This window comes from Mytilus galloprovincialis, chromosome 1, assembly GCF_965363235.1.
Source record: "Mytilus galloprovincialis chromosome 1, xbMytGall1.hap1.1, whole genome shotgun sequence".
In the NCBI taxonomy this organism is placed as follows: domain Eukaryota; kingdom Metazoa; phylum Mollusca; class Bivalvia; order Mytilida; family Mytilidae; genus Mytilus; species Mytilus galloprovincialis.
This window is the reverse complement of record NC_134838.1, coordinates 100,099,564-100,171,652: the sequence shown is the minus strand read 5'-3', so window position 1 is coordinate 100,171,652 and position 72,089 is coordinate 100,099,564. Positions and strand designations below refer to the sequence as shown.

Here is a 72,089-nt window from a genome sequence, read left to right as displayed (position 1 = left end):
CATTATCCTCAGATGACATTAACCATATTAATTTTGATTGATTTGGGAGGCTTTAAAAGTTTTTGTTAACCTTATTTAAGTACTTTATATTTTCAGATCTTTATTTTCTAAAACAGGACACTGAAGAAGAAAATAAATTTCATCTTCAACTTCAGTGTTACATAATTTACATATTCTATCCTCCACTTGAAGCCCCACATATCTGCCTCTTTCAATTTCTTATTCATGTGTTCTGACTATGATCTTAGTGAGCAGTCGCCTTTCATCCTCATTCAAAATTTATAAGTATTTTTCCATATAAATATTTCCTTTAAATAGTCTGTAAGTTCTTAGTTTATTTCCATGCTGTTTTTGTCTATCATTTTAAAGTTCAGATTTCAAAATACAAGAATATTTCTGTTTTAATTTCCGGTAAATAGGTAATTTAAAATCCATCTTTGAATTTTTAACGAGTTTAAGATCTTTATCAAGATATTTCATAAGAATAGCAATACAACTTTACCAACTATTTTTGTTTAAACTATTTAATGATATAGAGACATTCAGGGCTTCAGAGAGAAGGATATCACCAAACTTTAATATATATTCATAAATTTATGAAATTATAAAGTTATCATAAAATTGAAATATAAGGAAGAAAACAAGTAACAAAAGTATATTGAAGATTAAAAAAAAAATAAAGGAAATTTTTTTGACATTATATATAATATGTATATGTACAAGCCATTACATCTACATCCATACATATAGAAATATATATAGATTAATATGCATTATTTGTCGACAACTATACAGATATGATTTAAATCAAGCTTTTTTCAACCAATTAAAACAGAATAATAAAGTATAGGATTTTTTTCCAAATGTTATTTTTAGAGATAATCATCCGTTAATCAAATAAGTGTTCAAATTAATTGCATTAAATTCATTTCTTTAATTTCAAATGTTTGCACCAAGCCCAATTATGTTAACTTAACCAAGCATTTGGTTTTCCAATCGGTGAGGGTCTAGGTTTTTGTGGTAAAGGTTCTTCTGGCTCAATTTTCCTTTTTACTCCCTCTTTTTTCGTACATCTGAAAGTAATTTGACTTGATTGATAAATCAGATTTTAAATATTCTAAAAAAAAATGTACTGTCATCTAAGTATAAACATGCTAAACATTCACACATCTGTGAACTTTCAGTGTCAATTAACATGATAAGGGTTCATGTGAACAAAACTGTACTAGAACAAGATCCTGTTTGGAATTGATCTTTGAAAATGTTTATCTAGCATGAATTTGAATAATATGGTATTATGATTATCTGCCATGACAGTTTTCATTATAATGGATATAAGAATATATTATATGGTGTGAATGCTAATGATATAACTCTCCATCCATGTTCCGATGTGTAAAATATAACCATTATAGGTCAAAGTACGGTCTTCAGCACGGAACCTTGGCTCAGATAAAACAGCAAGCTATAAAGGTCCACAAAATAAGTAAATTGTAATGTTTGCAAGAAATATTCAACTACAATCCATTTTTGTCTACCAACTGAAGAATAGTCACTTTGTTTACATTATTGTTAATCTATATCACGACTGAACATTTATAAATATTTCAAATATGACTAAAAACACCTGAAAAAGTTTTTTTTTTTATATATTCTATAACAAATTGTAAAACTACTTTTATTTAAAGTGTCAAACAGAATATGACATAAAATCTATATACAAGTGTTTTTGCATTGTATAATACTTAATCTTACATTGAAATGCACCAGAAACAGCAACAACCTGTTAGACATAAAGTCAAAGCTGATAAGGATATTAAAATGACAGCCCATGTCTTCACTACAAAAAAAAACAACATGTTTAAATATTTTTATTATGTTTTCAATTTCAAATGGAAAATAAAACGTTCAAAATGCATGTCCTTAAACGAATCACATCTACGAAATATTCCTAGTATTTTATCATATATGAAAAAAGTAAAATCACAAAACTTTTCGGAAAATTCAAAAGGAATCTTCCTTCATCAAATGGCAAAATCACAAAACTTTGCGGAAAATTCAAAAGGAAACTTCCTTCATCAAATGGCAAAATAAAAGCTCATTTAACACCTAAAACGAATGGATAACAAAGGTCTTATTCCTGACTTGGTACAGGCATTTTCTTATGTAGAAAATGGTGGATTAAACCTGGTTTTAAAGCTAGCTAAACCTTTCACTTCTATGACTGTCGCAGACAATTAAAGTTTTATTGAAAACGTTGTGTAAAAATAGACCTTCCCGAGAAATAAATGTAATATAACATTTAATGTCTTACAAATAAGTATGCTCAATTATAGTGTGTCATGACACTTTTTTCAGAAGGATTCACTATACTTACATTTTGTACACCTTTTCTCTTTAAATAAAATGTTACAATCACAATGGAAATCATTTACTCTGTCAATACACTGTCCATACTGACATGGATCATTTTCACATTCATCTGTATCTGTCAAGATAAATTCTCATTTCAGAACCGTGTTTTTAAAGATAATTGTTCTGAAATTTCTCATTTTTACACGAACAAGTGAAACACGTATTAACTGACAAATGTTACCGTTATGGAGTATTAATACATATATAAATAATGTGGCATTGCCTACTTTTATAAGTTGTTATATATATTGTGTGCAAGTTGTAATTTCGTACAACTTATAATTGTTAAGGGTTTTTGTACAAGTTATCAGTATTTTGACACACACCTACTTTCATCAGGTGATACACTTCGGTGTTGACATTAATATCAATAATGTGGTCATTTATATAAATCTGACTAAGGATTTTTTTATCCCAGGCATAGATTACCTTAGCCGTATTTGGCACATTTTTTTTTAATTTTGGATCCTCAATGCTGCTCTTCAACTTTGTACTTGTTTGGTTTTATTAATATTTTGATATGAGCGTCACTGATGAGTCTTATGTAGACGAAACGCGCGTCTGGCGTACTAAATTATAATCCTGGTACCTTTGATAACTGTTTACACCACTGGGACGATGCCACTGCTGGTGTACGTTTCGTCCCCGAGGGTATCACCAGCCTAGTAGTCAACACTTCGGTGTTGACATGAATATCAATAATGTGGTCATTTTTATAAATTTCCTGTTTACAAAACTTTCATTTTTTTCGAAAAACTAAGGATTTTCTTATCCCAGGCATAGATTACCTTACCCGTATTTGGCACAATTTTTAGGAATTTTGGATCCTCAATGCTCTTCAACTGTGTACTTGTTTGGCTTTATTAATATTTTAATATGAGCGTCATTGATGAGTCTTATGTAGACGAAACGCGTGTCTTGCGTACTAAATTATAATCCTGGTACCTTTGATCACTATTATCTTCAATAATGATATTATTCAATGATTTACTCAAAAATTATTAAACTTCAACTTAACATTAAGCAAAGTGTGTACTGTATACCATTAAACTACAAATAAGTACATCTGATTGATTTAGTCTATATTCTGATTTGTTCACTAATACAAAATTCCATGTCCACAAAATATGTTTTGGTGTTTTTTTATTTAATTTTGTGCAGTACTATGTGCAAGACTGTAGCCTGTCGTGGAAATAAAACAGGGATATGCTAAAACTAAGACAATGTTCTTACTTTTATTTTATTTTGTAAAAAGATTCACAAAATACTAATAATCATTACAAAAAATCTAATTTGTACAACATTTCAATTTGTACACAACACATAAATATATATAATAAATATAACACCTAACAGAAGTAGGCAATGTTATGCTTTGTATATTTTTGACTTTTGACACTCTACTCAGTATAAAACATTTATACAGAGGTACGAATGCATATCTTTACGGGGTATGCTATAAATTATTGTTTATTTAAGACAAACTACTTAGAACAAATTAATTTATTGGTTAATTGATAAGTATTATTTGAAAATTATGGACTAAAACAATTTCATTAGATTTCACTTTTTGAAATCATGGTTGCATGTAAACAAGTATCATGTCTTAGGGAGGGATAAATCCTCGTTTCGTAAAGGATCACTCGGATTCAAACAAAAAATTCTCTGAAACTGACATTATCAAGATGCTTGATTTCTTGATTGACAACCTATTTGTTACGTTTGGAGAACGTGTTTTTTAACAGACAGTCGGCATTCCAATGGGATAAATAACAAGTTGTGCCCCTTTTCTTGCCGACTTGTTTCTTTATTATTATGAGGCTGACTTCATACAGGAACTTCTTAGGAAGAAAGATAAGAAGTTAGCAATATCCTTTAACTCTACTTTTCGCTATATAGATGATGTTCTTTCACTAAATAATCCAAAATGTGGTGACTATGTTGAACGCATCTATCCCATCGAACTGATTTAACCCACTGTTTAGATTGGGTGCGTATTGATAAGTCTTGAATTAAACATTTTGTGTTTTGATTTCTATTGTTTTCTTTTTCTCCTTTTTCACCCATTACGTTGTCAGATGTTTTCGACTTGTGGGTTTGAAGGTCTCTTAAGTATATTTCTCCTCTCTTTCATGTTTCAAGACCGAAGTGTTTGTTTGTTGAAATGTACAAAAATGTTCTTATTCATAGTGCAAATCTGTAATACTTACTAATTTGACAATTCTTTCCCTCATATCCAGGATCACAAAAACACAAATACCGGTTACTCATAGGCAAGCAAGTTCCGTGTTGACATGGATCACCAAGACAACTAGACATCATATTCATATTACCATTTCCATTTGGCGAATTGTAAGAAATGTTTTTTGTGCCTATTAAATAAATTTAAAAGGACGATAATACAGTTGGGAGGAAATTGAGCATTCAAACCTCTAAAACAAAATTGAAACAATGATTTTATAATTTAAAAGGACAAAACAGTTGTTATCAAATAGTTCGTTTTTATGTATGTTGGCGTATGTTTTTCTTGCACTTCAGTTTTCCTGTTGTTCCTTTGTTTTCCTCTTATAGTTCTTGTGTTTAGTTTGTTTCCCAGATTTTTTTTTCACCCAATCGATTTTTGACCTTTGAACACTGGTATACTACCCTTGCCTTTATATACGGCATTCAATGTTAAAATTAACTTCGTCATTTGAATTTGACTATCGAAGGAGCTGATCGAGTGAACAACTCGTTGATTATTACGGAGAGCTATATAAAAAGATATATCAAACTTAATGAAGATTGTTCTATATTTACAAATGAGGAGCTAGTTACAAATGATATTTTTCGAATTGAATTTGAAAAACTTGCTTTAATTGTTTTATTTTTCTTTGTTTCTTTTATTTTCGGAGTTTTACTATTTACATACTTATTTTGTATGAAGTCGATCTAAATGCGTTTTTATTATTAAAACAAACAAACAAAAATTTCACATACCATGATTTCCTCTATTGTTATGAGGGTTGTAAGTTAGAATGTTGGTTTTTGAAAGACCTCCATTAACAATAGTTTGATGACCCTCAAATATATTCGTCTGCTTTGAAAATGTTGTCCTTTGACCATGATTTGCTAGATGCGCCGGTGGAATGGTCGTTTTTACTAGACTTACATCGCTGACCTCCGCTGTCCTTCCATGTGATCTTTGTGTTTTTGTACCGAGATGTATTCCTAGTTGTGCTTTCGTACTTATAAACATATTTACATCTGATGAACGACTTTGAATCGGTTTTGCAGTTGTTGCCCTCATGAATAATCTGCTTTTAGAAGTCGAAAAGCCATGCTTCCTTACTGATGTTTTAAGAGCTTTGGGCCTAATGGAAGTTGGTTTCAATTGTAGATTAACGACGGTTTTGAATTTTACAAATTTCGATATTGTATGAGAAGGAAGTAAATTTGTAATAGATGCTGTCTGTTTTTTAAGAGCATTCTTTGGATTACTTGTTGATGTGGTTCTTGGTGGAATGGACTTAATTGTTGATAATATAAATCTGTTTTTCGGAAAAGTAACTTTTTTTAAGTGTCTAACCGTTGTTAATGCCGATGTCGATTTTGTTGAAAGTGGTGTAAACAATGTTTTCGATTTTGTCGTTGGTATTTTCAGTCTCGTTGTTGGTTGTGCGAGTGGTGTTGTCGTCAGTTTGGTTGTAGAAGTAGTTGTCGGTCTTGTTGTTACTTTTGTTGTAGTCATTGTGGCTGTCGCTGTTGTCGTTTGTTTCAAAGTTGCTGTAGCACTCAGTTTAGTTCTCGGTACTAATGTTGTAGTCATAGTTTTTGTTCGTTGTATAAATTTGGTAGATGGTGAAGCTGAAATATAAAATAATTGATCGATTTGAATACAATATGTGATCATCAATATAGAATTGTTTTTCATTAATTCTAGTGGTATTGTTCATAGTAATTCTGATGAATAAAATTTAGAATGGAAATGGAAAATGTGTCAAAGGGACAAAAACCCGACACAAGATCAGAAAACAGCCGAAAGTCAACAACGGGTATTCAACACAGCGATAAAAAAAATCCCGCACCCGAAGAATTACTTAAAAAAGAAGATATCTAGAAAATACCACAACATTAAAAACAGCGATTCGCGTCGATGCGATTTTTCCATCGCTAGCAAGTAAAATATTTTTTTTAATTTATTTTGTTCAGCACCTTGTGCACCAGGACAAACTAAACACGTCAGTGACTTATTAGTATTAGTGCGATTAGAAACAACTTAAGACACGACAGAAAATGTGCAAATAATTGTTTTATTCAAAAGAGTCATGGCAAACTATGATGTATCCATGTTTAAGTGTGATATCTAAATAAATGATTGACACTTATATTATACTCATTTTGTTTTCGAATAATTATATTTTAAAACTATATAAAACTAACAATGACTTGATTTAGTATTTAATATGTTGATTGTTGAATTAATTATATTTCGAATCAATGTTTAACTTAACATTTTTTTAATATGATCATCAAAATAACAGATAACACTCAAGTTTATTCAACTTGAACGGGCGTGGAACAACAGTTATTGGACGCAGCGTCACTGTGACCATCAATAACGCCACCGAATAAAATACAAATTTCTCTGATGAAATCCGTATTTTTCACAGGATATAAATTGGAAGCTAACACGGTTGCTAAGGATTTTCGTTGCCCAAATAGATTCGTCATTTATATCAATACAGTGTGGACCAATTACATGTAATTAGAAAATATTTATATCATAATGCAAAATGTGCCGATTTTTATGATTTTCCCTATAACAAAAATTTCGGACTGTCAAAGTATTTAAAACAACTCATTGCAAAGGTAAAAGTATCCCCATTTTGTTTAAATTTTCCTGTGCAATTCGTAAGCACTGTTCGTATTTTAAAAAATATGTGAAGCAGTTCATTAAATAAACACGTTTTTCTTTCAGTATTTAATTCAACTCTCCACTACTAAATACAATATCTTGTCTATTAAAGATAAATCTTAATTACTACTCGTTGTTATAGGCATGGTAGGTGTAATACCACCAAATCAGGGTACGTCACATCTGGTTGTATACGAAAATGGGTCGAAAAAAATATTCCCTTGAATTTGACAGTTTTGGGTAATGAATCCTACATTTTATTGCAGTAAAACATTTCTGTATCAAAAATAAATGTCTTGGGTATTTCAAAGCACTACTATTTTTTTATTTGGGATTTCTATAGAATATTAAAAAAAAAACTTGAGGTTACATGGTACAAAACCTTGCACACAGATTAAATAAGGGGAGAAATTTGATTGGTTAACTTCCAGTAATAATTATTTTCTTATATGCAATGAAATGTTATGTGTTATGCTATAGTACTGGACAGGATAAAACTTTACTCATGCTAAGTATTTCTTTATTTGAAACAAAGATAAATTCTGCACATTTAAAAAAATGCAAATTTAACAAAGACTAATAGGAGAAAGTCAGTGGTGGTATTACACCTGATAAGATGCTTTAAATTTAAAATACAACGTTGTTTTGAGTAAAATATCTTAAAATTGTAAAACAAAATATTCAATTAGCAAGATTCTATAAGTTAATGGAGCATACCTTTTTCACAACATACGCCGCTGTACTCAGATTCGCATTTACATTGATGCTCCTTGCGATTGTACTTTCCATGCATACAGTGAAATCCACAATGTCGTTTTTCTTCAGCATTTGACTCATACCAACTAATTGTTAGGTTGCAATGATCTAAACAATTCTGGAGAGTTTTTGGTTTCACTGTATCATCACAGCACATATATTTCTTTCTTATTTGTTCTCCGCCTCCGCACGTAGCGCTACAAAAAGACCACGGAGCCCATTCTTCTATGTCGCATACTTTGTATCCATGGTGACATTTACTGTTAACAACATATATATGACAGAAAATAAGACCTATGGTACGTAAATAAATTAAATAATGCATGAACGTTATATTAAACAGCTAAATCAACGTTTATCATCAAAATACGAACGCGATCATTATAAATTAACAATCGATGATGATCTTTAAATATACACCTCTCAATCAATGGCCAAGGGTCGTTTGATATTGATTTTTTAAATAATGATATGTTTCAAAAAAGATGCGAAGATACCAGAGGGACATTCAAACTCATAGGTCGAAAGTGAATAACCAAATAAGTGTTCTAAGGCAGCCTTTACAGCGAAACTGTTATGAAAATCTTTATTAAAATATATAGCCGTGTAGAAAAAAAAAAATTCGGATTGAATCTTGCTTTTCATTTCTTGCTATGTTTGTGTCAGACATCTGTTTGATACGCCATCGTACAGAATTTTTGTTCAGACGACAAACTGTTCAAAGAAAATGTAACAAAAGCAAAACATAAGGCCGGTATTGACAAAAATATATACAAATCTATTTTTAAGAAACATATGTAATTTTTATGAAATTACCCAGACAAAAGTATGAAGATATAATATTTTCACTTAATTCTACACTGTTTGTCATTACTTTGAACATATTAATGTCTGAGTCAACAAATATGTATGTGGTGTTGTTGGGAGCAACAAAAAAAGACCTTTAACATTTTACCTAGTAATACATTTGTCATGATATTGTATATCAAAATTGATTTATTTCGATCAAAAGCCATTGTAATAGTTGACAAACCGGTATATTCGGTAACTTAGTATTCTTAACTTCTGTACAAGGCAAACAATCTCATTTTTGAGAAATATTTTGAACAATATTTTATTTCTGTAATATTCACAGATATTAAAAAAAATGTGTTAAATATCATGGTCGGATACGATTTCTTTTAATTATATGAAGCTAAACACGTGTAATTAAAGAAAACACATTTTTCCTGCGAATAGTTCGACGTTTAAAAGCTTTCGGTATTTGTTAATTTGCTCTGTTTTTAAGTAAGGAAGTCAATTAAGGAATGACTGTAATATTTTTTCTGTCTATGAAGAAATAACATAAAAAATTTGGTGCACACTGAATAACGCACGTAGCGGGTTATTTAACAGTGTGTACGACATTTTTTGTGTTATTTCGAATAGACAGAACAAATATTACAGTCATTTCTTATAATTTAATTCTAAATTCCATTTTAAACCGTAGAAAACCATGAAAAAACGTTGATGACGTCACGGTCACATGCCTTAATTATGTCTATGGTCTGATAACAAAATAACGTCAGCCCATCAGAAGACGCGTTACATCCAAAATTAAATTATTGATGTATGATTTTAACTAATTGAAAATGTATAAATAACAATTTCCAGACTAAAATTTGTAATAGAGACCAATCAGACATTTAAATGAAACTCATACGTCAGAGCATTCTCGGACTTAATATAGAACAGATGAGACCAGGGAAAGATTTGCAATCACTTTATTGGGTATACTTAAAACAAACTGGCCAATGCCGAGCTTTAATTACAAGGATTTTAGATGTAGTTTTAGGCTTAGTTCTTTAATATTTGTAAGATGGCATGTTCATGTGTCGTATTTGTACCACGCGTTTGAAGTACAAAAAACAAAAATACTGAACTCCGAGGAAAATTCAAGAAGAATAGTCCCTTATAAAATGGCAAAATCAAAAGCTCAAACACATCTAACGAATGGATAACAACTGCCATATTCCTGACAAACAATTTCTTACAAAATTATAAACCTGACATCTTTGATGTTTTTTTTTTAATTGCTGATTTTGGAAACACATCTTCTAAATCATGTCAGTGCAATAACTAATGAGTTGACGATAACCTCAAAGAATAACACTCAACTAGCAGTATAGTTAAAAAATCACTTATTTTTCTCGAAGAATAACACTCAACTAGCAATAGAGTTAAAAAATCACTTATTTTTGCATGGGCCTGCAAGTACTTCGATCGGTACGGAATTTTTTTTGTGTTAATATTTGCTGTTACAAAATGATAGAAATTATTATAAATTAAGGAATGTATCTCCCTAATGCAATGCTCTGATTCCTTTCACGTATTTGGCTATACTTTTTGGACCTTTTGAATTACAGCTCTTCATCTTTTATATAAGCTTTGGATTTCAAATATTTTTGCCACGAGCATCACTGAAGAGACATGTATTGTCGAAATGCACATCTTGTGCAAGAAAATTGGTATCGTTAATTTTATTACTACCACTGGGTCGATGCCTCTGCTGGTGGACTATCATTAGTCCGCGAGAGTATCACCAGCCCAGTAGCCGATACTTCGGTACTGGCATGAAAATACAGATTTTTTTTTTGTGTTATTAAAATTTGCTGTTACAAAACGATAGAAATTATTATAAATTAAGAAAATGTATCTCCCTCATGCAATGCTCTGATTCCTTTCACGGATTTGGCTATACTTTTTGGACCTTTTGAATTATAGCTCTTGGTCTTTCATATAAGCTTTGGATTTCAAATATTTTGGCCACGAGCATCACTGAAGAGACATGTATTGTCGAAATGCACATCTGGTGCAAGAAAATTGGTACTGTTAATTTTATTACTACCACTGGGTCGATGCCTCTGCTGGTGGACTATCATTAGTCCCCGAGGGTATCAACAGCCCAGTAGCCGATACTTCGGTACTGGCATGAAAATACGGATTTTTTTTGTAATATTAAAATTTGCTGTTACAAAATGATAGAAATTATTATAAATTAAGGAATGCATCTCCCTCATGCAAAGCTGTGATTCCTTTCACGGATTTAGCTATACTTTTTGGACCTTTTGGATTATTATAGCTCTTCATCTTTCATATAAGCTTTTGATTTCGAATATTTTGGCCACGAGCATCACGGAAGAGACATGTATTGTCGAAATGTACATCTGGTGCAAGAAAATTGGTACCGTTAATTTTATTACTACCATTGGGTCGATGCCTCTGCTGGTGGACTATTAGTCCCCGAGGGAATCATCAACCCAGTAGCTAGTACTTCGGTACTGGCATGAAAATACGGATTTTTTTTTTGTGTTATTAAAATTTGCTGTTACAAAATGATAGAACTTATTATAAATTAAGGAATGTATCTCCCTCATGCAAAACTGTGATTCCTTTCACGGATTTGGCTATACTCTTTGGACCTTTTGGATTATAGCTCTTCATCTTTCATATAAGCTTTGAATTTCAAATATTTTGGCCACGAGCATCACTAAAGAGACATGTATTGTCGAAATGCGCATCTGGTGCAAGAAAATTGGTACCGTTAATTTTATTTTATCACTTCTTATGTTAACATCAACTAGAACGCTGCAAACAACACATTTGAAAGTTCTGGTGTATTTGAGTTTTTGATGTTTCCTATTTGATAAGAGACTTTCCGTTTTGAAGTTTTTGCCATAAGAATAAATCTTGATAATTAAAAGCAACATAATTGTTTGGGGTGTTTCTATTCTCTTGGTGTAATAGTTTTCTTATGAGTAGCATCACTGTATCAAGAAAATCATAAGAAATGGAAGCCCGAGAATATTGTATCAATTGGAAAATATATACTCCGTATGCAGGCGCTCCTGGAATGTGGCTACATAGAAATGGAAAGTTCACTGTTACAGTTAAGAAGCTAAAATCATCACGGAAAGTAAAGTTAAATGATACTGCTTACTTCTTTTCGTTCTTATTAAGAAATGCTTGTATGAATTCAGCCTCATAAGAATAAAGGAACAAGTCGGCAAGAAGAGGGACTCAGTTGGTTCCCGTAGATATGCCGATAGTTTGTTGAAAACCACGTCTTTCAAATGTAACAATATGTTGTCAATCAAGAAATCAAGCATCTTGATAATGCCAGTTTCAGATAATTTTTTGTTTGAATCAGAGTGGTTTGTTTACAAAATAGTTTGTATTCCTCCCTTAAGCTGGGGTCACACATTCACGATTTTTACTGCCGTCCTTAACAGGACCAATCCCGATTAAAATTTATTAAAAGTCTGATCAAGATCCTATGAATCGTGGATGGAAATTCAAACTTTAATTAAAATTTGTAAAAAAAAAATTTAATCACGACAACAATCAGATATTGTTCAGGAAACATCGATATTCAACCGTTTCCAAGCGAAGATATCCCGATAATCCCCTCTCTTAATCCGCTTTTAATCCGATTTGTATCTTTCGCCAGGTAAAATTCGACCGAGTCTGTCACGACTGCGTCCCGATTCTACCGAATGTAATCAGACAGAGATCAGATAGTGACAAGACAGGGAACCGACGCTGAAGGAAGTTATCCGTTCGAAAACTGTCGTCATACTCGGGATGATCAGGTACTGTCGGAACGTAATCCTATCACGGTCCGCTCTATCGCATTGCAAACGACTTGGTCTGGTCTCAGTCGTATTGTATTCTGTAATTGTCGGGACTCTGACGTGGGTATCATTGACGAATTTAGAATTAAAAACGGGACTGTTTCGGAACGGTTTCGGCAAAAACGGTTCACAATCGACAAGATCTGGATGTAATCTGGACTCAATCGGCAGAAAAAACAGCAATGAAAAATTTCTCCAGATCATTCCCGTTCCACAGGACACCGTCCCGAATACACAGAACATTGTTAGGAATTCGATCCGATACAGCAGAATCTGTCACGACATAGGCACGATTGTGATCCGACTAGACAAAATCAGCTGAGTTTACCCCAATGTTACGGGACGCACCTAACTGTCGGGGTGCTTTACCGAACTATTCGGACCCTTCCCGACCAGTAGGAATCTGTTACGAACTAAAACGACTGCGTTCAGACAATAATAGGACATTCCAGGTAATTGAGGATACTAATCCGACTTTTTCACTTTTCGTGTCGTATCGCTGTATGATCTCAAACGGGAGCAATAATCGGCAATGTGTGAACCCCGCATTAGACAAGATACCTTTTTTAAGGTTTTTTTAATGAAACAAAGTAATACCATCTCTGTCAACTTGTCTTTTGGTTTAGAATTGGAAATACTTGCGTAAATTGTAGAAAAGTCAAATGTTTTAATACTATTGCAAAATGAAAGAGTCTTAAAGCTTGTACACATGACATAATGGGGTGAAAAATTGCTAGGTGAACTTTCCGTGATGGTTATTTTCTGATATGCAATGAAATGCTATGTGCAATTTTGTCTATAATTATTACTGGGGACACATTCTTGTTTTTTTTATACTGTTTCAAATATATTAAACCTGCAATTGAACATGAGGCGAACAAAAATACAGAATGATAATGCACAATTATACATAGGGCACTCTTTTTATTATTTTAAAATCACATATAAATTAAACAGTAATCAAGAACCAATTCTTTACCTCACACAAAAGTATATGTTTTGATTTGATTGCAAAAAAGAATAAATTTTGAAAACTAAAACTAAAATATTTTGAAAAAAAAAGCCTGTCATCGTAACCATGCGTTTGGTTTTCCGATTGGCGATGGTCTTGGCATAGGTTTTTCTGGTAATGGTTCTACTACTGGCCCAATTTTGCCTTTTTCGGCATCTTTCTTCATACATCTAAAAATAATTTGAAATGAGTGATCCATCTTATTCTATACGTTCAAAACAATTGTATTGAAGTACATGTATGTTTACATGTACATTTAAAACGTTTAAACCCGCTGCAATAGTTTGCACCTCCAGGAATCTGATTCCCATTGGTTGTCGTTTGTTGACGTAATTCTTAAGACTTAGTCTTTCTTGTTTCTTGTTTTTATATAGTTGCTTTTTCCCATTTAAATGGTTTAACACTAGTAATTTTAGGTTCCTTTATAGCTTGCTGTGCTGTGAACAAGAAAACTTTCCACAAGAGAACAAATCACAAAGATGTTAACAAGTAAAGGCCCCCGTTCGGCCTTCAACAATAAGCAAAGTTTATAACATAAGTCGATTTAAAAACTGTAAATACTTATACCTCTATCATTGTATACTATCAGCAGAGTTAAAATTTCTGTATTCGAAAAACAAGGCATATTAAATGTTTTTTTTTTTAATTATTTCATTTTAGATTTCGACCCTGTCCTTGAAACAATTACTTCATAAATGTGTTTTTGAACCTATTTCTTACATTTTTTGTTTCAATAAAAACGTGAACAATAAGTTAATAAAACGATTTGATCATAGGTCTAATATTTTATGCATTAAACTTACAGCACACCTATAACCTCCAATTATTTTTCTTCTCATATTTTTTTAGAATGTTTTTGTTATTTATACGGTTTTTACTCTTTGGTCGGGTTGTTGTCACTTTGACCTTTCCTCATTTCCTTTCTCTATTTTTTTATACTAATCTTAATATCCTCATAGAAACAAAACTGTACTTTTTTGTTTTTTGTTTTTGTTTCACACCCTAAGACAAGTCTCATCAAAGTCAAAAGATCTTTCTAAATTAGTCCTCAGATAAAATCACGTCATGTCTTTGGCTACTTTCATTGGCATGGCATTGGTATGTTTTATTATGGGAAAATTTATTTTTTTAATTCACAAGATTAATTACATGTGACATTACATGTTTTGTCTATCGACCGAAAATTCATTAAGTTTTGATATTAATGATAATCTGTATTACAACTGTAAAATTCATATGTTTTACGGAAATTTATTAATACATGTACACGTGTAAAATAAATTTTTGATTAAATTGAAAATTGCTTTCATTTGAAATAATAAAATGCATATGACACAAAATCTATAAACTTTTGTAGGTTTACAGTGTACTTACGTTGTAACGCACCAGAAACAACAACAACATGTCAGACACAAAGCCAAAGCTGACAAGGCTATGAAAACAATAGCCCATGTCTTCACTACAACACAAATATGTATAATATTAACAGTATCAATATGTGTAAAATCTTTTCAACTTCTAATCCTAGATTAATGTTCCAATTTCAAGTAATTGGGTAACACAGTGTGGGAACGGAACTGTACGGTTTTCTAATAATTTGGTCATTCGGGAGACTGTCAAGCGGTGCTCCGACATTTGCAAAATAACAAGTTGCTTGATGGAAACTTTGATGAACTCTTATGTTGCTATATAACGTTTCTGCTACAAGTTTTGATAGCTAAAACATTCTTTATGTAAATATGAACCAATAAAATAATAAGAAAGATATATGCATTCAAACGTTTTCCTTAGAATGGTGGAGCTCCGTGTAAAACGATCAAAATTGTCACACAACAGCGATCAAAAATGTCAAATAAACATCGAAAAATCAATGTTTGCTATCTGAATTTTCACATGTACCTTTTCTGATATATAGTCTTACCTATCTAAAAGTTTCAAAGCCATTGTCCCAGTAGAAATCTAAATATATTCATTTTCTCCATGTCGGATATTTTTATTGACTGTACAATCGCTTGCAAGTTTACTGTAATATCACTCGGAGCCTTCCTGTACAATCGCTTGGAGCTTTTCTTTTCATCGTTTGGCCAACTATATAGACTACTCAGAAAGGAGGGTAACCTACTTTACCTTGTTATGACTTCACGGTCCAGCTAGCAAGCAAACTAGTCAAAGGTATAACTTTTTCCTACACACTCATTGCATTTTGCTGTAAAAGTTTCTAGTGGCATATGACTGATTATAACTCTTAAGTAGATAATGCTTACTACTATCTCTTCTGACAAATTCATGATCAGTTTATGTTTTCCATGATACTTTTGTCATAAAAATATTTATTAATATTTATTAAAACTACTGCAATCCAATACAATGTATGTCTGGCATGATTTTTCTCTCCTTTTTCAGTTACTTATTTGGTATTGTTTTTTTCATTTTTTTAAAACCTAAATTACACACTTAAAAGTGTTAATGATGTTTAAAGCTTTTATTTGAATGGATGCAGCCTGTATAAGCGGATCCGGTATGCGGGGAGAGGGAGTTTTGGTGGTTGAATCACCATTTTTTCCAATTATTTTTTTTTTATTTTGTGGACGTTTCAGTGTGTTCCGTGGTTTGGATTCCCCTTTTGCAGAAAGGCGGGATCCGCACCTGGTCTGATATCGTCAATAATAGTATGATGATCCGATCATTCATCTGATTTTTAATAGTTTGGTCTTGTGCTGTGCTAGTTTTGGGGAGAAATGAGCGCACACAGACATTTTTAACCCTGCCATACTCTTTATGTACCTGTTTCAAGTCAAGAGCTCGTAGTTCAGTGGTTGTCGTTGGTTCATGTCTGTCATATGTATATTTTTCGTAAATTGTTTTATTATGAATTAGGCCGTCAGTTAAATTCGAAAGGTATTGATTCTTATTTTTCATGTCGGTACCTTTTATAGCCGACTATAATAACTGCTTAAATCCATTTATTTTTTGAACTTTGACAATCATATCACATCTCCTTATTTTTATATTGAAGATATAAATGTGGTTTGATAAAAATGTTGTTCTTGCTAAAAAAAAAAAAAAAAAAAAAAACAACTGTTTCGTTCGTTTGCCGGATGCTATAGTGGGGAATATTGAAAAGTTGCTGAATCGTGACATTGATATAAAAAAAAATTCATGTTGAAGGATTTTGTGTTTTCTCTGTCTTTCAGATAACAAGTCCTCTCCCATCCTTGATACAATTTAATTTTACTGGAGCTTTTTCTACCAGTAGCTATAGCTTGTAATAAACAGACATCTCATTTGAAATTATACCACATCTTCTTATTTTAATATCATGTTTATTGACATATACGTGTCTTTTCTCGGATCAGTGGTTAGCTACCACCATTCCACATTCGAATTCCTTGTTATAGTTACCAAATTAAAAAGTGTTGGGTATGTGTAAATACACCATAGGAGGAGCTAAATTTCACGAGAAAGCTTTGCTTTCGAGTGAAATTTAGTTCATCCTATGGTGTATCTACACATAGCCAATCACTTTTTTATTTGGTAAATGACATGTGTCAAACTTAACAACTGATATCACAGGAAAGAAAATGTGTTACATTGTAGTTTCTGGCTAAAAGTGTGAGGTATCTAACATACACCACATGACCATTTTCAATCTTCTGGTAAACCAATCAGAGGGTCGATATGGAACTGTGGTGTATGTGTCGATTCCCTCACACTTTTTCAATGGAAAATCAGACAAACTATGTTACATATCAAGTTACAATATCCCGACCCTGTGATGAAAAATATTTTGTTGTATTGTTCAAATATGTATGTATTATTATTTTTTAAATTGCTGGTAAATAATATATTAAGTAAAATTCAAAATATGCTAATTACCCTTCAAGAGAATCTAGTCACCTTTTCGGTATATATAAATATTTATTTTGTAACAGGATTACTTTCAGTTTTATTTTAGATTAGATTCTTAACATATTTTGTACTGTCGTTTTCTTTTTGTTTTGTATATTTATCCAGTGGTTTTGTGTTTATGTGTTACATATTTGTTTTTCGTTCATTTTTTGTACATAAACTGATAAATAAGCCGTTAGTTTTCTCGTTTTACATTGTTATTTCGGGGCATTTTATAGCTGACTATGGCTTTGTTCATTGTTGACGACCGTACGGTGAACTATAGTTCGTAATTTCTGTGTCATTTTGGTCTCTTGTGAAGAGTTGTCTTTTTGGCAATCATACCACACCTTCATTTTTATATCTATTGTACACATTTTGTTTTTGTCTCTGATATAGTCACCTTAAAAGGGTTCCTTGATAGAATCAAAATGACCGGTTTTATGCTTATTTTCACTTTAAATACCATAGATGAATTTAATAGGACAGCAAGAAACAACCAATGCAATGCATATACAATGTATTTAATAAATTTGGCCAAGCAATTCTACAGGAAAGCTCCAAGCGATTGTACAGGAAGGCTCCGAGTGATATTACAGTAAACTTGCAAGCGATTGTACAGTCAATAAAAATATCCGACATGGAGAAAATGAATATATTTAGATTTCTACTGGGACAATGGCTTTGAAACTTTCAGACAGGTAAGACTGTATATCAGAAAAGGTACATGTGAAAATTCAGTTAGCAAACATTGATTTTTCAATGTTTATTTGACATTTTTGATCGCTGTTGTGTGACAATTTTGATCGTTTTACACGGAGCTCCACCATTCTAAGGAAAACGTTTGGATGCATATATCTTTCTTATTATTTTATTGGTTCATATTTACATAAAGAATGTTTTAGCTATCAAAACTTGAAGCAGAAACGTTATATAGGAATATAAGAGTTCGTCAAAGTCTCCATCAAGCAACTTGTTATTTTGCAAATGTCGGAGCACCGCTTGACAGTCTCCCGAATGACCAAATTATTAGAAAACTGTACAGTTCCGTTCCCACACTGTGGGTAAACTACTTGTATACTTCACAAATTCTTAGTTTTCATTTTAACAGGAAAAATGCGTGTACCAAGTTAGGCATTTGACAGTTGTTTCCCATTCGTTCCGATGTTTGATATATCGTGAAGTTAGGTATTTTTGTAATATTTTTGTTTCTTCTCTGAAATATCTATACAATATCGTATCAATTCAAAACTATAAATTCCATTCATTAATTATTCCAGACACGCGCTAAGGATCCCTTTTACGATTCACAGCAAAAATTGTTTTCGCATTGTGTAAATCCAACAAGCATTATTCATACAGTCAACTCATTTCGTACAAGTGCATTTTAAATATGTACAATTATCATGTTTCTTGATACTTTGTGGATTTTTTGTTCATTTGAATACACTTACACTTGGTGCATTTTTTCCCTTGAAAGAAGACATTACATTCACAATGGAAGTCTTTTACTTTGTCGATACACTGTCCATACTGACATGGATCATTTTCACAATCATCTGTATCTGTCAATAGAAATCATGATTTCAGATGATTTTCTTTGAGTTTTTCATTAACACGAAAAGCTGATTGAAATTTTCGCATCGTTTTAAAGAACTATATAAAAAAAAAATGTATTACCTGGACAAAATTGAATTTTAAGGGAATTTCAAAGTTTAAGCGTCCGCAGCCTTGTCGTGTATTTTGAATTTCTTACAAAAGTATTCATTGAAATACAGGGTTATTCATATAGGTTAACTTATAAATAAATTGGTTTTATACACACAAAACTGTTTTTCCACGTGCACCTTAATTAAGTTGCCTCATGCATGAAGAGTGAAGAGCACGTGACCTATGCCATTGATAATTTCCAATGGAGTAGATTTGTCGATTCTATATAGACTAAATTTAATATCATTTCATATTCATTTATGATTAAGTTTATACGCAATATTCATAATAACTGGATTATTGATATCGTTTCATAATGACTGAGTAACCGAAAACGACCAGCGCGGCATGATCCAAATGATCACATGCATTGGAAGTATTTGGAACAAAGAATCATTATAATTTGTTACAATGTACCCATTTGAAAAGTATGGGAATTACAATAGGGTTTACACTAAATTTTGATATTTTTATTTCTCAAGTATAAAACATTCTATCACTATATAAGGCAACGCTTAACATTAAAGAGTATTGATACATTATTCTTAATTTAAGACAACAATTAAGCAACATTAATCAATAATTTTAAAAGTAATAGGTTCTTATGAACATCTTAATCTTCCAGTGAAGGAAAGCCTCCATTAGTAAGATTTGTCATAAAATGTGATAGCTTTTCAAAATTAATAGTTGTATGAAGATTACCTTCTTAATGTAAGACAAAAAAATAAGCAACATTAACCAATGATTTTAAATGTAATGGGGTCTTAGTTTGTAAAAAAGCTGGACTTCAAACAACCTTTATAATAGATTTTAAAGTTTTGGAAAATAAACTTGCACGATGGATAAGAAACTTGTCCCTTATTAAAAGCTGTGATATTTTTGTTGGATGTACGTATAGATTTGGTTATAGCATTTCAAAGTCTGTTTCAAATAGCATTAAATTGAATATTTTGATTTCAGAAATCGATAAGACGTTTGATGAAATGAACAAAATATATTATCTGTTATAAACTTACCAATTTGACAGTTCCTCCCTTCGTACCCAGGATCACAAAAACATAAATACTGGTTACTCATGGGAAGACAAGTTCCGTGTTGACATGGATCACCAAGACAACTAGACATCATATTCATATTCCCATTTCCGTTGGGTGAATTGTAGGAAATGTTGCCTGAGCCTATTTTCAAAATTTAATAATAAAAGGTAAATTTATATTAGTCAAAAACATCAATAGAATGAGAAAAAATCATTGAGAACAAAATACATCGCGTTCTATTCGTGTTATTTCCTACGCGTCCTTTTATATGGCATTTGGGTTTGGGTTTATATGGGTTTTGCATGCTACAAAAACAGGTTCAACCCACTATTTTTTCATAAAATGCCCTGTACCAAGTCAGGAAAATGGCCATTGTTACATTATAGTTCGTTTCTGTGTGTGTTACATTTTGTTGTTGTGTTTCTGTTGTGTCGTAGTTCTCTTATATTTGATACGTTTCCCTCAGTTTTAGTTTGCAACCCGGTTTTGTTTTTTCTCTATCGATTTATGAATTTCGAACAGCGGTATACTACTGTTGCCTTTATCTATACATTTGTATGCTGCATAACATGACATTCCTTCTCGCGATTTCAAAATAAGTAAACTGTATAGAATAAAGAAATGTAGTGTTGCACGGGAGTCCCCATTTGGTCTGCTTCTGTAATGATTTTTTAACGATAAGAAGAATACTTTTCTTTCAATGATGAGTAAAACCATTGTGATCTTTCTTTGTGACGTCATTATACATTGTCGCGCCTTTTGTTCTTGACCTGACAATTAAGCCAAAGCAAAGTAAAGAAATGTTATGCTGAAAATGATTTTAATGCTAAAGGACTGAGATCGCGTGAATCACACGTTGATAAACAAAAAAATGAAAAAGCAGATAGAGAAAAAGGTATAAAATCTTCATAAATAATTCATATTCTTTAAGTTGTTCATAGGTTGAGTGTTAGCTTCAAATAATGTTTCATATAAGCAAAAGTTGCTGCTATTTTGCTATGTGTTGATATTGCTATTATTATTATTATTAATTGTATTTATCGATCATTATTAAATTTATTAAGTATAAACACCAAAAAAAGCACATACATACCATGATTTCCATTACCACCTTGGGGAAAAGACGTTGGACTATTATTTTTTGTCTTTGAATTTGCACCATTAATAGTTTGATGGCCCCCATTTTGTGCTTGATGTATCGACAGAACGTTTGTTTTCAATGGTCTTAAACTGTTTCCCTGCATAGTATTCCCACCGGATCTTTGTATTGTTGTACCACGATTTATTCCCTGGTGTGCTCCTATAAACATATTACCATTGTTTAATATCTGACTGTTTTTTGTTCCTCCATTACCTCCAAGATTTGACTTCACAGTTGGCTTTCCGTTTATTGTAATCATAACTGGTGCTCTTGATTTACTTGACGAACGACCTTGAATCGGTTTTACAATGGTCGGTTTATTTATCAATTTTGTGATCGTATTACCAGGAAGTAATTTTGAAATCGAAGTTGTCGACGCTTTATGAACATTCCTTTGGGTACTTGCTGCTTTGGTTCTTGGTGGATTCGAACTAGTTGTTGATATCATTAGGTTGGTTTTTGGAGTAGCAATTTTGGTGATAGGTTTTACAGTTTTAGTTGTCGATTTAGTCGTTGGTGTAGTCGGCTTGGTTGTAGTTATAGGTTTATGTGAAGTCGTTGGTTTGTGTGTAGTCGTCGGTTTAGGCGTAGTCGTCGGTTTGTGTGTAGTCGTCGGTTTAGGTGTAGTCGTCGGTTTGTGTGTAGTCGTCGGTTTAGGTGTAGTCGTCGGTGTGTGTGTAGTTGTCGGTTTGTGTGTAGTCGTCGGTTTAGGTGTAGTCGTCGGTTGGTGTGTAGTCGTCGGTTTATGTGTAGTCGTCGGTTTCGGTGTAGTCGGTTTAGGCGTAGTCGTCGGTTTGTGTGTAGTCGTCGGTTTAGGTGTAGTCGTCGGTTTGTGTGTAGTTGTCGGTTTGTGTGAAGTTGTCGGTTTGTGTGTAGTCGTCGGTCTGGGTGTAGTCGTCGGTTGGTGTGTAGTCGTCGGTTTAGGCGTAGTCGTCGGTTTCGGTGTAGTCGGTTTAGGATTTGTAGTTGGTTTAGCTGTTGGCGCAATTGTTCTAGCTTTTGTTCTTGGTACAAATTTAGTTGTTGGAGCAACTAAAATATAAAATACATAAGCACAGTTAATAACATTTAATTATTATCAACATCAATATCAATATTGTTTGGTTTGACAATAAATACTGATAATAATAATGATAATGCTGGAGATATGGCACGTGTTTAAATATATAAATAATTACCTGTAAAATAAGAAAAATTTGCCAGGGAAAAGTTATGAAACATACCTTATATTGCACGTTTAACATCTAAATAAGCTTGTCGTTCTAGTACTAAGTATGTTTAAATATTAATCATACATAATTAACAATAAACAACCCAAAATATGCATGCAATATGTATTTACAACTGGACAAAAAAGAATGGCAAAGTTGAAATTCAAAGCAAAAATTTTTAATGGCGTTTTTAATAGATTCTTCTAATTATTGATTGATAATTATTTTGACTACTATATACTAGTCAACAAAAGAAACGATACAAGACTTTTTTTCAAATTAAAGATAAAGTTTTCCGTTCATTGGACCAATATTGAAGGAAGTAATACTTTTATCATTATGGAAATATAAATCCGTTTTTTCGCGATTTTTTTTTTTTTACAAAATTTACATAAAACGACAATTTAAAAAAAACAGAAGTTCCAACTAATGATGCCAACCTCTCAATTAAAGGTAAAGACAGTGTTTGCCATCAATTTGTTTTTAAAAATCATACAGTTTCTTCGTTTATTAGTTAAGCAAAGGTTCGGCCCCACGAGAAATCGTTAAAATGTATACATTATCAACTGATTTACCATAGACAGTATATGTGTAAAGTGATATTCAAAAGGCGGTAACAATCTTAAAACTAATCCGAAAGGTTCCAAATTTACTGTGTGTTGTTTTCATATCTAAAGCATTGATTTGAGACGAAAATAAAAAAAATTTTTTTTGCAATTTTTGAGATTTCAAAAAACACTTTGTTTCCCAAAAAAATTAAAAAACAATATTTCAACCCATTAGTTACAACATGAACATAACTTGCTTAGCATATTGAATATTTTTTATCAAATTTGAAATTTTATTTAGTACTTAGAATATTATGTGTCGATTTTTTATTCAACTTTCCGCAAAACTAATTTACACCCTATGATCGTTTACACGGAATTTAGATACTTTCTGAAAAGTTTTGATTTTCATTATCACATGTGCTTACATTGCAAATGAAAGGTTTCTAAAATAGTGTATATCATTTTGTTTTATATGTAACATTTTTTGATAAATTTTATTTCAAAGTCGTGTATCGTTTCTTTTGTTGACTAGTATAGTTTAAGGAGGCTCGAGGAAAAATTTCAGCAAAAAACATTTTTTGTTTCATTACAAAATTTTATTATCGCACTATTAGTTGTTACTTTATGATATGGTACAAAAATCAACCAAATAAATCAATTCGTTTTGGCGCCAGATGACTTTAAAATTGTTTTTATCATTGAAAAACTCCAAATTATCTCCCTTCGATGCAAAAATGCTATTTTTGTTGGCATTAAAACTGTAATACTTTTTTCCACTCATCGGTGACATATTTTTTATTATTTTTTTCATGTTAAAGCCCCAGTCCCACTAGACCACGATCGCACCACACTCACCGCGATCTAAAATAAATTCAGATCGTGGTGAGGTCGCGGTATGAGCGGCATGAAAATGTAAATTTTCGTTGCTTTCACGATGCTACTACGTGTACGTCCTCATTACGCTTCTACAACGATCCCGCTACGATTATACCACGTTCTCATCGGACTTATTCTGCGACCTCACTACGCTTATCAAGATCTTTCTACACTCATCACGTTATCACTACGACCATACCACCAGTTATCCGATTGCAACACGATCTTACCACGCTTCTATTGCGATTATAGCAATTATAGTTCTTACTACGATTATACTACGTTCATATCGCGATATTACTACGCTCTCAGCAATACCGTCAACATCGTGTTCCATATCAATACAGTTCCATTCCTTCTATTGCTGATTAATACGTAAATTTCTCGGAAACAATACAGTCATGCCACCAAAATCTACTAGACCACGTGGGCGTGGTGGTAGGAGTTGATGTAGAGGCAGAGGGAGCAAAGTAACGAATCTTGATCAAGCAGAGATGTCGGACCGACCAATCCGACCGAAATTACAACCTATTGCTGGTCCATAAAGTTCAAATGACGATATTTTAGTGAACGATAGCAGAGATGACACAGATGTGTCAATAGATATAGGAAGATGTGGTATGAGTGCCAATGAGACAACTCTCCATCAAAGTAACAATTTATAGAAGTAAACTATTATAGGCCAAGGTACGGCCTTCAACACGAAGCCTTGGCTCACATCGAACAGCAAGCTATAAGGGCCCCAAAAAATACCAGTGTAAAACCATTCAAACGGGAAAACCAACGATCTAATCTATATAAAACGAGAATCATGGTTAAGTCGTTAGAGTAAATGGACAAGAAGTCCTAATCGCATACAGACAAACAAAACCTGGCGAGATTTAATCATTGACAATGAGAATGATGGTCGTAGTATGAACGTAGTCAGGTCGTAAGAGGAGCGAGATGAGGACGGCAAGGGCGTGCTAAGATCGTACTATGGTCGTTAACAGAGTGGTATAGTCGTAGTGAAAGCGTTGTTGGGTCGCGGCGAGAACGTGATGGTGGTAGAGAGGTCGTAATAACGTCGCTGTGAGATCGTAGCGCAGTCTCTCCGAATAAAATAACGCTTTCGCTACAATAATAATAATAATAATATCTTTATTTAGAGAGAGTAACTCATTTGGATTACACCAATTTTCAATAAGGCTCTCTTAATACAATAATAATTACATTACAAATAAACAATGCATCAATAATAATAAATTAAATAAAGATTATGTACAATTTAAAATACAACAAACAATTATGATATGGCATTACAGTAAAAATATGATGGTAATGTTAAAAGTACATAGATTTGTATTTATGTTTAAATTCGGATACTGTATTTGATTTTTTTATTGAATTAGGAAGAGCATTCCACACTTTTGGTCCATTGTACGAGAAACTAGACTTATACAACTCTGTATTTGGTTTTGGAATAATAAAATTATCTGAGGATGAAAATCTCGTATTATATTTTTGGTTTGCAGAAGCTGATACAATAAGACTGGACATATATTCTGGAGCTAAGCCATGTTTTGCCTTATACATTAGTAATGATTTGTGATAAAGTATTCTTTGTGTGATTGGCACAATGTTACATTCGTGAAATAATTCTCTTGAAGGTTTGGTGTAATCATGTTCGTCTAAAATTATTCTTGCTGCCCTTTTTTGCAGTTTTAGTAAACTATCTAATAGAAAGTTATTACAGTTTCCCCATATTGAACAACAATAATCTAAGTGAGGTAAAACGTAAGCGTTATAGTACATTTGTCTAGCTTTATGATTTAGATATTTCTTTATCCTTTTTAGTAAAGCTAAAGAAGAGTTAACTTTTTTGATTATATAATCGATATGAGAAGACCAAGATAGAGATGCGTCAATTAAAACACCTAGAACTTTTTCACATGTACTTTCTATAATTTGTTGTCCATTTAAAGCAAGATTAATGTTTTCATTTGATGTAACGGAAAGCTTTTGTTTAGATCCAATGCATATAGCTTTCGTTTTAGATATATTTACAGCCATCTTATTGTCATCACACCAGCGAAAAATATCTTGTAAAACCGTATTAAGTTTTTGACTGATGCAACTTTTGTTTTGTCCAATGACTGATATGGTGCTATCATCAGCAAATAAATCGGTATTATGATTAGGATTAGACAAAGGAAGATCATTAATAAAAATTAAAAACAACACCGGTCCTAATACGGATCCTTGAGGTACACCCGTTTTTTGTTTTTGTACGTCTGAAAATGTATTTGAAATAGATACTTTCTGATATCTGTCAGCCAAATATGATGTAAACCAACGTAATGAAGTATAAGCTAATTTGTATTTGTTTAATTTTTGAATAAGCAGTTCATGATTGAGAAGATCAAAGGCTTTTGCTAGATCTAGAAATACTGCTCCAACAAGATCGCCATCATCAATGGCTTTAAGCCATTTATCTATTAAAGCTGTTAAAGCAGTTTGACAAGAATGGTTTGCACGAAAGCCTGACTGCATTCTATACAATAACTTGTATTTATTAAGATATTTTACTAAGTGTGTTTTCACATGTTTTTCAAGGATTTTAGAAATGAGTGGTAAAATTGCAATTGGTCTATAATTAAAAACATCCTGTTTTGAGCCTTTGTTCTTATAAACTGGTATGACTTTTGCCAGTTTAAATGAGGATGGAAAAATACATGTTTTGATACTCAAATTAAAAATATGACAAAGTGGTAGTGAAATAGCATGATGGTACGGCGACCTTTGCGATCTTACTACGATCTATGTGCGCTCTCACTACGCTTCTACTACGACCTGATTTCGCCACGACCGCACCACGATTGTTTTGAACATGTTCAAAGTTGGTCACGCTCATCACGATCTTGAAGATCTCACCACGACCTTGATACGACCTTACTGCGATCTACACGATCGTACTACGATCATCAAAATTTGCGTTTTTTTCACAGATCGTAGTGCGATCGTGGCCTAGTGGGACTGCGGTATAAGCTTTACTAAAACTAAACTAAATTGTAAAATTTAAGCGATTTCTCTAAAAAAAAAATTTTTTTTTGTTTATTTTGATATTACCTCGATTTCTTCCATTAGATCAACAGACAAAAAAAGACCTTAACAAAAATGCGTGCTTCTATGGTACGCTGATTGTCAGCTTTAATGAACGGTAACTCCATGTTTTAATTTTATTTTACTATTAAGTATATGATTAAGTTTATTTATAGAAAAATATAGCGAAATCCTATATATAAAATAAATGGATTTATCTCCTCTAGCTTATACCCTTAAACATTTTAAATGAAATAATTCGGGCAAAGACTTTTATGGACTGGTGGTGAATCAAAACATCTGTTCTGCACAGTATGCGTTAGACCTGTTAATCAAATATGTGTTTACGTCATTCGGCGGAGATTAGCAAAGGTCTGCATCGTGACAGCGCATTGCCCAAATAATAATTGAGTTACTTATTAAAGCAGAAATGTAAACACTGTAGTTTTTTTGTAAGATCGAAGCCCTGATTTCAAGAATTTGTCTTAGGTTTAAAGCTATAATAGTTTTTGAATATAAAATATGCTGATTGGTTGACGATTGCATGAGAAGAGTTCTGTGAGGAAGGTGATTCGAATTAGAATAATGTCACTTCGTACAAGGAAATGTTTTCGCATGCGTTGTGACGTTCTATATTAGTATTAGTGTGCTTACGGTATGGCTATTTTTCATTTCTTAGATTTTAAATGAAATCACACCGACGCGAATGACATGTGTAAAAACATTCATCCTTTACAGTTAGGGTTTTTTTGCTTGTGAGATAGCTGTCTACTTATTCTATTGGTCTCTTGTGGACAGTTGTCTCATTGGCAATCATACCACATCTTCTTTCTTTATAATTTCTGCAGGGTTTGTTACTCGTGCTATGTGGATTCAGTAGAATGTGTCCCAGTGCCTGTCGTGTATGTCCTTATATTTTTACAGTTAGGTGTTTTTTGCTTGTAAGAGAGCTGTCTATTTATTCTATTGGTCTCTTGTGGACAGTTGTCTCATTGGCAATCATACTACATGTTCTTTTTTATATCCTGTACGCAGAAGTTTACTAATTAAAATATTCACTATCAACTTTACTTTCATAACTGGTTGAATATTGATTGCAATATTTACTAGCAAGCAGACAACTAATAGACCTGACAATGTTACTCTTCCCAGCTTCACATATACATCGCCTCTTAAACAATGTCCGCCATGCTTTCATTAAGCACATGTCAAAGCAAGAACCATCATGATTCTATCAACAATAGTTGATATGTGGTATCAATTACAGAACTGAAATTATCTAGCAAATACACTGTCACTACATGATATAAGCAGTGGTGTTTAAGAAATATCATGGAATCGGAAACCTACGCAGAGTAGTGGATTTGAAATTAATATCAATGTTTTCCTTAACAGTATCATAACTAAAATTATCAATTCATTACTAATGTTCATTTGATCCTACCTTGATCACAACAGAAACCAGAATATTTAGGTAAACAATCGCATTTATTTTGAATATCGTTGTATGTTCCGTTATTACATACTCCACATTTTCTGACTTCTTGTATTTGATTTGTATCTATTTTACAATGATGTATGCATCGTCCTAAATCGAATGGTACAATAACATTAGGATCACAACACACGGGTTTATTTCTCCATTGGGTTCCTGTTCCACATTTTGCGCTACATGGTGCCCATGATTGCCAAGGCTGGATGTCACAAAAACGATATTTTCCATAGCAAAGATATTCAGAAGTCGCAAGATGCAATATAAAAAGTAATACTAGTAGACAAAGAATAGTATATTGGGACATAACTGTTGGTAATGTCTTTACTAAACTTTATAGTCACTTGATAGTATTAAATATAAGGTCATTCTCAAGCTCACTAGAACAGTTGTTCTTACTTTACTTTCACGAACAATTATTATATTAAAGGTCCTTTTATCTGTCAACGCATAGTTGTGTATCTGTACTTAAATGAAATAAAATCTAATAGATAAATTGCGTAAGTCAATTTAGAAAATGTGATTGTGTTGTTTATGTTTAATATGCCAGCATAAAAATAAGGTGTCATGCGTTTATTTGACATTGACACGTCGTGTGTTGTAATCAATACGCCTGCTGAACAAAGGTCATCTTTCACTTCATGATTTTTATGAGTATCACTTTCATATATTTTGTTTGACTTTTTTCAGTAGAAAAATTCCTCATTGGTACTACTCAAACTTTTAAAACCTACTTGCAGCATCACATTATATTACAAATACATTTACAATTGCTTTATTATCATGATTATACACCGTCACATTGAGTTATAAAAAAAGATTTTATTTGTAAAGGGCTGGTTCAAATGACAACTTGTACTCTACTTTGGCATAATGTTATTTCGAACACCCACCGGTCCTTGTACCTTCTTTCGTTAATATTGCGTGCTTAATCATGAAGCAAACACAGTTTAACAGAAGTAGCCCATCCTCTGCCTATGTAGAACAGTATATGTTAACGACGGGAAAAGCAAGCTATGTAACATAAACCAATTTTCGTATTGATTTATTGTAAGTATTGGTCATCGCTTGAATAGAACTATAAGTATTAAGTAAATGTTTCTAGTGTAGATATAAAACTCAATAAATCATTATGTATTTTGATTAAAAATATATCAACAGTTCATTCAAGGTGGGATGTCTTTCGCCATCTTGGATTGTAAAAAACATAGAATCTAAGGTTCAGATTTTCAATCAAGTTAGCAAAATTTGATGCAGGGATGCAAAAATCTAATATGAATTTGCATTTGAAAGAACACATTTATAAGATTATAACTTATAAATATTAATATTTTTACAAGTGTAGATTATGTTTTGCTTGATTTTTAATGTTTTAAAATTGACATTTTAAGAGGAGGTAGCTCTGAAATAGTGCATTTTCTGAAGAAATCTACATGGAATTTTGCTATGTTGTATTTTAGCCGATTTTTTATTATATTTGTTAGATCTTCATCCTGTCAATAGGTTCTGAAAAAGTAGGGGACATCTTAAATCTTCGTAATCTAAAATGTTTTGATTTGAGATACTAGTAACTACATCATAGATATAGATGGGCGTAACATCTTTTTTTTAGATTTGCGTATCAAATACATATATACTTGTGTAAAAACGAATGAAAAAGCGACAACCATCCCCTCCTAAGTTCAAAACTAATTTATCAAAACGCATTCGCAAATGCGATTACTGAATCATGGCAAGCTAAAGAATAAGTGTTATTTCATTTGCCCATCCCTCCTTTCAATTTCAGTCAACAGAATAACAAACTAATAAACAGTAACTTGCTGACCCCCAGTATTTTGTGGAGTTCGTGTTGTTGTTGTACCCCTATGTGTGACACTTTGTTCACGCATCGATGTCAATATAATGGAAGTCGATGTCGTACAAATGAGAGGTTGGGCGCTATAAAACCAGGTTCAATCCACCACATTTGAAAATACCCGTACCAAGTCGTAAATATGACAGTTGTTGTCCATTCGTTTGATGTGTTCATTTGATATTGCCGTTTGATTAGGGACTTTCCGTTTTGAATTTTCCTCGGAGTTCAGTATTTTTGTGATTTTGATTTGTGCTATGAAACTTTCTGAAATGAAATCAAGATCAAATAGTACAAGGTATACAACATTAAATGATACCGAAAAAAGAAGAAAGCCTAAAAGTACTAAATGACAAAATTAAAAAAAATATGCAATCTTGCATTATTGAAATGGTAGTTGTATCTCCAAGTAGATTCCACATAGCAACGGTAAGATAACAAAGTTTGAAATTATTTTTTGAAAGGAACTTGTACAAGATATAAGACATGGCGGGCTCATGGTTTCTTTTTTTTTTAAATCTACGCATACATGTATCTATTGATTCTAAATGCAATAATATATAATATCTACATTTGTTGTTCGCTTTTTAAGACAATTTCACAGAAAATCTAGATGTAAATACTTTGTTTTTATTTCTGTATGTTGCATCGATCATACTTTAACAACAAATCTCTAAATTTTGATATAATATATGATATAGGTATGTGTCGCTATAAAATGGTAATTCATTTCTGTCGAAACACGTGGTTAGATTCATGGGCATGTTACTTGTACTCTTGGTTTATTTGCATTACAATGGAAGTACAACATATTTAAAAATCTACAGCAGATTATTGCATAACCTGCAGAAAAGGTCAAAATAGGGTCATACAATTGTTCCGATATTGGAATATAATGCTTATACTTTACATAATATGCAATTCATATATTAATATATATCTTGTTCAAATCAAAATTTAGAATGCTCGTGAAATAATTTCGTAATAAATATCTTGTTATCTGGAAGTAATACCACTGACAATTCCCAATTTATATCCAGATATGTCACGTTCAACATGCCTTTTGAAACAACTTTAGACAATAAGAAATTATAATGAATAAATGTTATTGAAAATATAATAAGCTTCTAAACCTTTTAGTTATGTAACTCATCAATGCCACTTGATAAAATGACAATAAATACAGTCATGTGGTGTTACATTAGAGGACAAGTGAGAAGATTTTGAGGGGAGTTAACTTGTACTGAGTGCGCAAAACTTGTACTGCAATTAGGATTTTTTATTAACAAAACTTTAAAAGGAATAGGAAAAGTATTTATTTTGAGTTTTTTTTTTTTCGTTATTATTTTTTTTTCCATATTTTTGTTAGTTATTTTTATGTCACCCGATCGACAATGTCGGGTGACATATTGCTTTTCCTCTGTTTCTTTTTCTGTATTATTATTATTCTTCCACCTATTTTGTCCGGCAGTTTTCTCGGAGCCAATGGAACCAATCTTAATGAAAGTTAACTATAATGAGGAACATAAAATTTCGGGTTGCAGTAGGTCTTAAGAACATAAAATATGGCTGCCGTTGCCATGGAAACAGAACAAATGTGAAAAAATCCAGTTTTTGGTTTTGGTGAATTATTTGGACATTATTAAACTCAGAATCATTATATTTTAATACAATGTAGGTGCCCGGTATATACTGGTTTTGGATGATTTTGGCAATCATTGGAACAACTATGTTGCCATGGAAACTACACCAAAAATTTCAAAAATATCAAAATGCTCCAAATTTTTGGAAACTCCATAGTAACGATGAGCAACATTGATAGATGTGGAATTTGGCGTTGGAATTTAGAAAATTTCGGACGTTACCATGGAAACAATGCAAAACTGGTCAAAATGATCCAAAAACCTTAAAGTGGCATTTACTTTCTTAAAATGGTAGGTCAAATTGATCGAAACTTTGATGGTATGGTCCCTCCCATGTACCAATGTGGTATATGCCATTATATTTTGGGAATGGTCTCTGTTGCCATAGGAACCATCACAAATGTCAAAAATTTCAAAAATTTCAAAATGCTCCAAAATTGATGAAACTTAATAGGATTGTTGACGGTCAAGTCTGCATGAGACTTTTGAAGTTGGAATTTCCAAAATGGCTACCGTTGCCATGGAAACTGGAAAAATGTCAAATATTTTCGAAATGCTCCAAACTTAATGAAACTTAATATTATTGTAAACTGGCATGTATAGATGAGACTTTTGACTTTGAAACTTTCAAAATGGCTGCCGTTGCCATGGAAACAGCAAAAATGTCATGTTTTTAAAAATGATCTAAATGTACTGAAAATTTACAGAAAAATGTATAGCCATGAAAATATGTGCATTCATTGTTAAAAGTTTTTGAAATGGCTGCCGCTTAGTGGCAATGGGGGGAAGGGTGACATCCGCTATTGCTTGCAATAGCAATTCTAGTTATTTTTATTTTCTTTCAGTCTATCATGTTATCAAAAAAAATAAATAATAAATCTTAAAATAATTCATAGCCTTGAAATATGTGTATATTGGCACACTGGAACCCATACCAATCTTCTTATTTATGTATACAATTAATTTATTCATGAACATGATCCATATGTGATCTTAGGTTCTTAATCTTGACAAATACAATGTAAGGGCGAAATGTACTAATGGTAAAATCAAAACTCAAAATTCAAAGTTCGAAGAGGAAATTGCTACGCCGTGGCCAAAAAAACTACGAAAAGTCAAACAAGACAGCAAAGTACTATAGGGCTGTATCATGTGCTCAAAAGGGTAAGCAACTTCAAAGGCATGATAATCAGTCACATACGAAATATGGAATGTAACCACTGCAATCAATTCAAGGGAAATGTGTTTATTTTGAAATTGAGTGTGATTTTAACAATTCACAAAAAAAAATTCTGACATCATCAAATCCAACACTACGACAAACTGGACATGTGATCGAGGAAATTCATACATATATTTAAAATTCCAAAGTTATTGTGTCAATCAAATAAGAAATTAACAATGCAAATCAAACAAGAATCATATCGTATTTATTTATCAAAGTTGATAAACATCTGATATATTCTTCACTGATTATTCTAATACTTTATAGATGATCAGTGCGGGATATATCACGAACGAAAATTAGAATGAGTCCTAATGAATATATCCACAACAATGCATATGAAAACAATAAATATATTTATTCATATTAACTCATTAATATTACATGTTTACACAAATAGAAAATTGTATTGCGATAAATTTAGAAGAAAAAATCAAAGGTAAAAAAATAATTATACTCCTGTAACAAATTGTGTTAATCTTACTTGTAAGACTTTTTTAAAAGCAGATATGAATTACCAATTACATTGTTCATCTCTCTAACAACCATCTGTGGTATAACATAAATACATTATGTGTGACCGTTTGCATGTACATTTTTAACCATTTTAAAGACACTTGGGACACTCATTAACTGCGTTTTTTTCTTTTTTTTTTCATTTTAAGTGTCATTTTTGTATTTTTTTTCAAAGTACCTCGTAGTAGTTATTTTGTGTATTAATGTATCTGATGTTTTAACTCATATAGCTAAATAGTTACGTTGGTATGATCTAATACTTCTTAAGAGGAGGATACACCATTCTTTTTGTTTAAGGCTATGCATTACATATAAATATATTGAAATATATTGGAATTCAAAAAATTTTCAAATCGGCTTCATTAAATATTATTCTGCAAATAAAAAATCCATTAAACCTTACTACCAAGCGTCGATCAATTTTTTAATTAAACAATAAGCTACATCTTGAAGGAATAACTCACTAAGAGCTAATTATGTTTGAAGTGTTTGTCAATGTACCGAATCAAAAAAAGTTTTACTTTGAAAAATAACTTATGTGTAGGAATGGTAGATATATAAACTGCTGAGCGGGGTTCTATTTTCATTTCTTAAAGCTCAACTATAGTGATTTATAAAAAAAAAAAATTCCGTTTTGAATTCAAATACAACGTATGCCATTCATCCATTGTCAGAACAATGGAGAGTACAGCTGTGGGTCTGGTAATAACATTGACAACTGGAATATTTATATTAGCATCGATTTAGCTATTGTTCAATATGCGGAAATCTGTCAATCAAATACGCAATTAACAATACAAATGTTATATATGTTTATCCCATACTTATCTCAAATCATAAACTTTAATAATGAACATCGTCTAATTTATCCAAATACTTAGTAGGTTAGAAGTAGCTAGCATTAAATGTAATTCTTTGTGGGGTAGATCACGACCATGTATTGACTTTTAAAAACGTCAACCATTACATATTTCAAAAAAATAAATTTTAATCTGAAAGAAAAAATGGAAGTTCCACTGAATATTGGTAAATCTAAAGTTAGATTCATTTTATATCTTTTGATTAGAAGAAAAGCTGTGTTTATAGGCCCTCGTAATTTTAAGATATGCATATATAACAAGATATATTTTACTTGCATCGGAAATAAACCCATTTGATGACATGATAAGGGTTATTTTCTTTTCGTATAATTTATAATGGCATGGTAATAAATTCGGGCTAACGAGAGGGAATGTGGTTGATTTTAATATGATGAAGAAATAATGTTTTAATAATTACAATTGTCTGGAGCTGGCATGTCAGTTACTGCTAACAGTGCTTTGTTAATTTCTGAATTCATTATCATTTTACTTAGTTTCTTCTGTTCTCTATTCTAACATCGGACTCGGACTACTTTTAATCTGAGTTTTACTGTGCACTTTATTGTGTTCGTGTGTTTATTCAACATTGATTAGAGGTAAAGGGAGGTGGCTGAGATCGCACATACTATTTTTAACCGCGCTGCACTTTTGCGCATGGCCAAAGTTTGGAACCTGTTTGTTAGTCTTATAAAAAAAAAGAAGATGTGGTATGATTGGCAATGAGACAACTCTCCACAAAACACCAAAACATGACACAACTATAGGTCACCGTAAGGCATTCGACAATGAGCAAAGCCAATACCGCACAGTCAGCTAGAATAGGCCCCGAACTGAAAATGTAAAATAATTCAAACGAGAAAGCTAACGAGCTAATTTATGTTAAACATAATGAACAAAAAACAAATATGTAACAAATAAACAAACGACAACCACTGCATTACAGGATCCTGACTTTGGACTCGCAGTTACTGGTAATTAGTTCAAAGCCACTAGCAACTAATAAAAAAATATCTTGCATCATAGACTAAATCAATTGCAATTTTGTTTGTTTTTGTTTTCATTTTGGTTCATTTGTATGCTACGGAGTTTAGAGTTGCATCCGTTTTGCTGAAATAGTATGCACTATTGTTATTAGGCCAATTGAAGTCCGCATAGTGGTGCGGGATTTTGTCGTTGCATTGAAGACCTATTAATTGCTACTCAATACAAATAAGTGAAAAAAGGCAAACAAGTGTAAACATCATACACATAATTCTAAACGGGAGTTCATGAAAGAAAAATCGAGATCTGTTCTCGTATTAAATATGCCACACACCCTTAATAAACAGGTACTATTTAAAAACAAACATATTGTTGAAGATAAAACAGCGTGCCATTGTTAGCAACATTCGATGTATGTTTTTCTCAGTTATATATATATTTAGACAATATACGTATAGTGTCTTGAAATATGAAATTTATTTGTATGAGGCTTAGAAACGGGGAAAATGCGAGGTTCTACCGAGCATTTTCCCGTTTCGTGCCGAATACAAATAAATTTCATATTTCAAGACACTATAAGTATATTGTTTTTATACTGAAATCGATAAAAAATAAAAAAAAAAATAAAAAAATATGTAAAAAAAAGTGTTTTGGAATTTCCCTCTTGGGGGTACCGTTTTGGGGTATTTCCCTATGAGCGTATAGTCCAGGCGGTAAGACATTGAAATTTTAAGAAATAAGAAAGGGAAAATGAACTTAAATAATAACATTTAATACACATGGTATATAAATTAACAATTTGAAGATATAACAAGTTTAAATACATAAAAGTTTGACCATTGTTACTACACGTTGTAATGGTTGTGACGTGACGTTGTTGATGAAATACAGGAGTTCCGGTTAGTAGGCGGGGCTTATAGGTTAGTTGAGGTCATTGAAGTATAAAGCTTAAGTTTATACGTATAGCTTTATCTGTATAGTAAAATAGCTGATTGCAGTATAAATAGGAAAATCTACTTCGAATAATTCATACTTTTGCAAACAGTTAATTTATTTAAATGACAATACAGTTGATATTCATTTCAACACATATGTGCTGACTACTGGAATGGTGAAACCCTATGGGGCAAAACGACCACCAGCAGTGGCATCGACCCAGTGATTTAAACAGTAATCAAAGGTACCTAAATCAGGAATTTGATATTCAGTAATTGTCGCTTGTTTATGTGGTTCATAAGTGTTTCTCGTTTCTCGTTTTATATATAGATTAGACCGTTATTTTTCCCATTAGTAATATTTAGGGTCCTTTATAGTTCGCTATTGGGTATGAGCCAAGGTTCAGTGTTTAAGACCGTACTTTGACCTATTAATGGGTAACTTTTACAAATTGTGACTTGGCAAAAGTGTTGTCTCATTGGCACTCTTTCCACCTCTTCTTATATCTATAAATTTACAATCTTTCATTTAAGGTATAACGTCAATAATACCATTACAAACATTTTAATGTGAGTGTCCTGTTTCGTGGAATACGGAAAAGAAGTGTTTCTCTTGCCATTACAACTGTTGCAATAAATCTTATTATCTTACCTCCTATACATTTCTAGGAATATGATTGGTTAAAAGCGTCCTCGTGGACAGTAAATTCATCATAGAAGGATGTCTCTATAGACCACCCAGCAGTGATATTACCTACATGGATAAAATGAGTAACACAGCAGAAGAAATATTTAAAGAAAATAACTCATCAATATTATGGCTAGGAGGAGATCTAAACCTTCCTGATATTGACTGGAAATCAAATTCAGTATGTGGCAACCAATACTCTTCACAAATCAAGAATAGGTTTGCAGACATGGTAAATAACTGCTGCCTAGATCAAGTGGTAACATTCCCCACAAGAGGATCAGCAACACTCGACATTTTCCTCACTAACAGACAATCCTTAGTAAATAGATGTGAACCTATTCCTGCAATAGGCGACCATGAAATTGTCTTTATTGATAGCAACTCCATAGCAAAGCACCCAAAACCACCGCAAAGAAAAATTTACATCTGGAAAAGAGCAGACATAGAAAAGATGAAATCAGAGGCACAGGAACTATCCAAAGTATTCCATGGCTTATACAACGCACAGAGCTCAATATTAGAGATGTGGGACTTCATAAAATCAGGTCTCAAGAATATAATGGATAAAAACGTACCATCAAAAATGTCTTCAACAAGATTCCACAAACCTTGGATAAATGGTACAATAAAGCGTATCACACGAAGGAAAAAGAAAGCTTTTAAAAAAACTCGAACAACAAAATCAACTAAAGATATAAAGAGATACAAAAATATAAAAAAAGACCTCACAAAAAGAATGTAAGAAAGCATATTCTACATACATCCATGACATCATAAGCCCAGAGCAGAAATCCAATCCTAAGAAGTTCTGGAGTTTCATCAAGAATAAAAGATGCGAAAATGGAGGAGTTGCACCACTTAGAAACACAGATGGCCTCACATATTCGGATAACAAAATGAAGGCAAATATACTCAACAATCAGTTCTCTTCAGTATTTAACAGCAATGAAGACAAGACAACCAAAAAGAAAATGAAAACGAACCCGTACCCACACATGGAAAACATCACTATTGGGGGAAACGGAATACACAAACTACTATCAAATCTCAACACACATAAAGCATCAGGGCCAGATGAAATTCTACAAGATTATTGAAGTCAATAGCTACTGAAATATCGCCAATACTTACCACCTTTTTCCAAGCCTCAGTAGACCAAGGCAAATTACCATCTGACTGGAAAAATGCAAATGTAGTACCAATATTTAAGAAAGGGGACCGTAGCCAAGCATCAAACTACCGACCTGTCTCGCTAACTGCAATACTATGTAAACTATTGGAGCATATCATCTGTACCAATATCATCAAACACCTTGAAAACCACTCCATCCTGACGATGCTCAACATGGTTTTAGAAAAGAACGGTCGTGTGAATCCCAACTCATCCTCACGATTCAAGACTTAGCAAAGAACATCGACAATAAAGAGCAAGTAGATCTAATTCTCTTAGACTTTTCAAAGGCCTTTGACAAAGTCCCACATGAACGACTACTGTACAAAATCGACCATTACGGTATTAGAGGAACAACATTAAAATGGCTGAGAAACTTTCTGAGGACAGACAGCAATGTGTACTCCTGGAAGGAGAATCATCAGAAACCTCACCAGTGCAGTCTGGAGTCCCACAAGGTAGTGTGCTTGGCCCGCTTATGTTTCTTCTCTTTATAAATGACCTCCCAGAGTATGTGTCATCTTCAAATGTTAGACTTTTCGCAGACGACTGCGTTCTCTACCGACAGATAAGAAGCGAAACGGATGTGAACACCCTCCAAAACGACCTGGATGGACTTCAACAATGGGAGGCAGACTGGCAGATGGAATTCCTACCCCAAAAATGCCAACTCCTCAGAGTAACAACAAAGCGGAAAATAGTCTCGGCAAATTATAACATCCACGGCCACATCCTAGAAGAGGTTGACTCTGCTAAATATCTTGGCGACTCCATACACAAAACATTGAGTTGGAACAAACACATTGACAACATCGCAAAGAAAGCTAACTCCACCCGAGCTTTTCTTCAAAGGAACATCAAAAGCTGTCCTAGTAAAACAAGCATTATGTTATCAAACGCTTGTAAGACCACTCATGGAATACTCTAGCACCATCTGGGATCCATCTACTAAGGACAACATAAACAAATTAGAAGGTATACAACGCCGATGCGCACGATGTGTTCTTAATGACTACAGAAGAACTAGTAGCGTAACATCAATGCTACAGGCACTAAACTGGAAGACACTACAGGAAAGAAGAGCTCAATGTAAGGTCATCATGTTCTACAGAGTAGTACACGAACTGATTGCAGTACCAACAACAAATTTACAGTCAGTAATATCAACAGTAAGAGGACACAATGAACGATTCCTCGTTCCTTATGCCAGGACTCAAGTATATCGTCACTCGTTTTTCCCAGATACCATCAGAATCTGGAATGGACTACCACAACACATAGTAAGCTGCACAACTCTTGAATCATTCAAAAGGGGTGTGCAAGTGGTCCAGCTTCGATAGATGTACAACCTTTTTTTTATCGTTATTTTAAAGAATCACCGTTTTCACTGTAGATAATCCGCACTTACCGCACATTTGTTGTTCTCTCATCGAACATGTACATAAAACAGTACGATAATACTCCCCTGGGAGGCCTGTACTATAAAGGAAGAAGAAGAAGAAACCGTGTATATTCAATATTAGGTTAGTTGGGAGGCGGGGCTTATTCCATACACGGTTAGTGGTGGAGTTTCGTCCCTTTATATTCCATATAAGGTAATAAGGAGGCGTGGCTTATTTCATACACGGTTAGTAATGGTGTTAAAAAACAAAACAGTACTGAGAAAAAATCTGAAAGACGAAGAAAGTGATGATAAAGTGAAATAAATTCAGAAAACACATTTAAATCTAACAAGTTATCATTGTTGGCATCATGTTAATGCTAACTGTATTGAAGACTTGCTCATTTTGATAGGTCACTAGTCTAAATTTTACACGTTAAGATAGTCGGTAAGATAAATTCGTTACATAGTGTGCTAGTGACGTAATACGGTATATATGGGGTCAGTAAATTCCATGGAATTTACTGACCCCATATATACAGTATTAGGTCACTAGCACACTATGTAACTAATAATATCAATAATTGATAACAAGCTTTAACTTCTCATTATTGGTATAAATTTCTATTTGAATGTTTTGAATGGGGATATTATGGAACTCATTAAAATTCAAGTGCCAATGTTGGACAAAATAAAAAAGGAAAAAGAAAAAATAATTATCTAGTAAAAATATTTCAGAGAAAGCAAAAGATTAAGCACTAGAATATCACTAAACGCATGTAAATTCATGTGATCTAGGAAGGTAAGTAGGTTTTTTAAAACTTGTACAACACTTGTTGTGATTTTTTTGGGGGGGAGGGGGAATATTCAAACCGTGTATCGTCCTGAACATGCAGTACCTGTATGACATTACGCAAACATCAATCAATCAACCCGCAATATTAAAATGTGTTTCACTTCTGTGCATTTTTAACTTAACACATTATATTGATTATATTGTTATTGGCCTCTTAAGCAAGAAAATATGAAAAGAGAGACGTGTGAGTTTGTAATTTCATGATTATTTTCTCTGACGTCCATAAGAAATAAAAAAAAAATAGGCATAGAGTACTAGCCTGTAAATTACCTTGATATCGGTATATATTCGAATAAGGACATGTGGTATGATTGTCACTACCACAGAGCAAATGACTTGGATATTATTTTATATTAATACGTATTGTAATTTTCATTGTTATTAATACATGTAATATCAGTATCACAAAACTCTATCCTAATTTTTGGGACATTTTTGGAAATTTAAATGTGACATCACTTTCTTCGGCTAAATAAAGGCAACAGTAGTATACCGCCGTTAAAAATTCATAAATCGATAGAGAAAAAACAAATCCGGGTTACAAACTAAAACTGAGGGAATCATATAAAATATAAGAGAACTACGACACAACAGAGACACAACACCGAAATGTAACACACACAGAAACGAACTATAATGTAACAATGGCCATATTCCTGACTTGGTACAGTCGATTTCTTCGGCTAACATATAATACGTTGTTAGGCTGTGTCTTTTTAATGTGCTAATTTAGGTGTTAACATGTATATCTATTATATAGTCATTTTTATAAATTTACTGTTTGTTAAAGTATGAATTATTCTAAATCAAAGGATTTTCTTATCCCGGTCAGATAACCTTAGCCGTATTTGGCACAAACTTTTGGTCCTCAACACTCTTCAACTTAATACTTGTTTTTACTTTCGAACTTTTTTTCTGAGCGTCACTGATTGGTATAATTAGACGAAACGCGCGTCTGGTGTATTAAATTATACGCCTGGTGCCTTCTGATAGCTAGTATTTGTGCTTTTGTTCTGTCCGTGTGTTCTCCCATTTGTTTGTATTGTAGTCCAATCATGTTGTCATTTTAATATTATTTATCACATTGCCTTAAAAGCGAGGAATTTGACTAGCCGCAAAACTAGGTTCAACCCACTATTTTGTTCTTAAAATGTCCTGTGCGGAGTCAGGAATATGACCATTTTAATATAGTTCATTGTGTGTTGCGTTTTGGTGTTGTGTTTCTGTTGTGTGGTTGTTCTCCTTTTATGTTTGGTGTGTTCGGTTTTTTTGGAGTTTTTTTTCTCAGTCGATTTATTAATTTCGAACAACGGTATACTTTTGTTGCCTTTATTTGGATGTAAACAAATAATAGGTCATCGTACAACCTTCAACCATGTGCAATGAGCAAGACTCATTCCGTATTATCACACATGATAAGAAAAAAATGCATGATATTTGTTAAAATAGGGAAAAAGAAATATTGCAACAGTAGCCATCGTTACCCCTGAATAACATGATATCTTGACTTCGGACACACAAATATAAAAGGGTTTCAAATTATTATGTACTATTAAGGAAGTAACTATGTACATGCAGAAAATTGCATCATATATATTTTTGACACTTTTTCATGTGTATCATAATGTCGGTTTAGATGTTGAAATCTTAATTAGTTTTAAGCTTGAGTGATTTTTCTTACAAATATTTTGGCTGCCTGTTATACTTTTTTTACATGTTAGAAAAAATACTTTTACAATACGAACAAAAGACGATATGAGGCAAACGTTGAATTGACATGCAGCAGCACAATGCGTAGTGCTATATAAACGCACATCAAGAAGTCAACATGGCGAGACTATATAGGTTTTGATTCAACGGAAATTTCTAAACACTGGCCATCAACAAGTCGATTCCGTAATGACAAAAACATGAGTAAGCAAGTGACTAAAAACACTGGAAAGGTTGCTAGCTTACGATAGAATTAATCTTCATCCCAACCTTCATTTAGAAAATATTCCTCGTGTTTATATAATATGTAATGTAGAAGACATTATTGTTTAATAAACTGAATGTGACTTTTTTTCTTTTGTAATACTGGTTATTTCAAGCATTTCTGTCAAGTTTTGTCATAATCAGTTCAATATTTTGAGAAAAATCTAGTATAATGAAAGACAACATCTACAGCGATTCGAGCAAAATTTCTTCGACAAATCCAAATCAAGCCGCATCAAGATAGAATATAGTGCGGACCAATAAATGATCAAATATTTATCTTATCTGCCTACAAATAGTTGAATATGATATTCAAGATGATTTCAGGAAGATGAATACCACTAATGCACCTCTTTGTCTTCTTTATAAGGTCTCTTTTGGTCAATTTATACCTCTTATTTCCTTAAAATTTCAAATTTTCAGACCAATAAGTAAAAATAATGGGGTAAGTTTCACTCATTATTGATAGAAATGTTATCAGATATAAGTAATTGAAGTATTTTAGCAGAACAAACAATCCATATACCAGTTTACTGTCTCCAAGGAGGTTTCAATAAGTCCTTAAGTCAAATTTAAATTTACGCCACATTCCAAAGAGGGACAGAATAGTTATCAAAGGTACCAGGTTTATAATTTACTACGCCAGATAAGAAGGCTTCTATTTTAGTGAATAATTTGTCGTTACAGCATAAAAATAATTTCATTAACTTATAAATATATATTTATTTAGGTATTTCTTAGGAAAATGTTCTATCATGGTAGAATATAAAAAATAAGGAGACTCCCCCCCCCCCCCGCCCCTCCAAAAAAAAGCAAACAACAACATAACAAACCAAACCTAATATTTATAATTCATAAAATAGTCCTATTTCAAGTAAACAAAATCTCATAAAATGTGTTTTTAAGACTCAATCCACTCAGAATAATTTTTTTTGTAATATTTCACTTGAATAACAAGAAATTTTAACACATGAGATTACTGACAAGGTCAAAGGTGTAATACTACCATTGTTTTTCCCTATTAGTCTTTGTTAAATTTGCACTTTTCAAAAAAATGTGTAAAATTTATCTTTGTTTCAAATATAAAAATACTTGGCATGAGTAAAGTTCTATCCTGTCCAGTACTGTAGAAAACAATACACATAACATTTCATTGCATATAAGAAAATAACCATCACTGGAACTTCACCATTTAAATGTCTGTGTACAAAGTTTAGTCACCATGTAACCTCAAGATTACAAAATATTCTATAGAAATCCAAAATTAAAAAAATGGTGCTTTGAAATACCCAAGACATATGCTATGTCTGCAATAAAATGTAGGATTAATTACCTACAACTGTCAAATTCAGTATTTCATTATCTAAATTAAAGTTACTATTCAACATAAAAGTTTTGATTAACTTGTTACACGATTATTTGTATTTTCGCTTCAATTTCAAAATCTTATGTAAACGTTTTAGTATCAATCCTACCATATTTACACTTTCTACAGCTTCGTATTTGAAAGTTGATCCTTACATATTTGTCCATCGGATAATGACAAAACTGCAAACATTCGTTGAATGTTCTTTGACGTCCGTGAACATGTTCACAACAAATCGGTTTTGATCTGTGCTTTGTCCCTCCACAGCTAGCTTTACATGGAGACCACATGGTCCACGGTTCAAATTCACAAGGTTTTCTTCCATGACTACATTTTGACACGGATAGCGAAATACAATTTAAGAGGAAAAAGCAACATATTAGCAAACTTTCCATATCCATATATTTCAAGTTAAATGTATCATTTATAGCAAACAAAATTAACTTAACTTATGGATAGTCACAAATATACGTATTGATAAAACATCATAACCTTCTGAACAATGACACCTCTCGGTGTGATTTTTTATTTATATATTTTTCTATTTGTTATTGGTTTTCCTTAATCTGTTATATTGAAGTGGACCGAACTTCAATCATGTATTATTTTTAATATAGTTTGAGATTTTCAAAAAGATTCAAATGAAAGTCAACATTTCAGAATTGCATGGTAAACCTTATTTGATGGGGAAAACAAATGTGTTAAGGCTTTCCATATTTAAAGGAACTGTATTCTGTAACCATATTCTCTAAGTACAATTTGAGTGTACTCTTATGTGGTATAAGTACCAATTAGACAACTATCTACCAAAGTTAAAATTAAGTGGATGAAAGCATTGATAGTCAACCGTAAGGTCTTTAACTATTAGGGAAAACATACCCTGATAGTCGGGCATAAAAGTCCCCGAGATGAACAAATACATGTATGAAACAATTCAATAGAGATCAATAACGACCCAATTTATAACAACACAATCTACAAAAAACAAAAATATGACAGACATAAACAAAAGACAAACACAAACTTTTTTGAACGACACATAAATATGGGACGGGGTTCACATGTCTCATTGATATTTTGGTCTTATATGTATTATTATATTGATTTGTTGTTATTAACTGACCTAGCTGTCAGTGACTACGAGTACGCTCAGACCTGTAATTAGTGTCTATTGGATGCGAGTTTATATAAGTACCCTTCCACGTCCACTCTCATGATTTTGTTAGATGTATATATATATGTGTATACATCTGATGAGGTAAGTCTTTTTCAACTGATTTGTTTAGGACAGACGTTACACCACTGCTCTAGGTACGAGGATGGGTTGCATCAACAAACTAGTTTAATCCCCAAATTACAGTGGAGATCACTTCTAACCTCTCATTAGAACTGTCAGAATATTCTGTCATAGAACTGTTCTAACCTGTTCTAGAACAGTTCTACCTAGAACAGTTCTACCCTAGAACTGTTCTAAGTAGAACTGTCAGAATCAGTTCTAGGTAGAACTGACTAAATCAGTTCTAGGTAGAACTGTCAGGATCAGTTCTAGGGTAGAACTGTCTAAATCAGTTCTAGGTAGAACTGTCCAAGTCACTTCTAACTGTAGAACTGTCAGCAGAACTGACTAAATCAGTCAGGACTGTAGAACAGTTCTAAATGACGTCACTGCAGTAAGGGCACTTTAGAATTTAGAAGAAATAAATCACTTCCAATTACTTTGCTATGTATTAAATAGCAGATTTTCTATATTTTTTACTGATCAAACGACTTTTATTACGTTACATGTACAAATATCGAAGTGAATAGAAGGTATACCCAACTCATCGAAGAAATATTTTTATAAGATTGCATACGGAAACATCATTGTTTACGTTTCTTCGTTCCCCGTTTTTAACAGTCTCTTCCTAAATAAAACTCTGCATTTAATTCATGGAATTTTAATCGTAATTTACCTTGTTTGCCTTGAATTTACATTCATTAAAGATTCTGTTTTGACAAATGTTCAAACGAAAATTGTACAGTGGATGAATTATGGGATATTAATGAAAACAGTGTTGTACAACGTAAAACAACTATATACATTTGCACCATCTCATCTCGTCAATTTAGCCAGACTTATCCATAACGATTATAAATGATATCTGGGAGTCTGCAAATCAGAAAAATATACTGGATCTGAACCTGAATGAAACATTTGCCCCTGGACAAACAAAATCATGCATTTTTCTTTGCCTTCTTCAAATTATATTAACAGTATACTATTCCAAGAAGAGAACTTCCCATACATGTACTTTTTATTTTATTTTTAAAATAAAGTATATGAATCAGTCATGTGAGTGTTGGATGATGCCATTAAATAGTTTTGTTTAAAAAAATACCATCACAAACTACTGACTTAAACATGTTAAAAAGCCACTTTATAGATCACTTTAGCATGTTTAATGATGGTTCATTATTATGGATACAGAGAGGAAATAACGGCGCGCTAAATTCATAGATATGGTATAAATACACCGTGTCGCTATTTGTCTGCCATTACTGGATATCACACAGGTTCCCGTAAAATTTTGACGTCATAAAACAAAATATCTGACGCCACAATGGAAAAGTCATTGTTGTATGCTTCAAAAGTTCAAGAGGCCGGGTCAGCCAGGATTAGCGATAAGGTGTATTGTGTTTCAAAGTTGGTGTCATTTTTATCATACGATTCGTCCTCACATAGAAATAATATTGGTTTACCATGTTTACACTGAGGCCATATACATGTATATTTACATGATAAAGTGTAAATAAGTTCAGTTTTGGTTGATGCGGTCAAATAATTTGGTTAAAACAACTCTCACTCAGTCTGATATATCGAAACCACTGAAATTTGTTTACAATTCAATATTTTGAATAAAAAGAGGACTTGCTGATATTCTAAATTGATGTGGAATTTTTTTTGTAGCCAATGTGTTCCAATATTCATTGATATTGCTGTCATTTGAATTATACAATCCATCGTAATATGTATTACTATAAGTGATTTAGTATGCAGCTATATATATATATTTAGATTTACATAACAAAGTGTAATTATGGTCAGTTTTGGTTGATGCTGTCACATATGGTCAGTTTTGCATGATGCTGTCAAATATGGTCAGTTTTGGTTGATGCGGACAAATAATTTTGTTATATTCATGAGTCAGTCTGAGATATCAAAACTACTGAAATTAGTTTACGATTCAAAATTTTGATGAAAAAGAGGACATGCTGGCACTATAAACTGATGTGAGCATAATTTTATTTTCCAATATTGCTTTCATTTATATTAAACAATCTATCCTGATATAAAAATATACGTGATTTACTTTGCGGCTATTAAGATTGACATCATGTACATAATAAAGTGCAAATATGGTCAGTTTTGGTTGATGCGGACAAATTATTTTGTTATACCAGTCAGTCTGAGGTATGGAAACTACTGATATTTGTTTATGATGCAATATTTTGAATAAAAAGAGGACATGCTGGCATTCTAAATTGATGCAAATGAATTTAGGTAGCATTGTGTTCCAATATTTCTATCATTTGTATTTTCATGATTTTACAATCCATCCTTACATAAAAATATTACAGATTTACTATGCGATTATAAGAGTTACATAAAAAAGAGCAAATATGGTCAGTTTTGGTTGATGCGGTCAAATATGGTCAGTTTTGGTTGATGTGGTCAAATATGGTCAGTTTTGGTTGATGCTGTCAAATATGGTCAGTTTTGATTGATGCAGACAAATAATTTTGTTACATGATTACATGTTACTGTCAGTCTGAGGTATGAAAACAACTGATATTTGTTTCTGATGCGATATTTTGAATAAAATAGGAAATTCTGGCACTCTCAATTGATGCTAGAAAAAAAATTGTGGTCATTGATTTCCAATATTGTAGTTATTTATATACTACAGTCCCTCTTGACCTAAAATTATAACTGAACTACTGTGCAGCTTTTTAGATTTACATAAAAAAAAAAAAGCAAATATGGTAAGTTGGAACCCCCGTTTTTTGACGATCAATGCATTTGAATAAGAACATATAGTTTGACCCCCCTTTTTTAAATGGCTGGATCTGCCCCTGCATGCTTGCACTATAAATTGATGCGAACAAAATTGTTTTCCAATATTGCTGTAACTTGTATAGTACAGTCCCTCTTGACCTCAAATTAAAACTGAAGTGCTTTACAGCTATATAGATTTGCAGAAAAAAGAGCAAATAATGTCAGTTTAGATTGATGTGGTCAAAAGATTTTGTCCGTCCGAGGTATGAAAACTACTCGTAAACAGATATTACATTTGGTTAATGAGGTCAGATAATTTTGTTATGTGATAACGAGCCATCCTGACTCCCAGAATAACAAATGTAAAACAATTCAAATAATACCCTCCCCCCTAATTAACGGCCTAATGTATGTACAAAAAATGAAAGAAAAACAAATATTTTATGTTACACATCAACAAAAGAAAATCACTGAATTACGGGCTCCTGACTTGTAACAGGCACATACATGCAGAATATGGCGGGGTTAAACATGTTCTCTTGCCGATTATAAGTCTGAAATAAAACCGGCAAAACTCTATATAATATTAATCGCTATTTTGCCGAAGCCTTTATATTAAGACAAATATTTCTTAAAACTTATAAATCAATTCTAGCCGTAGAATTTATAAATCAATTTTAGCCGTAGAATTTATAAATTAATTCTGGCCGTAGAATTTATAAATCAATTCTAGCCGTAGCATTTGAAATCAATTCTAACCGTAGAACTGTTCTAGAAGTAGAACTGACCAAATCTTTGGTCAGTTCTAGCTAGAACTGTCTAAAACTGTTCTAGGGTAGAACTGTCAGGATCAGTTCTAGCTAGAACTGTCCAAATCAGTTCTAGGTAGAACTGACCAAATCACTGACCAAATCAGTTCTAGCTAGAACAGTTCTAACCTAGAACTGACTAAAAGGTGTCAGGCTGACAGTTCTACATACTGTTCTAGAACAGTTCTCCTGACAGATTCTGACAGAATTTATGAGAGGTTAGAACTGATCTTCACTGTAGTATGTGCCTGTAGTCATGTGTTGCTGTGTAACATATTTGTTTCTTATTTTATTTATAAATTAGGCTGTTAGTTTTCTCGTTTGAAATGTTGTATATTTGTCATTTCGGGTCATTGAATAGATGACTATGCGGTATGGGTTATGTTGTACGGTGACATATGGTTATTAAATTGTGTCATTTGTTCTTCTGTTCAGAGTTGCCTCATTGGCAATCATACCACAACTTTGTTATTTTTATTGGTTTTTATTGTGAGCGCTCAATCGTCCCCAAAAACCTTGGACAGTGGTGTTACAGCACAATATAAGAAAAAACTAAAAAATCAATTGAAAAAGCTTAGATTGATATAAAGATCGACATCAAACAACACACAGATAGGACATAGGAAGGTGTATATTCATCTCTCATCACGGTACTTTCAACACTACCGGCTATGTCTGTTTTTAAAGTATTCAAGTTCTCATAGGGTTTATCAACTTACATATTTAGATCTGATCAGTGAAACTTAAAAAGAAATATAGGCCGACTTTCTTTTTTCTACACACAATAAATTTGGGTGATCTGCAAGTAAAAATGAACTAACTGTATCTACTAATTTATTCAAACAAGATCATGTGTTAAGATTGTTTGTCTTAACAGTTGTTATCCATTCGTTTAACGTGGTTGAGCTTTTGAGATTGCCATTTAATAAGGGACTTTCCTGTCGAATTTTCCTCGGAGTTCATTATTTTTGTGATATAACTGTTTGATATATTACTGATATTTAACAGTTAATTATTTGTTGCGCAGGTTCCAAGTCAGGACCTTCTACTATTTGTATGTCTCGTTGTCCTTTGTAGATTTTTTTTCCTTGGTTAATTTGTATAATTCGGTGTTTAAAGTGGGGTACATTTTGCTGAAACAGTATACAATATTGCTATGAGACTAGCTGCCGCCCGTCTTTGGGTGTTTTTTTTTTTTTTTGTTTTTTTTTGTGTTTTTTTGCTGCGTTTTTTTATATAAAAAATATATAATTAATTCAACACAAACAAATCATATATTTAGTAAATTTTTAACGGGAGTTCATGATTCTAAAAAAGACTAATCGATTTCTGTTCTCGAATTAAATGTGCAATAAACATTTTAAAGTAAGTGTCCCATTTTAGAAAATACGGAACAGAAGTGTCTCTCTCGCCATTACAACTCTTGTTATAAATATGCTTAATTTCAATGAATTGCAACTTCACATCGTTGGTATACATTTCTATTTGAATGTTTTAAATGAAGATGTTTTGGCGGATAATGAAAATTCAAATGCCAATGGTGGATACAAAAAGCTACGAACAAAACAAAAAGGAAAAAATAAACAATTATCCATAAAACATTTTAGAAAAAACAAACAAAACTGAGCACCCGAATTTCACTAAACGTATATAAATTCTTGTGATCCAGGAAGGTAAGCATCCCTGATTAAACTAGTAAATTGTGTGTTGTTAAATATTTTAAACGGGATATTAAAACCCTGTGTATAGTCCTGAACATGCATGATCTATTTGCCACTGGACGTTAAACAAACACCAATCAATCAACCCGTGTTATCAAAATGTGTTTTTCTACTTTACCTTTTAAACTTAACACATTATTTGCTTCTAGGCTTCTTATGCAAAGAAACATGAAAAAAGAGACGCGTGTGAGTTTGCAATTGATTATTTTTCTATAGTCCATAAGAAATTTTAAAAAAACCGCATAACTTAAAATGTAAATGCATATTGATGCCAGTTTTTATATAAAAAAAAAAGGAGATGTTGATATATGTAAGAAGATGTAGTATGAGTGCCAATGAGATAACTCACCATCCAAGTCACAATTTGCAAAGTAAACCAATGAAAGTTGAAGTACGGTCTTCAACGCGGAGCCTTGGCTCGCACCAAACAACAAGCTATGCGTTATGGTTGTCACTGGATCAACTATCTACACAGAGCAAATTACGCGGATGTTAACAGCTAATAGGTCATCGTACGAACTTCAACTATTACTAATGAAAAAGATTCATTACGTATTATCCCGCATGAAAAAATGTGAAAAAAACTCCTTCGTGATATTTGTTAAAACAGGAAAGGAAGAAGAAATACAAACAAAAGACAATATGAGACAAACGCCTAATTGGCAGCAAAACAATGCTTAGTGCTACAAAAAGACACTCTTAGAAGTCAACATGGCGAGTCTATATAGATTTTGACAAGATTCAACAGAGATTTCTAAACACTTGCCATCGACAAGTCGATTCCGTAATGACAAAACATGAGTAAGCAAGTGACTAAAATACTGGCAAGGTTCATAGCTTATGATAGAACTAACCTTTATTCCAACCTTTATTCGGAAAATATTCATAGGCGGATCTAGGGGGGCCTGGGGGCCGCCCCCCGCCCCCCCCCCCCTTTCGTGGGAAAAATTTGGTTGATTATATTGGGAATCATTGAAGCATGACTGGAGCGGGCCCCCCTTAGGTCAGTCAGCGGGCCCCCCTTAGGAAAAATTCTTGATCCGCCACTGATATTCCCCATGTTTATATGATATGTAATATATATGACGTGTCAATATTTCATTACCTAAATTGAAGTCAGTATTCAACATAAAATTTGGATTAACTTATTACACGATTATGTATATTTTCACTTCAATCTCAAAATCTTAAGTAAAAGTTTCATATGTACCATATGTACACTTTCAGCAGCTTCGTTTTTGAAAGTTTATCCTTAGATATTTGTCCATCGGATAAAGACAAAACTGCAAACATTCGTCAAATGTTCTTTCACGACCATGATCATGTTCACAACAAATCGGTTTTGATCTGTGCTTTGTCCCTACACAGTTAGCTCTATACATGGAGACCACATGGTCAAAGGTGAAAATTCACAAGGTTTTCTTCCATGACTACATTTTGACTTTGATAGCGAAATTTAAGTTAAGAGGACGAAGCAACATAAAAGCCAACTTTTCATATCCATATATTTCAAGTTAGTCGATATATTAATGTTGCTTTTTAGCAATCAAAGTATCCTAAACTTATATAACGGTAGTCTCAAATATATTTATTGATAAAACATCATAATATTTTGCAACAATGACGCCTCGCAGTGTGGTTTTCTTTAATCTCTTATATTGAAGTTAACCGATCATCAATCATGTATTATTTTTTTTATTGTTATAGATTTTCAAAAAGATTTGAATTCAGCATTTAAGAATTGCATGGCAATTTGATGGGCAAAACAAATTTGTTCTGTAACCATATTTATAAGCGTAATTCGAGTGTACCTTTTTACAATTTAATTTATACCACCAGGGTACTATATACTGCCATCAGATCCATAATGGATTGATTGCTTCTTGGTGTTTAAGGTCAAGGATCAGTAAATGAACTAGTCCATAGATTTTTTTTAAATTTAGAACTTAATTAGATATTGAAAATATACATCAGAAAATGTAAAAAAAAGTATATATGTCACCGACTTCGTTTTCAAGAAAAATCCATTTTTGAAATGGTCGGAGAGTACTAAATTACATTGAATACATAGGGGAAATCTAAATTTGTCTTCTACAATTTTCGGTCTCCGGTAAAAATCACGTGAACCACTCCATAGATTTTTTTTTTTTAATTGATATTTTCTTCCTCTTTGTCTTACCAATTAGATGATATTAAAAAAAATATATGGTCACCGTCTTCGTTTTCCCTGTAGAAGCGACGCAAACCCAACATTTTGGCAAAAAAAATAACCATCAAAATTCGTGACGTTGTAATTTTTATTACATAACGTCACGTTATCATGCTAATAATTCCCAACGTTCTTCGTGTTGATTATGCACGATGATTATGTGTTTTGTATTGACAGAATGTTTTTATCATAAGAGTCTGGATAATTATCATTAATTTTTATTAAGTATAACTAATATTCTTTATTCTTTATATTTTAGCTCCCCATTATACTCTTTTTCTTTTTTGCATTTTATTCTGCAATTTTTGCCCATTAATCTGTATCTGTAAACCCCAATCAGACCCTCTTTTATGGAACATTTTAAAAAGAAATTATACGTTGTAAAAAATATGATACATGTATGCTTATTATCAATATACATATCTAAAACAATTACTAATTCCGACAAAAATACATTGTAAGTACATGAACGCAAAAATGGTAAAAACTTAAAAATAGAAATCATCAGGGTTGCTGTCTACAATTGACGCAATAAAAGATGTAATTGAAGCTATATTTTTGTATGCCCCCCCTCAACTACCCCTGTACGTCTGTCTGCCTGTCATTCCGTCTGGCCGCCCGTGCTTCCTTCCGTCCGGCCACCTTAATAGTTATTCCGCAAAACAGCTACAGTTTGAATCCTTAGCTAGAACTTTTTCACTTTGCTGTCTGTTTGCATCTGGTCAGGGTTTTGATTTTTGTTCAATATTTGCTCTAATGAGAGATAGTTGAACTTTGTCGTTTTTGGGGTAACCAATTCATATATCTCTTAGACTATCTTGTAAGTCATCTGTTTACACTTTTCTCCGTTCCGATATATGATTTGGCCACTTTTGAAAAAAACGGTTTCTTTGGCAGCGGAACATGTAATAGCTTGTGCTTTGGTACTATATCACGACAGAACATATACATGTCCATATACTGCTGCTTAACATTGCATATATAAACAAACATTATATCAATGATTCTACAAATTCTTGAAAGAGTGCCGTGTGGTTATTTATACATCTGCAAGTTAACAAGTAAAACACGCAGACAAACTGACATCTTTGTTTATATATTTTTTGTTCTGTATAAAATTTATTGTATACAAGTCTACAAAACGTTTTAAAAAATTTACTAAATGGTTATTGTTCCATAAGTGTACATATGTATGCTCGAAGAATATATAGAATCAGTACATGATACACAACATGCGACAAATAAGGGGGGGGGGTAGTATTAACAGGAAACCAAATTAAACTAAGGCTTTGATGGACGTAAACTTCAATAAAACTGGAAGTTACATAAGGGGAACGGAAAAATAAGAATATATTGCATCATTTACAACGACCTTTAAATTGACCAGTGATTTTTTATTCATTACTGACCAGCAACACCGAAATAATCAAACGATTTGTTAAGGGTCCATACTAAGTGTGGACTTAAATGTTCTTTATCTTTAAATACAAAGCTTTTTCTGTAAAATCTTCAATCAACGATTTTATAAATTTCTTCTATCATTACATGATTTCTTAATTCTATACATGGTCTACACTATTGTATTAAATAATTTTTTTTTTATTTTCTGTTGTTATTTTTTATAATTTTGCAAACTTGTTTGTTCAATTTTGACATTCGGCAGTATCCGTTATTCTGCAACTCCCTTTGAGATCTAATTATATATGACAATAAATTAATGTGCTTCTCTCTCTGAATTTCGCTTTCTCTCAAGACATTGCACGGTCTTTGTAGTACAGTGTATTTTCCAGAAATCGTGTAAAAACATCTCCAAGGAAACCAAACAGACGGAGGTCGAGATATGACATACAAACAGATGTACATATTTATTTACTACATGTATTTATACATATCTCTAGTAATTAGTTGCTGGGTGTACATGGGAGAAAAATACCCTTATATCTCATCAGTTGGGGCTGCATTTCATTTTTATGCAGCTCAAAACACCATATCTGTTTATAGGGAAATAATCCTTACAGAAATTGATTGTCTCCCATATTACTTTCTCTTCCATGTGCCATGTGCATGCAATAACTGTTCAGTGTTCTATGGTCATGTGTTTCATTTTATTATTTCATTGTTATAACACAAATCATTGTAATCATTGTATGAAATTTAAAACCCGCAAGCGTCCATGATTGGAATATTGAAGTATTCTTATTTTTATTCTTATTCTGTATCTGTTTAAGTATTTGTGTTCCATTTTTTAACATCGAAATACAGATGTGAAAGAAAACACCATTAGAAAAAAACAACGTTAGAATACAAAATGTAGCGATGGATTAATGATGTGAAACATCATTTTTGTTTATTTTTAATTTGTTATAGTCTAGAAACTGTGTATGAATATTAAACTATTGTTCCAGCCGTGAACAAGGTTAATTAATATAATAAGTGTATTATAGTTTAGTGCCATCTATGAACACTGATGATAATGACTGACTGACAGCAGCGGCGAATTTATGACCAGTATTAGTTTATGTGTTTCATTTCCTTTTCTCTAATTTGAAAATATTTTTACTTGCTCAGACTGGTTTGATAATTTTCAAAATATGGGATATATAGTCTTACAGTACAATACTAAGTTTTAACTTTAGTATTAATGTCCCAAACTTACACCCCCTTCTGCTTATTTTCTGCTAGACGATGTCTTTTTCCAGTGAATATAGGGTTTTTGTAAGGACAATTTTGACATACTACATATAGAATACTTCCGAGACCACACTGTTTTTTCTCATCACAATTATGTAGAAATAGTAGTGAGCAACAGTTTTCACACTTGTTTTAACTGGTCGGCAGATATACAAACTCTACCACCCTACGTCCCTGACGCCAGTCAAACACCTGATTTTCATTTTGAAGATCGTCTTCATGACTGTTTTCATATTCATTTTCAATTTTTAATTTTAGAAAAACAAGTTCATTCTCCTAGAAGTAACATACTTTCCGTAAAATTTACCGTTGACGTTGTCCCATCGAAAAGTCTCCGGTGCAATTTTAACATTCCAAAATCTTGTCAAAGGGACGTAATTCGTACAAAACATCGCAATATTTCGCGGAGTCAAAAAATAAGGATATATGCGGTTGCCTATAATTGCTTACATCCACCTCATTTGAAGTTTTTGCGTCTTGATTGGTAACGTCAAGATATGACGTCTACGCCTATTATTGAGGATATTGTTCATTTTGTAAGCAATTTTTTTTTTTGCGTATCAATATGAAAATTTCTAAATGTTATGTTGTAAGGAATATTTCTTAATTTTTAGTTGTACTGAGTATGCATGAGATATTTTCCATTAGAAGTAACGCAATCAACAAACATCGCATTATACGTATTTTGGTAAGAAAATATCATTTATGAAAAAAAGAAGATATGGTATGAGTGCCAATAAGACAACTCTCTACCCGATACTAAATGACATAGAACGCTATAAAATGCATTGCTTTCCAATTTATATCTGAAAGGTATTGAGCAATTAAAAAGTCAATTGTTCATGAACAATTGAAAGGTCTTTCCTTTTTTTCTTTTATTGATAGCCTTCTTAGTTCAAAAAATATATGGTTGCTAAGGACTTTTATGTTCATAACAAATGGCTATTTTGGACAAAAATCATTCCTAAGGATAAAAATATTACATCCAGTATTAAAAATGTCATATGTACTATTCATAGTCTTTCAAGTTAAAAAAATAAGTAATTGCTAAGGACTTACATGTCATTGTTAGGGACAAAAATGTCATTTACAGTATTAAAAATTTCATATTTATATTATTCATAGCCTTCTAAGTTCAAACATATTGTTGCTAAGGTGTATTATGTCGTTGCTAGGGGCTTTGACCTCTGACCTTGACCTAATTTTATAGAAATTATTATGCTGAACATTTTTGCCAATCAAAGTTTTTTTCTATCTCTAACCTCTTTTGAGTTATAAGCGAAAAATCATCATTTCGGACCCGAAAAACAGTTTTCGTGCCCTAGGTCCATAATAGTTGGTCCAATAATTTTGAGCCCAACATAACAAATGTAGATCTGAACAAGACACACATTTTCTCTGTTATATTTTATCAGCCATCTTTTACGGTTATTGTGTAAACTGATAACAAGCTAAGGGCAAAATCTAGGTCATGACCTTGACCTTTACCTTTTTCGAAGGGGCATAACGCTACCAATGAGTCGTTGAATCTTTTCGATCCATAAGTAACGAAGAACCAGGGTCTGTTCCTGAACAAATTCCACCCTTTGCTTTTTTTCTACCTATTATGGTTACGGAGTTAGAATGATAACAAGGTTTTTAGTGTTAGGGGAGATAACCCATAAAGGAAATGTAACATGGTCGTGCCCTCACCATAAGATAGCTTTTGGTCAACTGATACAAGGTACCTAATATCATTTTAACATGTCGCATACTTTTTTGGGAAATGTCGTTAAAGTTTGGCGGAAAAAATAATAATAATAATCAGAAGAAATACAGTAAGGTCTTTCCTTAAATAGAAAAAGGAAAGACTTTAATTACAAGATAGCTTAAACTGGAATAATTTAAAAAGTACACTTGACTTGTTTTAATAACGGAATACTTAAATTATGAAATAAAATATAATCAGAAAAAATGGTTATATTCATCCCATATCTTAACAAGCTTTTTGTGCTATAGAGGAGTATGTAACCACTCTCTTCAAGCACTACAATTTCGTTTTCACAATCAAGTTCTATACATATGAATCGCATTGCAGAGAAACAGCGAATCGCGCTTTTACGCTTTTCCAAATTTGAAAATCAATTGCTGCTTTTTTACCCTCTGGTAATACAGCCGTTTCAAAACTTTATAACTAATCTACACGAACTATCATCGGATTTTTTTTTTATAGTGTGTGGTTTTGTTTTACTATAACTACTCATAATATATCTCGTCTGCCAAACTGCAATTAGAATGTCCTTATCAACATGACTTCGATTATATTAAAATTTGTTTCGCAAAGGTCATCTTTTTTTTTTCAGAATTCGAGTTCGTGACGTTTCCGAATTATTTTTAACTTTTTGAAATTTCCAATCAATTGCGTTTTCTTGCGATCATAGAATGCTCCATTAATCAGTTATCACAAATGTTACACGATAAGTCTGGGACAAGGAGATTTGTAATACAATTTGTTGATATTTTGGTGTATTTTTCGAGTCTGTTCCATGGGTTTACAATTCATATAACAAGCAAGGTTCTCCAAATAATCTCTACTATAGAAAACTGTTCAATATGATACACCAAGTAAAAGTTTAACACCCAAACACAAAGCAAACAATTAATTCGATTTGAAGTTAAAGTTCAAGTACAGAAAAGCAACCAATTGAAATTTTCAATGAATGACTTCGCTACTGATACATTACTTGTACAAAACAGCGAAATTCGGAATTGGACATCCATGCAAGACATTTGCCAGAAGTTGTTGCATTTTTATTTGTCGTGTAAGTGCTGCAAAAAATCGGTTTTGATATGGGTTATATAAATTATATGTAATTTTGTGAGAATTATTTATGAAAACGAAATTGCATATAATCTTATATTTCAAAAGAACGCTATATCACTGATATTTAACAGTTGTACCTATTTGCCTCCTACATGTCCTATGAAGATACTTTACTTGGGAGAGAAAGAATTTAATTTAATCATACGTTAAAACAGTTTGGTAACCGGAAGACTGGGTGACGTTATCACAATAAAGTTCAAAGTATTTAAAAATATTAGGGAATACTGTCAATCATAGATATAATTAACAATACAAATCTTTCCAATATTTATCAAAAATCATAATATACATCATATTATTAAACAAATATATTTAGTAGACTAGAAGTTGAAGTATTTAATTGTAATTCACGGTGGGGTAGATCAGATGTGGAAGTATTTAATTGTAATTCATGGCGGGGTAGATCACGACCAGGTATTGACTAAATGTCATTGCAATTTTTTTTTAATAACAACCTAATGATATAAAAAAAGATTTGTTACAATTCTTTTACTTGTTTTATACATAGGTTCTTAGAATACAACACATTCTTTTCCTTATTTAAAAAACTGTCACTGTTTGTTGGTATTTTGTATACGTTACAAACTACACTGATGTTCCTAATTTGTCACTCAAAGTTTTATAACAACTATCCACCCCATTGTGTTATTTGTATTATAACTTCTGAGAGATGTCCGTTATCGAAACTTTTAAAAATAAGTAGTATCGATTAAAAGAAAGTATACGTAAATTGCATTAAAACTATAGAAATTGTAGGAAATTAAAATGCACACTCCGGATAGTTTAGGATACAAATGTGTACAAAAGTCAAAATAAGTTTCGTGCGATGAGTCTGTGGGGAAAAAAATTAACCCAGAAAATATCCCCCCTCCCCCCCCCCCCCCCATTTTCCCTTAAAACGATCCGAAAGAACATCAAATCATGTTCCAAAAAATCTTGCATAGTTTGACCAATATGAAAATGTTGATAGGTAGATGACAGACAATAGGACCAAAAGCGGGGGAAAGTACAAGATGTGTGTTTTTTTTTAATTTCTATAGAGTAAAAAAAGAAGTCACGTGATCATAATGATATAAACAAACAAAGCAATTAAATATAAATCGTTTGTAGAACTGTCTTTAGGGTTACAGGTAATTCCAGATTCTTTATTTATGCTGAGGTAGATTTTGTTTTCTTTCTCTACATCTACTTGTGTTGTATCCGATATCAAATTTACGCGTGTAAAATAAGCCGTTTATTGGAATCCTTTGTTCTCATTTGTTATCATAGTGAAGGCAGATTTTAAATATCGTATCTTGTTTGATCTCTTCCGTATTAGCTTAAAATAAGGTATCACTTCCTGTTCATAATCTAAAAATGCCATATTTTTGCGGTCGACCAGTAAAGTCGAGCACATACTTTACTTGACAAGAGTCGACATAATCTCGAGGGTTCTAAACTGTATTTGACTTCGGTCTCGACTTTAACTTTAAAATAAATCTGCTTGAGTAATTGATAATATAAGTATAGAAAGAATATGGTCTTGACAAATGACCGACCAAACTTAACGAATGCTTGACCAATCTCGATTAATACTCGACCTGTCTTGACACGTCACGACCACTCTCGAACAGTTTTGTAACATTCTAAACCTTTAATTTTTGGTCTCGACAGGTCTGATCTCAACTATAATGATCTTACAAAATTCAATGTTATATGATTGTTTAGATCATTACTGTGAAATTAAAGGATTCAATTAACAGCTAAAAAAAAGCTTAAATTTTCAGCTCAGACTAAATTCAGACATCGCCTGTAAAAATGTCTATAACATTTTCAAATCAACTTCGATTTTAATTCTTTCAGGAAGTTACACATTCTTTTACATGGTTTTAATTTCTGTTTTAGTGGTTCGGCTGTATTTGTATTAGCTCTTATGCCACTTCAATAAATTAACTTCTTTTCTGTATGCATTTTTTTATCACACCTGGTTCAATGGTCGAAGTGAACTTTTATCATGACATGGCGTCCGTCGTCCGTTAACTTTTATAAAAATCTTCTCCTCTGAAACTACTGGGCCAAATTTAACCAAACTTGGACACAATCATCATTAGGGTATCTAGTTATGAAAAGGTGTCCAATAACCACGCCTGTCAACCAACATGGCTGATAATTATCAAAGGTAACATACGACTCATCAGTGACGCTTAGATCAAAATAGTTATAAAGACCAACAAGTACAAAGTTGAAGAGCCAAAATTCCAAAAGGATGTTTCAAATACGGATAAGGTAATATATTCCTGAGATCAGACAATCCGTTTTTTTTCGACAAATTCAATGTTTAGCAACAGGAAATTTATAAAAATTACCATATAATTGATATTCATGTCAACACCGAAGTGCTGACTACTGGGCTGGTCATACCCTCAGGGACGAAATGTCCACCAGCAGTGGAATCGACCCAGTGGTGTTAATAGTTATCAAAGGTACCATGATCATAATTTAATACGCAAGACGCGCGTTTCGTCTACATAAGACTCATCAGTGACGCTCAGATCAAAATAATTATAAAGCCAAACAAGTACACAGTTGAAGAGCATGGAAGACCCAAAATTCCAAAAAATCTATTCATGTGATAAGGAAATCCTTAGTTTTTCGAAAGTTTTGCAACAGGAAATTTATAAAAATGACTATATAATTGATATTCATGTCAACACCGTAGTGGGCTGGTGATACCCTCGGACTTTGCTTAACATAGAAAAAAGGGTTTATTTTAAACTAAGGCATTTAGAGCCAATTTGACAAGGGGTTGACTTGTTCATCAGGTCAGGATCTATCTGCCCTGAAATTTTCAGTCAAAACAGACAACCCGTAATTAGATTGCTGTCCCTGAATTGGTTATTTAAATTAAAATTTTGTAGTTTTGGGTTATTATCTTGAATCTTATTATAGATAGAAATAAACAGCAATAATGTTCAGCAAAGTATTATCTACAAATGAGTCAAAATTGCCAAAATGGTTAATTTACAAAGTTTACTATCCACAGAGGTCACATATATCAGTGACCGCTGTGAATCGTATACCCAGAATTGATAGAAAAAGTTATGTCTAGTATACTTATGTTCATATTGTACTGTAAATCACGAAAATAATTGAAATTGAAAAACAAAACAAAAATACGGATTTTGGAAAAATATGGGGAGGGTAAAAAAATGTGTCACGCCCCAAGTGCCTATGGTTAAACCTTGAGATAGTGTATAGACATTTGTCTATTTTTGAAGAATGCATGTCGACCTCTAGATTTCCTTTCGGATTAAATGTGTGCTACTATTGCTTTGATATTGAGGAAATTCCAGTTCTATTTTATTCTAAAATCTAAACTTGCATAGAAAGAATATTTTTTTCATCATGTCAAAGACCGCTGTTAAATCGTCAAAATATTAAGTTTTCATTCATAAAAAAATATTTTCTCTTTCACATGTAGCTGATTGTAAATAGTTTATTGGGTTACCTTTTTTCTTCTAAAAAAGCAAATCACTTTTTCCTATGTAAACAAGAAATAAGCTTACAGCATTTTGGGGTAGAAAAAACTTTACCACGCTTTATTATGTTTTGACTTTTATCATTCAAATTTACTTAGTATCTTGTGTTTCTGAATAATATTTTCAAATTCAAAATCAATTTGTACTTGTCTTTTAATATACTAGTAGCCAAATGTAAGTAGCAGCGCCAGTGACTGTCTGATATTTACTGAATTAAATTATCATACAATTTCGATATACACCGAACCAGAAAAAAGAAAGCACATAGCTTACCGTGAGTCGAGCATTTATCACATAACTGTTCTTCATACTGCGTTTTAAAATATACCGATCTCGTTACATTACATGAATGTAAGCATTCGTCAAATGACTGTTGCTGTCCCGCTGTGTGTGTACAACAAAGTGGTTTCATTCTATACCTAAAGCCTCCACATGTACTGTTACATGCTGCCCACGGAGCCCAAGGGTAATATTCACATGGTTTCAGTCCATACGAGCATGAACTTTGTGTCCTTGCTAAAGAAATACTCCATACAATGATGCTACAGTACAAGATCCAAAACATCATCAATAAATGTTAAAACTATTGTTAACCTATCTAAGTATGACGATATCACAGTTGTATTTCAATGATCAAGATAGGTATCGTTAACCAAACACGTTCGTATACTTCATATCTGTACACTGACACTATTGAATATCAGTTGTTCGTAAAAAAAAAAAATAAACTTTAGGTCAGTGTAATAGGTAAAAATTTTATTCATTTCGTGTTAGTTTTAACATGGACAGGAGGTTAATTTACATTGTATAACTAATCTATTCTTTTGTTTTGCTAATCTCACTGCTTTTAAATATTCATTAAATATTCAAGTATTCTAATAGTCAGATATTTTAAAAAATGTCACAAATAAAATCAATTATCAAAAATAAGAAATCAATTAAATATGATATTTTACAATTTCCTTCATTTAATTTGATTTATTCACGAAGTGTTCGAAGTCATCAAGGCTACAATATATTTAGCTACTGAATCTATGTATGAGCAAAATGATCGTATTTATCTAATGAATTATAGTTTTAGAATACATCACGAGACATTTACCAAAAGTGTAGAGATGTGCTTCATACAGTGTTTGGTCCAATTAAAAAGGGTTTTCTTTCGTAATGCTAATGTGCTTTGTCTATATGTCTGTTTGTTTTTCTTTATTGACATATTTGTTTGTTTTTATAGTGATAAAGATTATAACACTATGTTGACTGCTGTTCCATTTTTTGATATTTTTTCCTAATATATGCGCTTGTTTTGTTCACATCAGTGTCAAATCATCATTGTCAAATTTAAATATAATAAAATGTATCCGACTGTTATAATACAAGTGAGAGGTTTAGCTAGCTATAACCATCATTTTCTTCAGAAGAAATGCCTATACTAAGTCGGATAATGACAGTTGTGATCTATTCAGTTGATTTGTTTGAGCTTTTGGTTTTGCATGCAATTTTGATATAGCCATTTGATAAGGTACTTTCCCTTCAGAATTTTCCTTGGAACTCGTTTTTTTTTTTTTTTTTTTTGTTATTTTACTCTTCAGTGCACAAAATTACATCGCTATAGCCAGTAGAGGTAACAAAATAAACATGAATGGAAACGAGTTTAAGTAATTTTTTTTTTGCTTTGCTCTACTTTCAATATTTTTGATAACTCAAATGTGGATAGGGTTACACATACAGCACCTATTTTGACATCCCCCATTTCCTTTTTTGTCTATTTAAAAAACAGACAAATCTTGTTCATTTTGTGTTTCTTTGCAATTTATCTTTATTTGGATCCATACTGAATCATAGAAAAATTTATTTGGAATGTCGTCTGAACGATCTAATATTCACTAATAAGGAGTTCCTATATTGCATCCAATCCATGCTTAACAACACATCCGTAGTAATTTATCTTTTGTTTAATTTCTTCACATTTCGTTTGAACTATTTGACAAATAGTCCGTGCTTGTTATATATTTTGTATGACAATGTATGAAATATCTTTTATAAAGTAGACTTTTTGTTGATATCGATGCAAAGTTTCACTGGAGATTTCATCTATCGAACTTATCGTTACCGTTTTGTGTATATGGGTTTTTTTCATAAAATGTTTACCTACTCTGTCCATGGCTTAAATTTTGTAAATCATATGGGTTTTCACTTTTTGGTCTCCGTCAATACATTAATAAAGTCAACGGAAACACTCTTTGTCTGGAAGCCAGTCAAGTATAAAGTTGAAGAGCATTGAGGACCAAAGTTTCAAAAAAATTGCCAAATTCGGCTAAGGTAACCTATGCCTGGGCTAAGAAAATCCTTAATATTTCAAAAACTTCATAATTTTCCAAACTGTTAATGTATTAAAAATGTCCATATAATTGATATTCAGGTCAACACCGAAGTGCCGACTGTTGGAACTGGTGGTACCCTCGGGCACGACACAAAGGTTCAAGGCTTATAATTTGATACGCCAGACGTATAATTTGATACGCCAGACTTTAGAAGCCACTAATACAACTTCATATAGTAAAATGGTGGTCATCTATAGGTGATGAGAATATAGTTCGTCTGTCTTAAATCAACTGGTCGTCTTTTGTCTTAATAAAAACAAGTGCAGTTCATAAGATAAACTGTATCATCTAAGACAATAATCATGAAAACATATATCTGAGAAACTGCGTGTTACAAAATTTCATTGCAAAGTGGACAAAAATCGTTTCATTTGGTGCGTGTATCGTTACACAGAGCATTTGTAAATATTTTAAAAACGGCTTATAATATCATTTTGTTGTTAAAAATTGCAAATTCAAAAGTTTAAACCGCATTTATTGTGTCAGATACCTTTTAATTAAATTAATTGTTACAACGTGTGGCACCCATTTACGTTTCTCATGAAAAGTTCTAAACTTCAAAGAGAGAAATTAAGATTAAGGAACGAAATTGTTACTTGCATCGTGTTAACTCTTGAAAAGGTTTTCTTTGTGAAAGAGATTTGTTCAAATCAGGACAACTATTGCTCTTTTTTATGCAAAAATCAAAACTTCCTGCACAGCAGCCGATATTATGATAATGAATTCTTTATTTCTACATCAAAAGATATTCAATAACTTATATTATTTTTTGTTACGATATCTCTAAGTCCATTTTTATTGGTAACCTCCTTTTTGTTGTCAGCGGTACCGTTATTTACATTCATTCAAGTGCTTTACGTGACTTATTTTTATTCTTCTAAGGATTAAGACGAAAAGGTAAGTTCAAATACCAGAAAGTAGTTTCACCCTGCTGTAAGCTTTTTCATTCTTTTTCTCTGTTTAAATTTAGTTGTTACTGTTGATAAATTAAGGTTGCTTTTTTTACTATTAGTTTATAAAGAAATCTATGCCTTGTTTTACCCACAAAAAGTCAAAATCAAATAGACCTTATAATTATGATCATATTTTCATAATATATATATCATTTAAAAAATCCTGTAACGAGCTAAAATCATGAGCATTGGCTATTTAACTATGTTTAGTCGATTGTTCACAAAATACGTCTACAAGGATTGTTGAATGGGGGTTTGAAACTACACAGTAATTAACACTCTGAATGGTTCCTGACGAGAAGACGTTTTGATGGGTTAATTGTGGACTTGAACTAGCTGTCAGATAACTGCGAGTTATCTCAGATCTGTTCCTAGTGTCTTTTTTGTTGTCGCGATGTACAAGTACCCGGCCACGTCAACTTCTATTTTTGTCCATCTGATGAGTTAAGCCTTTTCCAACTGACTTTTATAGTTCGTTCTTATGTTGTACAGTTATACCACTGTCCAAGGTTAGAATGAGGGTTGGGATCCCGCTAACATGTTTAACACCGCCACATTATTTATGTATGTGCCTGTCCAAAGTCAGGAGCCTGTAATTCAGTAGTTGTCGTTTGTATATGTGATACATGTTTGTTTTTCATTCATTTTGTTTTATATAGACAAAGCCGTTAGTTTCCTCGTTTGAATTGTTTTACATAGTCATATCGGGGCCTGTTATAGCTGACTATGCGGTATGGTCTTTGCTCATTGTTGAAGGCCGTACGGTGACCTATAGCTGTTAATGTCTGCGTCATTTTGGTCTCTTGTGGAGCAGTTGTCTCATTTGCAATCATACCACATCTTCTTTTTATATTGACTACTAATTTCAAACAACATCCTACTCTGAGGTTTGCACACAGGGCTTATCGGTTTCACAATATCTGCTTCTTTCTGTTTAAATTTCAGGATGTTTTCATAGGTGTTTTATCTTGATTTGCATTAACGCTCTTGCTATTTCCTTTGGTAACCCTTGCTCAACAGGTAATTAATGTATATCCCAGGTATGGCTCTGCAGTTGAGTCCAAATTTTAAAATATAATCATATAGGGTAATAATTCTTATTCAACAGTGATATGCCAGTTTATAATAGTGATCATTATGTATTTATCTGTTAAAAACTAACGTTCTTTATAAATATATCAGTCAATTTAAACATGTTAAGTGGGCTTAATATCTCGATCCTCGTTGTTAACCTTTTAATCTCATCTTATTCTGTCAAGCCATGCCATCGTTTTGTAAAAAAAAAGAGTTTTCGGACGGGACTACTTAACAATTGTTTTAACAGTTAAAAAACGTCATATACAAGTAAACAAAAACTGAAATAGCTAAATTAAGTAACCTTTAAACAGACAACTGGGTCGATGCCACTGCTGGTGGACGTTTCGTCCCCGAGGGTATCACCAGCCCAGTAGTCAGCACTTCGGTGTTGACATGAATATCAATTATATGGTCATTTTTATAAATTTTCTGTTTACAAAACTATGAATTTTTCGAAAAACTAAGGATTTTCTTACCCCAGGAGTAGATTACCTTAGCCGTATTTGGCACAACTTTTTGGAATTTTTGGTCCTCAATGCTCTTCAACTTTGTATTTATTTGGCTTTTTTAACTATTTTGATCTGAGCGTCACTGATGAGTCTTATGTAGACGGAACGCGCGTCTGGCGTATACAATTATAATCCTGGTACTTTTGATAACTATTTATACCACTGGGTCGATGCCACTGCTGGTGGACGTTTCGTCCCCGAGGGTATCACCAGCCCAGTAGTCAGCACTTAGGTGTTGACATGAATATCAATTATATGGTCATTTTTATAAATTTTCTGTTTACAAAACTATGAATTTTTCGAAAAACTAAGGATTTTCTTACTCCAGGAGTAGATTACCTTAGCCGTATTTGGCACAACTTTTTGGAATTTTTGGTCCTCAATGCTCTTCAACTTTGTATTTATTTGGCTTTTTTAACTATTTTGATCTGAGCGTCACTGATGAGTCTTATGTAGACGAAACGCGCGTCTGGCGTATACAATTATAATCCTGGTACTTTTGATAACTATTTAAATTAAGCAACAATTTTTTTTTCAAATATGTATTTTTGTTGTCCGTATGAAAGTGACTTAATTGGATAAAATTTGTACAAGGTTAGTTTGAGTTTATTATACCACTGCGAGTATGCATTTTCTTTATCAAAATGATGGACGAATAAAATTATTATTTTGAAAAAAAAACGAAAAACAAGTTCGTTTCCTGTTTTTTTCAATGTCGTTTATATTGACTCGCACTCCCCCGCAACAGACTTCTTATTAATAGTTTGTTAGGCAACTATTCCCGCAGTCGAATTCCAATGACCACAGTTTTGAAATTTTCAAATAAGAAAGAAATATAAAATACAAAAAAAACTATTTCATTTGGAAAAGTTATAATAGTTGAATTATTTAGAGAACAACCATAAATTGTCTCGAAATATATATATATACCATCTTTCTCTATAATTATATATTAATTTCTGGCTTTTCCAACAATAGTAGGTGTATTGTCTTCATAAGTGTAGACTATTCACATTTTTTTAAATTGAACATAATATATATTGTAGACGATTTACCTTCTTTCAATATCTTATTTCTATACTTATTTTAACTACATTTGTAGCACTGCTTCATAAAATCAAAATAACCCTTATTTTCAATTTGTTCGTCATAAGTGCAGCTAATAAATTACATAACTTACCATGAATGCATGCTTTACATGTTTGTTGTTCATAGTTTGTTTGAAAATAATGCTCTCTTTTTATATCACAAGACTGCAAGCATTCGTCAAATGTCTTTTGTTTGTTTTGTTCTTGTTCACAACACAGGGGTTGCATTCTGTATCTCACACCTCCACAGCTTGGTTTACATTGTGTCCAATCCATCCAAGCATAAAATTCGCATGCTTTTAACCCATATTGACAATGAGTTTGGGTTTTTACAACGGAGATGACAAATGTGATGATACAAAAATGTTTAATAATCATTTCTCAAACTGCTGAAATATATTAACGTTCAAATCTGTTGTTCGTATTTAAATAGAAGAGATATCTGAGAAAATCCATAATGTACATCAGTGCGTGCATATAGATTAAAATGCACACCTTAATTGTACATAATGCAGGGATAACTTGCTTTAATATCTCTTATAAGTTTGTTGTCCTTTATTTGGGTTTTACATTGATGTCAGTATAAAAATAAGGTGATGTGGTATTATTTTCAATAAACATCAGTCCAAATCACGAGAATGTAAGCTACAAAACATTAGTATACGTCCTTTACAAAGCAACCTAATATGGTATATCTACCTTGCAAAGGCTAAGTCAAGGCAAAATGTGAAAAATTAAATCAGAAAAAATATCAAAAAAATATGACAGACGTAAACCATCAACAACTTAAATATCGGCGTGTAGTGTAATGATGACTCCAATTTTCTAAATATTTGGGAAACCGAATATGAAGATTAAAAGCGCATTTTTATAAATATTTGAGAGAGATTATGAAGTCATTTGGAAATTGAATGTATAGACTTGAAGAGAAATTATTTGTTTGGAATGTTTTTTAAATTAAAATTAAATGAATAAAGCACACCTTTTTGGAGAGAGAACATTACAGTACTAAAAATGTTGTAATATGAATTTGTTATATATATTTCTACAAGACGAAACCATGGAGGTTTATATTATGTAGTATCAACAAATTTAAAAAAAGAGAAACGAAAAAACACCAAAAGGGATATTCAAGCTGACTAGTCCAAAAGATGACAAAATAGAAAATGACCAATGACGAAACAATAGTTAATGAAATCCATAAGAAATATCTCAGTAGCTGTAAAAGGGCAAGCATATCCTGCTTCATGTGTGATCGCCATCGTTTAACCCATATAATTGACACTAAACGTGATGGTGTCCCTAAAATGTTAAAAAAGAAGATTTTTTACTTCACTAAGTAGAAGTCTTTGTTTGATAACTTCATTGTAAGCAGGAACCTTCCTTTAAGTGAACTGTGATAGGAAATGCAAGCACTAAATATCGTTTCAACTTGGAGATACTTTATAGGAAGGCGATGCTGGAATGTTGTTCATAGAAATTGAATATTCACAAACAGCGACGTATTTTTGTAACGAATATGTGATCCTCAAATTCATACAATCATTCTTACTTTTCTAGTTCAAACAACTATCATGATAATAACATGACGGTATTGAAAAGTTATTTTTATAATTATTTGAATTACAAACGGCAAGATATAACATAGTATCCAACCAAAACCACAACAGAAACATTATAATTAAATACATGAACTTTGAAATATAAAATACCGAGACACGTCGTGTAGCAATGCAACTTCGCACTCGGTAAAGTAATTTTAATTTGGAATACGTCACATTCGGTACTTAACAGACAGACGACATATATTTTAAATTATCACCAAAGACGTGTTAAAAATGGCATTAGTTAGTTTAGACTCCGGCACATTATATAGATCACCCAATTCGTGATGATGTAAATTTACGGACTGCCATTTTTAATCTTTCCTCCTCATAACTCTGTTGCAGTTTCCTATACGTATAAGGTCATACGGGGATAGTTCGAATGTTGATGTGATCTTGATAAGTATTTCAAATAGTTATCGAATGTACCAGGATTCTAATTTAATACGCCAGCCGCGCGTTTCATCTACATAATGCTCACCAGTGACGCTCAGATCAGAATAGCTATATATAAAGCCAAATAAGTACAAAGTTGAAGAGCATTTAGGACCCAAACTAGACAATTTTTTCAAACTTTTCTTGTTATCCATTCGTTTAATGTGTTTGAGTTTTTGATTTTATATTTGATTAGGAACTTTTCGTTTTTGAATTTTCCTCGGAGTTCAAAATTTTTGATATTACTTTTTAGTCGGCAATATCGGTGTGTTTGTTGTTCGCAGGAAATACTTTATACTTTTTTCAGTGTATAAAAAATTGATATGCCATTTATAAGAACTTAATATATAAAATATTTATTAAAGTTTTGAACCAATCCATAAGCTGAAAGTTAAACACAGATTGTTATATTATTCCATTACAGGAAATTTGAAGTTAATCTAACATATAATTTGTTATTTTTATTACATTCATATTTATTCGATTCAATAACAACTATCAGATAAGATCAAATTTAGTATATTCTATCATATGTTTAATTAGTTTCAACAAACAGCAGAGGATACTGATATTCAATTATTTATTGAAACGTTTCTATCAAGAATAACATAAGGATTTGTGTTTAAATTTGTTACCTTAGAGTTTCCATTTGACTCTCTTTTAAACTCACATTGTAGTTAATGTGTTACATTTAATGCTGGGTTCACACATTGCCGATTATTGCTCCCGTTTGAGATCAGACAGCGATACGACACGAAATAAAAAAAAGGCGGAATACTATCCTTAATTATCTAGAATGTCCTATTATTGTCTGAACGCAGTCGTTTAAGCTCGTACCAGATTCCTACGGGTCGGGAAGGGTCCGAATAGTTCGGCGAAGCACCCCGACAGTTATTTGCGTCCCGTAACATTCGGGGAAACTCAGCCGATTTTGTGTAGTCGGATTACAATCGTGCCTATGTCGTGACAGATTCTACTGTATCGGATCAAAATCTTAACGATGTTCTGTTTATTCTGGACGGTGTCCTGTGGAACGGGAATGATCTGGAGAAATTTTTCATTGCTGTTTTTCTTCCGATTGAGTTCAGATTGCATCCAGATCTTGTCGATTGCGAACCGTTGTTGCCGAAAGCGTTCCGGAACAGTCCCGTTATTAATACGAAATTATTCAATGATACCCACGTCAGAGTCCCGACAATTACAGAATACAATACGACTGAGACCAGACAAAGCCGTTTGCAATATGCGATAGAGCGGACCGTGATAGGATTACGTTCCGACAGTACCCGATCATTCCGAGTGTGCCGACAAATTTCGAACGGATAACTTCTGTCAGCGTCGGTTCACTGTCTGGTCACTGTCTGATCTCTGTCGGATTACATCGGTAGAATCGGGACGGAGTCGTGACAGACTCGGGCGAATTTTGAGTCAAACCTAAGCACCTCATGTTTGTTGTTTATCATCTTTGCCGCAAATTTATTGTTTTCTGTTTGGAATTGAATTAATTTAAAGATCCATTTTGTTACGTCTTTTGTCAATTTATTTGGCAATCGTTTATTGCAGCCAGCAGGGTTAAAGAACATCGGTTGTTCGACCTGCTAGTCAAATGCGTTTTGTTAAAATATACTTTTTCACTCTTTTTGTCTTTTTGGAAAATGTTGTTTGTGCTGTAATAAGACCCCTCTACAACGAAATTTGTTTTACATGCACACGTATAAAAATTGCGGTTTTTATCCAATGCAATCATAAACGTTGTTTTCAATTTAGACTTGCTTATATTTATTTTGTTTTGGCTTGTTATATATTTTTTCCTCCGATTTATATAATCCGTTCATTCTATTTCGACTCTTAAAATTCAGGAGTCTATCCTAAGTTGAGGTAAATTATATGGCCCTCCAAATACCCTTTCTATCCATAACATCACTGAAAAGACATTAATTGTCGAAATCCGGTTATGGTGTAAAAAAAAACCATTAAGCACCTCATGTTTGTTGTTTACCATCT

At 32.5% G+C, this 72,089-nt stretch overlaps 2 protein-coding genes across 6 annotated transcripts in view; both read right to left on the bottom strand.

Annotated features, from left to right (window-relative positions):
- Positions 1-8,425, bottom strand: part of LOC143051148 (uncharacterized) — an 8,509-nt gene extending 84 nt beyond the window's left edge. The window contains exons 1-6 of the mRNA XM_076224177.1: positions 8,030-8,425; positions 5,395-6,261; positions 4,626-4,787; positions 2,378-2,488; positions 1,756-1,840; positions 1-1,073 (exon numbers count right to left, since the gene is read on the bottom strand). The exon at positions 1-1,073 is cut by the window's left edge and continues 84 nt beyond it. Coding sequence (XP_076080292.1) covers positions 968-1,073; positions 1,756-1,840; positions 2,378-2,488; positions 4,626-4,787; positions 5,395-6,261; positions 8,030-8,393 — 1,695 coding nt within the window. The 5' untranslated portion in view covers positions 8,394-8,425 and the 3' untranslated portion in view covers positions 1-967. The remainder of the gene's footprint in view (positions 1,074-1,755; positions 1,841-2,377; positions 2,489-4,625; positions 4,788-5,394; positions 6,262-8,029) is intronic.
- Positions 8,426-13,645: 5,220 nt separating this feature from the next.
- LOC143047187 (uncharacterized) lies at positions 13,646-68,427 on the bottom strand. 5 transcript variants are annotated; one of them, XM_076220211.1, is made up of 7 exons: positions 28,693-29,156; positions 22,310-22,561; positions 21,482-22,240; positions 20,368-20,529; positions 19,096-19,206; positions 15,128-15,212; positions 13,646-13,923 (listed from the first exon to the last, which is right to left on the bottom strand). In XM_076220211.1, the coding sequence occupies exons 1-7, from the start codon at positions 29,045-29,047 to the stop codon at positions 13,809-13,811; spliced, it is 1,839 nt and encodes a 612-aa protein (XP_076076326.1). In that variant the 5' UTR covers positions 29,048-29,156; the 3' UTR covers positions 13,646-13,808. The 5 variants fall into 5 exon arrangements, with proteins under 5 accessions (XP_076076326.1, XP_076076322.1, XP_076076304.1 ...); XM_076220207.1 differs by lacking the exon at positions 28,693-29,156 and adding an exon at positions 68,139-68,427 and having other exon boundaries at positions 21,482-22,561; XM_076220189.1 differs by lacking the exon at positions 28,693-29,156 and adding an exon at positions 62,312-62,691 and having other exon boundaries at positions 21,482-22,561.
- Positions 68,428-72,089: the final 3,662 nt, after the last annotated feature.

Excerpts from the sequence above, each read along its gene's own strand:
- LOC143047187 (XM_076220181.1), bottom strand. The coding sequence starts at position 29,047 with ATGTCCCAATATACTATTCTTTGTCTACTAGTATTACTTTTTATATTG. Across the intron at positions 20,530-21,481 it reads AGGTGGTAATGGAAATCATG|GCTCAGGCAACATTTCCTAC; the intron begins GTATGTATGTGC and ends TTTTGAAAATAG. Across the intron at positions 13,924-15,127 it reads TGTTTCTGGTGCGTTACAAC|ATGTATGAAGAAAGATGCCG; the intron begins GTAAGTACACTG and ends AATTATTTTTAG.